Raw genomic sequence first — 72,089 nt, 5'->3', positions numbered from 1 at the left:
CACAAACCCTTGCTCTTTCATTTGCTCAAAAAGAGACAACGCAGCATCTGTCATATTGGCCTTTTCCATTGACAAAAGTAAATTGTTGTACGTAACAAAGGAAGGAGAGCAACCCTTCTCACTCATCTCCTTGAACACTTTTAGAGCTACATTGGGCTTTCCAGCTTTGCCAAAACATTCAATGGTGCAATTATAAGTAACGATATCAGGTGAGATTTCCTTTGCTTTCATTCGTTGAAGAAGCTTTCGAGTAGATTCAATATCACCAAGGCGTGCAAAACTATGAAGCAATGAATTGAATGTTATCACATTGGGGAGGCAACCACAGTCATCCATCTCATCAAATAAATTTTGTGCGAGTGCTAGTTTGCCAGCCTTTGCCAATCCGGCAATTATGATATTATACGAGATTACATCAAGAGATGGACCCTTTTCTTTCACCTCCTTGAAAAGCTCATAAGCTGCTTCAAACCTTTTGTTATTTCGAAATGCTGCAATGATGGAATTGTATGTGTTTATGGGCAAATTGTGGCCACTATTCTCTCTTTCCTTCACAATAGCCAAAGCTTCGTCAGGCTCTGAGGCTCGGCATAGCAAGCTAATCATACTAAGGCATGTCAAGTGATTAGGCCTTATACCATCAATCTTCATCCCATTGAATAAGGCCCTTGCTTCTTGTAAATAACCCATTTTACCAAGGAGCTTGATGAAACATTCATATACTTCCTTCTTCATGATTTTTCCCTTTATCCAACGAGTCAAATCAAGTGTCCTCCCAACTTGGCGCTCTTTGCAAAGAAGTTTCACTATAGCAAGGCAAGAAGAAACATCTGGATGGACACCATGTTCTAACATGCTCTTGAAAAGCTTAATGCCATCGTCAAGCCTATTCTGGTTTGCAATGACATCTAATATTGTATTGTAGGTGTGCCTGTTTGGCTCCACCCCTTTCTGTTCCATTTCGTCCAAGAGCTGAATGGCTCTTGTAGCATTTCCGGCATGTCCAAGTGTGCGTGCAACAATCGTATAGGTATATACATCAGCCATATTTCCACTCTTCTTGATCTTTTCAAAAATATCTAGCACTTGCTCCACCTAGATTATCAAAATTCAAGCACTCCAGGAATGAGAAATCAACATTGGAATGATATAAAGAGGACAAGCTATGGTATACACTGATCCAATTATGTGAAAGCAATGCTATTAGCGTTGACATCACTGATGTTCCAAATTTATTTAGTCACAAAAGTACTAAGACATACCATGCAAGTTCAATATCAGTGATTTTAAGGCTCCTTTTTTCCCTGTTATTTATCAAAATTCAAGCACTCCAGGAATGAGAAATCAACATTGGAATGATATAAAGAGGACAAGCTATGGTATACACTGATCCAATTATGTGAAAGCAATGCTATTAGCGTTGACATCACTGATGTTCCAAATTTATTTAGTCACAAAAGTACTAAGACATACCATGCAAGTTCAATATCAGTGATTTTAAGGCTCCTTTTTTCCCTGTTATTTATCAAAATTCAAGCACTCCAGGAATGAGAAATCAACATTGGAATGATATAAAGAGGACAAGCTATGGTATACACTGATCCAATTATGTGAAAGCAATGCTATTAGCGTTGACATCACTGATGTTCCAAATTTATTTAGTCACAAAAGTACTAAGACATACCATGCAAGTTCAATATCAGTGATTTTAAGGCTCCTTTTTTCCCTGTTATTTATCAAAATTCAAGCACTCCAGGAATGAGAAATCAACATTGGAATGATATAAAGAGGACAAGCTATGGTATACACTGATCCAATTATGTGAAAGCAATGCTATTAGCGTTGACATCACTGATGTTCCAAATTTATTTAGTCACAAAAGTACTAAGACATACCATGCAAGTTCAATATCAGTGATTTTAAGGCTCCTTTTTTCCCTGTTATTTACACAAATGAGGTTTACAAATATTGAATAGTTCATGGAAAAACCACAGGTAATGGGTTTTCTAAATAGGCCCTAATTACGAGTTCTAAATACATTTCAAATGCTGTAATGGACCATTCCCATGACTACATTTCTCATATACAAAGCACAAAATAGATAGAACTAGAAGTCAAGTGGGGGCAATACCTGACCGTTCCTTGAGAGCCCGTCCAGGAGCATATTATAAGCAATGATATCGAGTGGTTGGTTCCTTTTCTGAGCTAATTCATAGATTTCCATGGCCTTTTCACACTTTCCAGACTTCGCAAATGCTTGCAGCATGCACTTGTACGTATAAGCATTAGGCTTGATACCAAGTTTCTCCAACTTGTCATAATATTTCTCAGCTTTCTCAATATTGTCACCAGAAGAATAGACTCCAATCAACCTATTGATCATCGACACGGTATAAGGGATTTGAACCCTTTCCATTTCCAATAGGAGATTCTCAAGAAGGCTATAATTTGCATTTTTCGAAAGGATTTCAATCATGATGGCAAAACATGATGAATCGTGAGTGTACCTTGGTTGTCGAGATGCCCAATTGAATAAACTCCATGCTCTCGAGGCACACTTTTGCACTTTAAGTACCCATGCCACTTCTTTGGGTGTGAGTTCGATTCTATACTTGTCTATATCTCTGCCAAGCTCAATCCAACTCTTGGTATGGACTCTATCCATCAAAATCTTGATGATTTCTTGACTAGATTTCTTTGATGGACTGTCTTTACTCTTATCATTTACGTCATCACCATTCACATGTCCATAGCCATGGTTCTGTACATGATCTTCAGTGGCATTCCCAGACACACGGCCATGTGCATCACCATTATTGGCATCTTTATGTTCATGTAAACCATCAACATCATCATGATCATAAATACCATCATCATTGGAATATCTATGACTATGTAAGACACCATCATTGCCATGTCCACGATGAACATTGTGACCATGTACAAAATCCAGATCATAATGAGCATTTATCGTATCAGCATTGGCCCATCTGCAACTATGTACATCATTATAATTGGCATGTCTATCTCCATGTACATCATCTACACCATCGTAACCACGTACTTCAACAGCATCAACAGGCACCTCTTTAACCCCCTGCGAATGATCATTCCCTTCATAATCCACAAAACCCTTCCTTGCCTCTGCTGTCTTCCTGTAGAATTGGCTTCTGCTCTGTATAATAGGGAGCGATGAGGCGCCATGGGAACGCCCAAATTCTTGCTGCAAGATGTCGCTCACAGGGTCGGAAGGCCATATTTTTTCCAAGGCGGGGTTAGAGAGAAAGCAAACCCAAACCCTAAACCTAACCCTAATTAGGGTGTCCACTGTGTGTTTTGAGTTGGGTGGGATGCAGGTTTTGAATGGGTGTGGGAACCTCGCTAATTTCATCCTTCTCTAACGTTATATTTCTGCTCAATTTTCTTTGTTTTACCTTGTTAAACCCTGCCTATCTTTAGCAATCGACAAAGCTTTGGTTCGGTTCGAGAGAATCAAACGCAAACCGTTCAAACCGAACCGTTACAAAAAAAATTCAAGCTCAAACCAAATGGTTTTACATACTTTCAGACCTTTTACATCGTTAAAACCGCAAATTTCGCAGTTCAGTTTTTGGTTTTCAAATTAGGTCAAATTTTAAATTTTCGCATTTTAATTTTAAAATTTTCAATATTTCAAAATTTAAAGAATTTTGTTAAAATATCAAAAATTAGGCTTACAATGTTTTAAGGAAATTATTAAGTGTCAATCCTAAATTGAAAACCATTCAACCGATAAAGGCTCGAAACGAACTGAACTGAACTGTTAACCGTTGAAACCATTAAGCCGCGGTTTCATAGTTTTGTTCGGTTCAAACCAACCCGTTGCTAATTGCCACCTGTCTTATGGGCCAAATTTGGTCTTAGAAGATATTAATATATATATCTTTCTTTCTTTCTTAGGTTCGTTTGGGGGAGGAGGACTCCGGGGTGTTCTTCTTCTCCACTGGCCACATATTTAAGACATCTTTGTTAGTATGTAGTCATCACCCGCGCATAAAAAATGTGTCAATGGATCTATGAACCCATAACATAAGTACTAGACACTTGTTATAGATAAATGCAACTCGTCCTTGGACCTTGATCTCTAACACCACAGTTTCTAGGCTTGAGTATGTGTTGATGGGTCAATCCCACCAATATGTTGAGTTGACAACAGTGAATAACACCAGATTCTTGTTAACTACGCCTCAATGATTGCTTACATCAACTCACTTTGCACCCTTGCACTGAAGAGCAATCACAACCTCAACTTTCAAAAGTATACATCTCAAAGGACTGAGAACTTTGTGTTTGACCTATGATAATTATATGTCCTTTTATTTTCATATTCCATTCTAGTAGAATGCCATTCAAAATTCTTTCACCCTTGGTTTCAAGGATATTTTCATCACCATTTTTATATCAATATTATCGAGTAGTTGTATGGATCATGATTGAGCAACTAAGTTTTTGTAAGTTATAGTTGACCCCTCTATCTTAAGAGTCAACACATGCATCGTTAGCTTAACTCCAAGGTATTCTCAACATGCACACTACTCGTAATCCAAACCATAGTCTTAACAATAGGTGTTAATATTTGTTAGCTTACCCATCAAGGGTTAATGTCTCAACCATACGATCAACCTCCACATCTCAAACTTTCATAGTAGTGTTTGGTTCCTCATGCAAATTGTTGGGAAGTCGGTCCCTCCGGATGGGATCCATTTCTAAATGAAGAGGACCCGGTGAGAACAGGAAGAGATCTGGAAACCGGATCGGATGAACCCCGTGAGAACCGGAAGAGAAGACATATTTGTAAATAGCCCTAAGTTCATATGAGTATAAATATGACCTAGGGCAATCATAGAAGGTAGTGTTGTCATATTGTTGTATGTGCATAACTGTTGTATAGAGAGAGAGGAGATACAGAGCGATACTTTGTTGTAACGTCCACTTGGCGAAGATACAGAGCTCGAGCTCATTTCCTTCGAGTCTGTGATTGTACCTTTCTTATATAGTGATAGTTTGGAGTCTGTGGGCTCCCGTGGTTTTTCCCTATTTGGATTTTCCACGTAAACATCTTGTGTACACTCTATTGTTTGTGTGTGTACGTGTACTAATCTCTAACCCCATTTCTGTGTTTGATTCTCAAAGAAGTGATTCAAGTCTCGGTTGTGGACGAGCAATATTCCGCGCTATTTCCTACAAACTGGTATCAAAGCGAACAACATAGGAAAATGGAAGAATCGTTCGGCGGCATGTTCAAGCTCACCGGCTCCAACTACTCAATGTGGAAGTCGAAGATGCAGGATATGCTAGTGGTTAAAGATCTTTGGTTGCCGGTTCAGTTCGGGGACAAGAGACCGGATAAGATCAACGCCATAGTGTGGGAGGTGATGCACATGAAGACGACGGTATAATCCAGTGCTTCATCACATGAGCCTGTACAACAATTTCAATGAAGAGAGCAAGGCTCATGAACTTTGGGAGAATATCGGCATCACGTTCCTGAACAAGAATGTTGTTAATTGGGTTTCTGTATTCCGGAAGCTAGTGAGGCTCCGGTACTAGGACGGCTCTAGTATGGCAAAGCACATGAATGCCTTCCAGGGACTGATAAACCAGGCAACCTCGTTGGAAGTACCTCTCACCGATGAGGTACTCACATTACTCTTGCTCGGTTCCCTCCCGGATAGTTGGGAGACGCTAGTTGTCATGTTGGGCAACGCCGGGCCGGAAGGAAAACAGTTGTCCCTAGCAAGAGTTAAGTCAAGCTTGCTAGATGAAGAGGCGTGTCGGAAAGACAAAGAAGTGATCTCTGACTCTAAAACCCTCCTTACCGAATCGGAAGCACAGAGAGGAAGACAACGAAACCGGAGTCCCCATAACCGGTAAAAGTCTACACGGGTAGCATCCGAAACGGAGTCATGAAATTCAGAAAAGGAAGCCTCATTGTGGCTCGAGCCCGGAAGATCAACACGCTATATCTTCTGCATGCCCGGATATGCTAGGAAGAAGTGAACGTAGCATCTGACACTTCCGGTGAGCTGTGGCACAAGAGACTGTGTTATATGAGCTAGAAGGGGATGAGAAGACTTGCCGAAGACAACCTCATTCCGGAGGTGAAAGACGTGCATCTTGAGAAGTGCTCCGATTGCTTGGCCGGAAAGCAAAACCGAACCTCCTTCTAGTCATGACCACCGATGAGACGGAATGCACCACTAGAGCTGGTGCATACCGATGTGTGTCAAGTGGACATGATGTCACATGCCGGATCGTAGTACTTTGTGACGTTCATAGACTACCACAGTCGGAAGATGTGGGTCTCACCGCTGAAGACAAAGGATCAGGTGCGCTATCCGTCTTCAAGGAGTGCCACGCGAGAGTGGAAAGAGAAACCGGCCGGAAGCTGAAGGCGGTTCAAGCAGATAACGGAGGAGAATACCGGGGGCAGTTCGAGGAGTACTACCGGTGTCGTGAAGATTTTCGGCAATAGTGTGAAAATCCCATAAAACGTACAAAATCCAGTATGAATCACATAATACAAAATTGTGAAGATAACATTTTAAGTAAATTTAATATCTAAGTACAAAATGATGGAGGTTTCGAATGCACTTTATTACACGAGAAACGGATAACTAAATGTCAAGATATGAGGGTATAAAGTTTGTGAAAGGAAAAGAGAAAATTGTGAGATATCCCACATAGGCACGACAAATACGGCTCTCATCATATATAAGGTAGAGTAAAAACTATTATCTTTGTGTCTATGTGTGGAGCATAGAGAGTTCAAGGTAACTTGAACTAAGAGTGGAGGTGGGCTAGCTACTCGTAAAGGGTTTTGGCCAACCAAAACCGAACCGACGATGGAGCCGGTGATCCGGCGGCATTCGGCGCCGGTGAGACGACGACATTCGGCGGCATCCGGTGACGGCATCTGGCGAGGCACCGGTAACCGACGACATCCGACGCCGGTGAGGTGACGACATCAGTATCCGGCGACAACTGGCAACGACGAGGTGACGGCATCTGGCGAGGCACCGACATCCGACGAACCGGCGTCCGGTGACTAGATAAATAAATATATAAATATATATACATATATACATATACAAGGAGGGCAAGTAAGGATTCAAACCTTGCACCTCCGAGTTAGGAGTAAATTGGCTTACCATTAAGCCGTGCCATTTAGTTGAATTTATATTTCTATCATTGTACTTTTAGATGTAAAATTCTCATACATGAGAGCTAAAATGAGTGTCACTGACATGGTTATCATGCACCACATGTAATACATAAGCGCCAAATGGCAAACATGCATTTTATGCATGTCTTGTACCCTCACATGCATCATATGCATGAGAGCATCTATAAAAGAAGGAAGGGGGAGGAGGAAAAACACGTTTTTTTTTGTTATGAAATTAAGAAGAAGAAATTCGTTATCAAATTGATCGTGTAACTTGTTTCTTAAATCCAAAGATAAAAGTTCAATCAATCTCTCTCAATTGTTTAATCTCAACTTCTCTCTTTCCCAATCTATCTTAAGTACTTTCTCGCTAAAGCTTGCGCCAAAGCTTGTACCGACTTTGAATCCTTCCAGTCCAGAACCCCGGCGGTTCCGCCTCATGATCCGCGCGTAGTGATGGATCTTCACGACATAATTAAGTGGTGAACCCGACGTGAAAGAGGCGGTAGGAAGGATCAAGTCGAGATTAATACTTGGAGATGGCGTCCTCAAGCAACCAAGCGGGAGAGCTCGAAAGGATGATGCTAATCGTCGAGCAAATGATGAGATCTCGGGACAACGACGCGAGCGTGGAGAAAGCTATCGATCGTGTCATAGAGCTCGAGGGCCAATTCGATGGAAGGAACGTTACGAAGTTCCTTGATGCATATAGAAGGGAGATGAATCAGAGGGACGTGTCCGAGGCACGTCAAATCGCAAGCTTCAAGAGAGTTGTCGCCAACAACATCCAAAGACGCGTCATCGAGCTTCAAGAAGGTAAGACAACATGGTCCGAGTTCGAGAAAACGATACTAGCGGAGTTTGTGACTGAAGACTCAACGAGGATGACTCGACATGCCCTGATGAAGTGGATAGAGAAGAAGAATAAGAAGAATAAGAACATGCCCTGATTAGTCGTCTCCCCAATACGGACCAAGTGTTGCTTGAAGAGGACAAGACTTTGTACTTCTTGAAGGCCGTGGACATAAAGGATTGACGGGAGTTGGGGACTCTTCTCGAAGATGATACCCAAGCAAATGGGCTCGTAGCGGACTGGATCGCGGTGAAGTGGGCATGCAATAGGCTTGACAAGCATCGCCAATGGGTTGATGACACCGACTTGACGAGATCGACTATCGCGGAGAAAGCAAGACCGCCAAAAGTAGCTGAGCCGCCAAGACAAAGTAATGTGGAAGAAAAGAAGATTGATGATGACATCATTGAAGAGCTAGCGAAGAAGTTCGAGAAGGTCATGCTAGCCAACATGAATCGTCGGGGCCGTAAAGGAAAAGAACTCTTTAGATGCGTGTGGTGCGATAGCATGGACCACATGAGAAGGGATTGTGCGAGCCTTCGAGAGGCGATTCGACAAAATATCGTATACATAGAGGACAACATGATCTGCTCAAGTGAGACTAGAAGACCCCTACAGGTGAATTTCGGGAGAGGAGGAATGAAGAAATCTATGGAGGATGCCGAAGCGACTCATGTGGATGCGATGCACTATGCTGCGTCGGCCGGAATAAGAGTCGGGAAAGACAAGACTGAAGCTGCTAGAGCGGGAGCAAAGTTTTGGACTTCCGTTCTCGAATATGAGAAGAAGGGAAAAGTCACATCGAACGAGGTAGAGCTTGCGGACCGAAGCGTGCAAAGCATAACCGGGTGGTTGGATCCGGTGGACGACAACACCATACTCGCAGAGGTGATGTGCGACAACCACGAGGTGTTCGTCGAAGAAAAGAGAAAGAGAATAGAAGAGCAATTCCCATAAAAAAGACATGAAACAAGGAACGCGAAAAAGAAGGATGATGCGGAGACGAGTCGACCTTTACAAACGGAGGAACGAGAATCAAGCCGAAAAGGGGAGCCGAGCATACGAGTTGAAGAAACGGTTCGGCCCGTGAAGGTTGGTGTCGAAGACCTCGCTCGGAGGACAAGGACTATACCTACCTATAAGCTAAGGTCGGACATAGAGCAGACGACGGACCTAAAGAAGATTCTCGAAGAACGAGTTATTGATAGCCACATAACTTTGTCCTTGAGGGAATTGCTTGGCATTACGAAGAAGGAGTTCCATGACACGATCGTGGACCTTGTAAAGAGAAAGAGACAACAATCGGACGAGGAAGAAGAGAAGCCGCAAAAAGCAAAAATGAATGCCATAACGATGGCAAGAGACGAAGTCGATGAAGATATGGTGGACAGCCACTATACTTGACCTCATTGGGCACGAGCGACAACGGAGACGCCGGTGAAGATAGGGGAGAAGAAAGAGACCGTGGTAGCCTTGATCGACCACGGCTCAGAGATCAACCTCATATCAACCAACTTCTACAAAAAAGGAAGATGGCCAATCAATACAAACCACGGATGGAAGATTCGCGCGGCAACAAAGTCTACGGAGGACTTGTACGGAGCTTGTCCCAATATCAAAGTCACGATCGGGGATGTGGAGATGGAACAACACTTCTTCGTACAAGAATCGACCTCGCATCCTGTCATCCTAGGGCAACCTTATATCACATCATCTCGAATGGAGACCAAAGTGTTCGATAATGGAGCAACCTTCGCACGAATAAAGAGTCTTGACAACCAAAGATCAGTCCAATTCCTAACGGTGCGAGCCAATCATGAAAGGAATCGAGATAGTCTCGGAGGCGAATCCTCGGATTTTTAGAGCGGACTATTGAAGCATGGGGCACAAATAGTCTGAGCAATCACAAGACCCCACAAGAAAGAAGAGTACGTGGATTGCGAGGAGAAGCAACATGTGTCACACCTAGTGGTGCATGTAAACTAGTACTACCCGACAAGAAGCACAAGCGCCGGATACAAGAATTCGAGAAGATGCTGAAAGAAGAAAACATAATAGAAGAAGGAGAGTTCGTGACTCATATTATGGAAGAAGCCTCATTTAACGACACCATCGGTGAAATCGAGGACGTCGTGGACTTGAGCTATCTTCACAACCAACACGTGATTTCGGTTAACTCCGTCAACATGTACGCTATCATCGACGAATACCGTCGTGGCATCTCGATGAAAGAAGCTGACATCAACACGAAATATAAAACGGTGGATAAGAAGATCAAGCCAGTTGCGGTTCCACTACCGGAAGATAGCTGGCAAAAGATGAAGGAAGTCGCTAACGATCCAAGCTTAAGAGATCCAAAGAAGATAGGTCATTTCTTCACCAAAGAGATGAAGGGGAAGCTATGAGTTGGAAAGGAGGATTTCCTTCTCCCTGAAGAGGAGCGAATGTTTCGCGATATGCTTGAGAGACATGGGAAGGCTTTCGCATTCTTCCCACGAGAAATCGGATGCGCCGACCCAAAGGTTATAGAGCCGATGGTGATCTTCACGGTGCCTCATGTGCCTTGGAATTTGAAACCGATACCGGTTCCGAGAGCACAGCTTCCGAAGCTGATCAAGCTCTTAAAGGAGAAGGTGAGTATGGGAATTCTAGAACTGTCGAATGCTCCTTATTCCAATAGGTGGTTCACGGTGCCGAAGAAGAATGGATCATTGCGATTCATCCAAGATCTTCAACCCGTCAACAAGGTGACAATTAGAAATGCCGGAATCGGTCCGAGCGTGGACAAATTTGCCGAAGCGTTTGCGGGCCGGTTCATCTACTCCATTGGCGATCTCTACTCCGGATATGACCAATTCCAATTGGCGATGGACAGTCGGGACATTACAACCATGAGGACTCCGATCGGGCTTGTGCGGATGTGTACCTTACCCCAAGGCGCAACGAACTCGGTGGCTCATATGGTGAATGCCATGAATAAAGTCTTGAAGGATTGCATCCCGGACATCACGATGCCATTCTTGGATGATATTCCGATAAAAGGATGGTCTGATGAGGAGAAAGATGAATCGAAAGATAAGGAAGGTTGTAGAAAGTTCGTTGCAGATCATATGAAAGATTGCGAGAAGGTGCTTCAAAGGCTCGAAGATGCGAATTTGACATTTTCGGGAGAAAAATCCGCATTCGGGCAACCGGAGATCTTGGTGGTAGGTCACTTGTGTGGAGCATACGTCCAGAAGCCCTCGCCATCCAAAGTGAACGCAATCCAAGACATGAAAGAAGAATGCGAAAACCAAACGGAGGTTCGAAGGTTCCTTGGAGCGTGCGCATTTTATCATATATGGATTCCTCACTACGCTCATGTCACCGAACCATTATATGGACTAATAAAGAAAAGAATGAAGTTCGAATGGCGAGATGAGCACACAAATGCGATGCAAAGATTAAAGAAATTGCTTCTTGAAGCTCCGGCACTATGGAAGGCCGACTATGCCGAAGGGAAACCAATTTACGTGACCGTAGATACGAGCCCAACCGGAATCGGGTGGGTCATCAATCAAGAAGGTGAAGATAATGCGCGATATGCCGTCCGGTTCGGAGCAAAGGTTCTCAGTGAACGACAACAAAGATATGCCCAAGTCAAGCGGGAACTTTGGGGTATTGTGTTGGCAGTAAAGACGGACGAAGATTACCTGATCAGGTCAGAAGTGATAATAGAGATAGATTGTCTCCCAATTCTCGGAATGGTCTCGGGATGTGCGACCCCAGATCTTGCTATGCTAAGGTGGATCGCCTACATCAAGTCTTTAAACCCAGAGATCCGTCACATTGCAGGGAAGAAGAACGCCATGGCTGACATGCTGTCGAGGGCAAGATTTTCAAATGGAAGTAACATGGTTTCGGAAGATGAAGATGTCGCCCTCGACTTCTTCAAGATGGCTCGATTGTCGGCGGAAGACCAGGACACGCAAACCCTCCACGCCTTCAACGAGAACAAGTACGAAGGAGAGTGGTTACTCATTGGTAGATTCTAAGAACATTGACGACAGATGCTTCGTTGATAAAGGAGGAGGCCCCACGAATCCGAAAGAAAGCTTACCTACCAATACTTCTTGAAGGGAGGATTCCTTTGGCGACATCCAAAAAGAAGGACAGGAATACCACATCGAGTGGTGGTAAAGAAAGAAGAGCAAGAGACGCTGATGACCGAATTCCACGAGAGTGCCTGGGCAAGTCATAGAGGAACATGGGCGACGTTCGAAAAGTTGAAGGAGAAGTATTGGTGGCCAAGCATGTACAAAGATGTACTCCATTTCGTGTCCACATGCAAAACTTGCCAAATATATTCAAATATACGTCATCGTGATGAGTTACAGCCGACATACCCACTCACCATACACTTCAAATGGATGGTGGATCTGGTCTCGATGCCAATGGGAGTGGGACAAATGAAGTACTTAGCGCTGGCAAGGGAAGACTTGACAAATCAAGTGGAAGGACAAGCCTTGACAAATAAGACGACTTCAGCCGTTTGCAAATTTCTGCTTGAAGAGGTTGTTTGCCGATATGGATGTGTAGGGAAGATAGTGGCCGACCGAGGGGAGTTGGACGCACACGAAGCGACGGAGCTCTTCGAAAGACTAGGCGTGAAGCTCTCCCTCACGACTGCCTACAATCCCGAAGCGAATGGGAAGATCGAGCGAGGGCATGGACCTATCGTTAAAGCCATCGTACGGGCGTGCAACGGTCGGGCCACGACTATTACCCTATGCCTTGTGGGCCGATAGAACGACACATAGCTCGGTGATAGGGTATATGCCGACAGAGCTTATGTATGGACAAAAGCCGATTATGCCCATCGAAAGGACGATCGCCTCATGGGTAGCGATACCGTGGGAGAACGAGATGAGCCGAGAAGAGTTATTAGCGGTGCGGATAAGGCAACTTGAAAGAAGACCTGAAGATTTAGAAAAAGCGCGAAAGATGATGGAGGCAGCCCGACTGAAGAACAAAGTTCGGTTCGACAACACGCATCGACTTCATCCCAAGAAGATTGAAGAAGGGGATTGGGTTTTGGTTTACGACAGCACCCTTGACAATCAACACAGGACAACAAGGAAGTTCGCAAGAAGATGGTTCGGGCCGTATGTGGTGACAAGTGCCAACGATAATGCCACATACCACCTTGCGGAACTAGACGGATCAAGGTTGGTCGTACCCATTGCGGGAAAAAGAGTAAAGATTTTCAAGAAAAGACAAGACAAGGATCCTGACCTCGATCACCTCGACAATGAACATAATAGGGCGGATGTAAATGAAGGCATGGAGGAATCTAATTGATCACCGTAGCCGAAATCTCACTTTCTCTCTTCTTGGCACGTACCGGAGGACGTGCGGTTTGGTGGGGGTGGATGTCGTGAAGATTTTCGGCAATAGTGTGAAAATCCCATAAAACGTACAAAATCGAGTATGAATCACATAATACAAAATTGTGAAGATAACATTTTAAATAAATTTAATATCTAAGTACAAAATGATGGAGGTTTCGAATGCACTTTATTACACAAGAAACGGATAACTAAATGTCAAGATATGAGGGTATAAAGTTTGTGAAAGGAAAAGAGAAAATTGTGAGATATCACACATAGGCACGACAAATACGGCTCTCATCATATATAAGGTAGAGTAAAAACTATTATCTTTGTGTCTATGTATGGAGCATAGAGAGTTCAAGGTAACTTGAACTAAGAGTGGAGGTGGGCTAGCTACTCGTAAAGGGTTTTGGCCAACCAAAACCGGACCGACGATGGCTAAAGCTTGCGCCAAAGCTTGTACCGACTTTGAATCCTTCCGGTCCAGAACCCCGGCAGTTCCGCCTCACGATCCGCGTGTAGTGACGGATCTTCACGACACCGGTCGAAGGGAATCCGGCTCGAATTTACCGTGCCAAGGACGCTGGAATTGAACGTGTTGGCCGAACAGATGAACCAGACTGTGATGGAGAGAGTATGGAGCATGCTGGCATATGCAAAGTTACCCAAGACGTTTTGGGTTAAGGCGCTGATGATGGCGACCTATGTGATAAACAGATCACCCTCAACACCCTTGGAAGGAGACTCACCGCAGAAAGTATGGACCGGTAAAGATGTATCTTACCGGCATCTGAAGGTCTTCGGGTGTCTCGCCTATGTGCATGTGGCAAAGGACAAGAGAGCAAAGTTGGATCCGAAGTCCAGGCCATGCATATTCCTTGGATACGGCGATGATGAGTTCGGTTACCAGGTGTGGGATGTGGTCGACAAGAAGGTGTTCCAGAGTCAGGACATAGTCTTCATGGAAGACAAGACCATTGCAGACTGGGAGTCAGAGAAGATGATGATGAACTCCAGATCATCCAATGAAAACCGGTTTGAGGACACAAGGTCCTATCCGGTTGAAAACCGGATGTTGGCCGGCAACCAGATGACACTCGACGAACCGGCCGGATACGGACAAGAAACCGAACCGACCGAAGAAGAAGAAGACACCAGAATCGGACAAGATCCCGAATCGGATTCGGATGAAGAACAAATGAAGGAACCGGAAGTCAGAAACCAAGGACGGAGATATCCTTTCCGAGAGAAAAGAGCCCCTCGGAGATTTCCAGATGCAGACCACATATTGTTGACCGATGAGGGGGAGCTGGAAAGCTTCGAAGAAGCAAAGAAAGATACCCACAGTCGCAAGTGGTTGAGTTCCATGCAGGACAAGATGGATTCCCTGCATGAGAACCACACGTATGAACTGACGGAGTTGCCGAAAGGAAAGAGGGCACTCCAGAACAAGTTGGTGTACAAGCTAAAACCGGGAGATGCCGGAAACCCACCGAGGTACAAAGGCTGGATCGTGTTGAAGGGGTTCCAGCAAAAGAAAGGAGTGGATTTCGACGAGATCTTTGCCCTGGTAGTTAAGATGACTTCCATCCGGACAGTGCTGACCATAGCGGCAAGCATGGACCTCGAGGTAGAGCAACTAGACGTTGTCGTAGTGTATTTTGTACACTACGTGAAAAACGTATATAGTATTAGATTCAATAAAAAATGAAGAAATAGAAGAAAATAGCAAAATAAATGGAACATGCATAGGGCAAGATTTGAACCATGCACCTCCATGTTAATAATGTAATGTCTTACCATTACACTAGCATTTCATTAGTGTTAAAGCATAGATGTCCCACATAGAAAGGTAAATTCACGCTAGGATAAACATTAGAAAAACGCATAACAAAAGAAAAACCTACACATACACATCTAGCGTGCATGATAAAAAACGCACAAGTTAGAAAAAAGCATGATCACTTTAGATAAAGCATATAGTCTATCTATAGGAAAAGCATGGGGTCTATAGTTAGAGAAAAAGCATGGATTACTAAGACTTCCTCATCACTACATAAGGATGGGGAGCACAATGTAATTGTGTGTGAAAAATATTTGGAAACTAGATATGTTTCTAAAAAAACACCAATTAATAAACTATACTCGTGGGATTCACGAGAATTCTATATCATTCTCTTTCAACCGAAGTTTATATTCTTATATTCATATTGATTAATCTAATACAATACACTCGTGGGATTCACGAGTTTGCTATAACTCTTTCTTACAACATATTTATATTCTTATTAGCCTTAAAACTCTCCTCTTCCTAGTCCAAAACCCCAGTGGTTCCCACCCGACTCACGCAAACGATCCGGAGCCGAAAGGCACGACACAGTTGGTGAACCCGACGTGAAGGCGGGTGGCAAGGAGATGGAGAATCAACAAGAGGCAATGAGCATAACGATGATGATGATGTTCGAGCGGATGCTACAAGAACAACGAGCGATGTCGGAGATGAAGGCGGCAGTAGAGCAGCTTCTGCGACGAAACGGGGAATTCAACGGTAAGGGTGTGTCACGCTACCTACGTGAATATAAGGCGGAGATGATGCAATATCGGATACCGGAAGGATTGCAAGTGATATCCTTTAGTCGGGTGGCCTCGGACGAACTACAAGAGAGAATCCACAAGATACAACAACAAAACTCGACATGGGAGTCCTTTGAAGAAGCTTTACGGGAGGCATATGACTATGAGAGATGGACGGGACGAGATCGACGAGAATTCGACTAATGGGTGGCGTCGGAGAAGACTCACCGAAGTGCAACGCAAGCGTTCCTAGAGTTCGAGCATCGTTTTGCTCGACTCTCGGAGCGGGAACGAAGATTGGTGGGAGGAGATAAAGTCTTAATGTTCGTAAGATCGATCGATCGGAAAGAAAGGATGGACATTGGGATCGAACTCGAAGATGATGACGGTGCGAACGGCCTTACCGAGGATTGGGCTAAAGTCGAAAGGGTATGCCGAAGACATGATGAAAGGAAGCTGAGAATCTCGTCAACAACGACATGGCCCATGAAGGATGGTCGATTGAGGAAAAACGATGAAGCCAATATGAAGGCCGAAATACAACATGATGGTACCACGGGAGAAAGAGTGGAACAAGACACCCACTCGTCTTGTGAAAGAACGATGGCGAAGGATAAGGCCGATAATTCAAGTGTAGAAGGAAATTTCGAGATACAAGTGCCCGAGACATCGGGTCAAAAAGGGGTAAGCATAATAGATGTTTGCATAATTGATGCAGATAAAGAGTGTGAAGCGGATGTGATTAAGGAGGTAGCCACAAAAGACGAAATCGAATCGGAGGTGGCTATGGACGAATCAATGGCGGATTTCCATATCGAGACTTCCCCACCACTGATTCCAGAGACTCCGGCGGTTGCGATCGAAAGGCAACGTGAGACCGAAGAGACGGAAGGTGGCGGAGAGAAAACGAATGTCGAAGCCGACGAATACGATGAAGAGATAGCCGAGAAGAATGCTAAGGGTGAAACTACGAAAGAAGGTAATACCGAGGATTCATGCCAACAATATCTAGAGACTTCGGCGGTTGTGTCCGAGAACCAACGTGAGACCGGAGAGACGGGAGATGGCGGCGAGGAAGGTAAAGTCGGAAGTCGGTTCGGATGGAAAATGATCCATCCGAAATTCCAATCTAAAAGAAAGTGCGACAATGCGGAGGTCGGGTTTACGACGGGAGAAGCGCGTAATACAGAGCACGCTCTACGGCGAATAAAGAAACGCGTGTTATGGCGAATAAAGAAGCACGCGCTACGGCGAGAAAAGAAGCATGCATTACAACCACACGAGGACCGAACAACGAGCACATATCGGAGGACCTACGTGGCGAACAACGGAAAGAAGTGCCGAAAGTCGAACCGGACAAGGCAGGTGAAAACGAAGAAAAGAAAGCAAATCCGGACGAAAAGAAAAGAAAAGAAACCGACCCGAAAGAGCACTGAATCGGTAAAAACCGATCAACCGAGTCCGGATCGACCGAATACAAATCGGAAAGGAAGCCGAACTAAACGAAAGACGATCCGACGAGACCGAATCGGAAGTAAGCTAATCCGACTAAACCGAAAATCCGAAAAGAAGTCGAGATTGATGAAGAAAAGAAAGAGGGCAAGAAAAGATACTACCGCGGATGACAAGGACCAAGCGGGCCATGCAAAAAGCGAACATAGAATATGGTGGATCGGATGGCGACAATGGTTCGGGTGGAAAGAATGGGTCTACTCAAAATGGAGAGACAAAGTTGACATAGCGGGACAAACGGAGGATGAAGGAGGAGACTAACAAACACCAACAACTTCGGCACATACCGGAGGATGTGCGGGTTTGGAGGGGGTGAGTGTCGTAGTGTATTTTGTACACTACGTGAAAAACGTATATAGTATTAGATTCAATAAAAAATGAAGAAATAGAAGAAAATAGCAAAATAAATGGAACATGCATAGGGCAAGATTTGAACCTTGCACTTCCATGTTAATAATGTAATGTCTTACCATTACACTAGCATTTCATTAGTGTTAAAGCATAGATGTCCCACATAGAAAGGTAAATTCACGCTAGGATAAACATTAGAAAAACGCATAACAAAAGAAAAACCTACACATACACATCTAGCGTGCATGATAAAAAACGCACAAGTTAGAAAAAAGCATGATCACTTTAGATAAAGCATATAGTCTATCTATAGGAAAAGCATGGGGTCTATAGTTAGAGAAAAAGCATGGATTACTAAGACTTCCTCATCACTACATAAGGATGGGGAGCACAATGTAATTGTGTGTGAAAAATATTTGGAAACTAGATATGTTTCTAAAAAAACACCAATTAATAAACTATACTCGTGGGATTCACGAGAATTCTATATCATTCTCTTTCAACCGAAGTTTATATTCTTATATTCATATTGATTAATCTAATACAATACACTCGTGGGATTCACGAGTTTGCTATAACTCTTTCTTACAACATATTTATATTCTTATTAGCCTTAAAACTCTCCTCTTCCTAGTCCAAAACCCCAGTGGTTCCCACCCGACTCACGCAAACGATCCGGAGCCGAAAGGCACGACAACGTAAAGACGGCGTTCCTCCATGGTAACCTGGAAGAGGATATCTACATGTAGCAACCAGAAGGATTTGTGAAGAAAGGGAAGGAGCATTTGGTGTGCCGGTTGAAGAAGAGCTTATACGAACTGAAGCAAGATCCCCGGCAATGGTACCGGAAGTTCGACTCCTTCATGATCGACCAAGGGTACCACAAGACGCAAGCTGATCACTGCATGTTTGTGAAGAAATTTGATGGAGAATATTTCCTGATACTCCTATATGTGGATGATATGTTGATCGTTGGACGAGACCAAGACAAGATTTGGATGCTAAAGAAGGCTCTAAACCAGACGTTCTCAATGATAGACTTGGGTCCGACAAGACAGATATTGGGAATGCACATCATCTGGGACCGGTCGAAGAAGTTGTTGTGGTTGTCACTGGAGAAGTACGTGGCAAAGGTGCTTCAACGGTTCAACATGTCGGAGGCGAAACCCGTCGAATCGACACTTTCGGAAAACAAAGTCCGAGGACAAAGGCAGAGAAGACAAATATGATGAAAATACCATATGCCTTTGCCGTCGGAAGCTTGATGTACGCGATGGTATGTATCCAGCCGGATATCGGATATGCAATCGGAGTGGTGAGCCGGTTCATGAGCAATCCCGGAAGAGAGCACTAGAACGCGGTAAAGTGGGTACTCCGGTATTTGAAAGGCACCTCGAGTATGTGCCTCTGATTTGGCTCCGGTAAAACCCTCTTGGAAGGCTTCACTGATTTGGATATGTCGGCTGATTCAGATACTAGCCGGTCTACATCCGAATATGTCATGCTTATGCAGGGGGAGCTGTTTCGTGGCAGTCGAGGCTGTAGAAGACGGTTGCGTTGTCAACCACGGAGGCGGAGTACATGGCAGTTGTGGAAGCCGGCAAGCAGATAATCTGGATGAAGGAATTCATCGGAGAGCGAGGGACCCAACATGAGGAATATCAACTCTACTGCGACAATCAAAGTGCCATCCACCTTGCGAGGAACGCGGCCTACCATTCTTGGACAAAACATATCCAGCAGAGGAACCACTAGTTCCGGGAGAGAGTAGAAAATCAAGAGTTCGTGATAACGAAGATCCACACAGAGGAGAACAGGTCGGATATGCTAACCGAGGTGTTGATAACTGACAAGCTGGATGCATGCCGAAAGCAAATCGGGTTGACGTGACATCCCATGCCAGAGTGAAGGGGGAGATTGTTGGGAAGTCAGTCCCTCCGGCTGGGATCCGGTTATGAATGAAGAGGACCCAGTGAGAACCAGAAGAGATCTGGAAACCAGATCGGATGGACCCAGTGAGAACCGGAAGAGAAGAAATATTTGTAAATATGTTTTGAGTAAGCCTATTGAGGCTAGTTCGGTGAGGAGGGATAGTACCGTCATCCTGGAAATCCTAGTTTTACTAGCAATGCCGATTTTTATGCATTGTATTTGTAAATAGCCCTAAGTTCATATGAGTATAAATATGACTTAAGGCAATCACAAAAGGTAGTGTTGTCATATTGTTGTATGTGCATAATTGTTGTATAGAGAGAGAGGTGATGCAGAGAGATACTTTGTTGTAACCGCCGCTTGGCGAAGATACAGAGCTCGAGCTCGTTGCCTCCGAGTCTCTGATTGTACCTTTCTTATATAGTGATAGTTTGGAGTCTGTGGGCTCCCGTGGTTTTTCCCCATTAGGGTTTTCCACGTAAACATCCTGTGTACTCTCTATTGTTCGTGTGTGTACATGTACTAATCTCCAACCCCATTTCTGTGTTTGATTCTCAACAAAGTGATTCAAGACTCGGTTGTGGCGGAGAATTATTCCACGCTATTTCCAACACAAATGACAGCTCAAGGGTGGGCATGTACTTGCTTTAGGGCTATGATGTGGCATAATATATTGCAAATTGATTTTATCTTAATTAATGTGTTGTGTGCAAGTTGAGATTTTGTAGTGATCCTATGGCATGCCCTAGAGAATATATTACTGAAGAAAAGAATTATTCGATAACATAACCATTGACAAAGAGTTGAGATCATGTTTGTGTCGAATACGGGTACATAATGGTCGTATTCACATTGTCCCATTTGGAAAAACTAGACTAGTGTTGAGAGACAAGCTCAACATCGACCGGATCGGCTGAAGAAGCCGAGGACCGGATCGGTTGGGACCGATCGGTTAGGCCGAGTGCGTAAACCGGGAAGTCGTTAGGAAAGATATTCCGTGAGGAATATATTTGGGAGTTAGTGTAGGAGCTCTTGATGAGCATTGAAGTACTGTCAGTACTTCTATCAGTCCTTCTAGGACTTGTATAAAAGTGTTCATGGAACACACATGTGTATAGAGTGGTGAATACAGACTGAGTATTATTATTGAATATAGTTTTTTGTCTCTCTCTCTCTGTCTCTCCTGCGTACACCGTGTAAGCTCAAGCTCTCCATTAAACCTGAGTTTCCTCCCTTTTGTTCGGTCTTTATACTTGCTTCCGCACGCTATTTTCTACATGGTATCAGAGCGCGAGGGTTGAGAACCTCTCTGCAGCCGACACAGCTTGACGAAGAAGAACAAGAAGAACGATGGATAGAGGCATGGCGAGCTCGCTTCCAACAGAGAAGCTCGACAGAACCAACTACGCGTCTTGTTCCTACAAGATGCACCAGTACCTGCTCGGACACGGCTACTAGAGTTATGTCGAAGGAGCTAATGACGCGGCACCCGAATTGACACACAGAGACTTCCCGTCGTGGCAGCAATCGGCGAGCAGGGTATTGTACTGCTTCGCGTCGTGTGTGGGCGAACAACTATTGAGCTATGTTCGGGATGCAAAGACGCCGAAGGGTGCGTGGGAAAATCTGAAGAAGATTTTCGCCGCAAGCACCACAGCCAGGAAGCTTCAGCTTCGACAGGAGTTGAGCAACCTACGACAACGCGACTTGTCGGTGGCGGACTATACCTCGAAGATCAAGGATATTTGCGACTCCCTCGCCTCCATAGACGTGAACATCGAGGAGAGCGAGATGGTTCAGCTCTGTCTCGAAGGTTTGGCGTCGAAGTTCGGAGCGTTCCGAACGGCTGTGTGTACCCGAGAGAATACGCCGTCCTTTTTCGACTTACAGTCGATGCTCCTGGTAGAGGAGAACCACGCGGGTGCGTCGACGAGCACGCACACCGACAACAGAATGTTGTACACGGAGGGAGATAGGCCCCGTGGACGTGGAGGACGAGGCGAGTCGGGGCGCAATGAAGGCGGCCAACGAGATCAAGGAAGAAGGCACCGAAGTGATGCCAACAGCAACTCCGGACCCTCCGGAAACAGGGGGAGTCGAAGCGATGAGAACCGGCAAGGGAAGGCCATCGCGGGGTGTTGGTACTGTGGCAATAAAGGCCACAGGGAAAGTGAGTGCTGGAAGACGCGTGCCGATTTGGAGAGAACTGGTTCCGGAAACGGCTCTGGACATACCCACAAGGGAAATCGGCAGCGACCGCATTACGCCGAAGACTCCGGGAGAGCCGGAGAAGGGTCTGTCTTCGTGATGAGACACGAAGCAAACTCAATGAAACAAAGCACCCCGAGATCGGACGAGGTGTGGTACGTAGACTCCGGCACGTTGTCGTGCCTTTCGGCTCCGGATCGTTTGCGTGAGTCGGGTGGGAACCACCGGGGTTTTGGACTAGGAGGAGGAAGAATTTGAGGCTAATCTAGTTATGAATATGAATAGATTATAAGAAAGAGATATAGAAACTTGTGAATCCCACAAGTATAATTGTTTTAGTTTATCTAAATCGTAGTAATAAATTGAAATAATTTAGAATAGATTAGAGTAGATTGAGAAAAGAGATCAAACCTTGTGAATCCCACAAGTATTACATTAATCAATATTTATGTAAGAATATGAATTTAGATTGAAAGAGATAGATTATCTTAAACTTCGTGAATCCCACGAGTATATTTTATTGATTGTTGGTGTTTTAGGAAATATATCCAATTTCCCAAATATTTTTCACACACCTATTACATTGTGCTCCCCATCCTTATGTAGTGATGGGAGAGACTAAGCATAGCTACATGCTTTTTTTTCTAATATGTTCATGCACACTAAATGTGCATGTGATGCTTTTCTAATCCTTGCTTTTATTTGCTAAATATAGTGCTCATGCACGCTAGATGTGCATGAGTCACTTTTTAGTCGCTTGCGTTTTTTTATAAAATATTCACGCACTCTAAAAATACATGATTTACCTTTTAATAAAGGTAGGCGCAAATAAAGCACTTATAGTTATTAAATCTATTTATAAAACACTAAAGATAAGGTAGCATAATGGTAAAGTTGAGGTTTGGCTACGTGGAGGTACAAGGTTCAAATCTTGCCCTATGCACGTGATAAATATCTTGATTTTCTTATTTTATTTATTTATATGTAATTAAATCGGTTATATTATTTTTACTTTTTCACGTAGTGTACGAAATACACTACGACACTCGCCCCCTCCGAACCCGCACATCCTCCGGTATGTGCCGAAGTTGCCGATGCTCGTTGTCTCCCCTTCATCCTCCGTTTGTCCCGCTATGTCAACTTTGTCTCTCCATTTTGAGTAGACCCATTCTTTCCACCCGAACCATTGTCGCCATCCGATCCACCATATTCTTTGTTCATTCTTTGCATTGCCATGAGTGGTTGTCATGGTCCCTTGTGGTACTCTTGAGCATCTCGGTGTGTTGTCTCTCTCCACTCCGCGCTTGTCTTCCGTAGGTTCTACCCACGCGTCGATGTCGACCTCCGAATACGCGCTCGCTGTTAGGTCCTTGTGCGGCTTTAATGCATGCTTTATTTCTCGATGTTGCGCATGCGTCGTATTAGGCCGTAGCACATGCTTCGTATTCCATCGTAGTGCATGCGCCGTATTACCCCGTAGTGCATACTTATTTTTGCACCGTAGCGCGTGCTTCTTTTTGCGCCGTAGCGTGTGCTTCTCTTTACGCCGTAGCACGTGCTTCTTTTGGTGCCGTAGTGCGTGCTCCGTATTACATGCTTCTCCCATCGTAGACCCGACCTTCGCGTTGTCATGCTTTTGTTTACATCGGAATTTCAGACGGATCATCTTCCATCCGAACCGGCTTCCGACTTTACCTTCCTTGTTGCCACCTCCCGTCTCTCCGGTCTCACGTTGGTTCTCGGACACAACCGCCGAAGTCTCTAGAATTAGTGGGTAGGAATCCTCGGTATTATCATCTTCCGTTGTTTCACCCATAGCCATGTTCTCCTTGGCTATCTCTCCTTCGTATGCATCGGCTTCGACCTTCGTTTCGTTGCCGCCACTTTCCTTATCTTCGGTGTTATGTCGACACCCGGGCTCCAGTACCGAAGTCTCCGAAACAATGGTGAAGGAATCCCTTCGTTCGTGCTCATTTACTTTGTCTTCCTCGTTGCCCTTCCGGTCCTCCACTTTTCCACCGACACATTCCGTCTCTCCGGTCTCACGTTGGTGCACGGGCACAACCGCCGAAGTCTCTGGAACCGGTGTGGGGATACCCTTTCGTCCTCGATCTTCCTCCTCCTCGTCCTTTGTTGGCCTCAACTTTGGTTCGGTTTTAAGCTCCCCTTCAATGTCGACTTGCGACTTTTCATGCATCTCCGAACCCTTCCGCATCAAGCTCTCCTTCGGTGGTAGTCGGTGGCCGCTTTTCACCCACTGTTGACCGCCGTTCGTGGACCATGTCCTCGTCCGCTTCGGTCTTAGATAGTCATATGTGTCTCGTATAGCTTCTTCAAAGGACTCCCACATCGGGCTTTGTTGTCGTATCTCGTGGATTCTCTCTTGAAGCTCATCCGTAGCCACCCGGTTGAAAGATAACACTTGCAATCTTTCTGAGATACCATATCGCAACATCTCCATTTTGTAGTCACGTAGATAGCGTGACACGTCCTTTCCATCGAATTGCCCGTTCTGTTGCACGAGCCGTTGTACTACTGTCGTGATCTCCGACATCTCGCGTTGTTCTTGTAGCATTCTCTCGAACATCATCATCATCATGTTCATCGCCTCTTGTTGATTCTCCATCTCCTTGCCACCCGCCTTCACGTCGGGTTCACCAACTGTGTCGTGCCTTTCGGCTCCGGATCGTTTGCATGAGTCGGGTGGGAACCACCGGGGTTTTGGACTAGGAGGAGGAAGAATTTGAGGCTAATCTAGTTATGAATATGAATAGATTATAAGAAAGAGATATAGAAACTTGTGAATCCCACAAGTATAATTGTTTTAGTTTATCTAAATCGTAGTAATAAATTGAAATAATTTAGAATAGATTAGAGTAGATTGAGAAAAGAGATCAAACCTTGTGAATCCCACAAGTATTACATTAATCAATATTTATGTAAGAATATGAATTTAGATTGAAAGAGATAGATTATCTTAAACTTCGTGAATCCCACGAGTATATTTTATTGATTGTTGGTGTTTTAGGAAATATATCCAATTTCCCAAATATTTTTCACACACCTATTACATTGTGCTCCCCATCCTTATGTAGTGATGGGAGAGACTAAGCATAGCTACATGCTTTTTTTTCTAATATGTTCATGCACACTAAATGTGCATGTGATGCTTTTCTAATCCTTGCTTTTATTTGCTAAATATAGTGCTCATGCACGCTAGATGTGCATGAGTCACTTTTTAGTCGCTTGCGTTTTTCTATAAAATATTCACGCACTCTAAAAATACATGATTTACCTTTTAATAAAGGTAGGCGCAAATAAAGCACTTATAGTTATTAAATCTATTTATAAAACACTAAAGATAAGGTAGCATAATGGTAAAGTTGAGGTTTGGCTACGTGGAGGTACAAGGTTCAAATCTTGCCCTATGCACGTGATAAATATCTTGATTTTCTTATTTTATTTATTTATATGTAATTAAATCGGTTATATTATTTTTACTTTTTCACGTAGTGTACGAAATACACTACGACAACGTCAAACCACATGACGAGCCATAAGGAGTGGTTCTCATACCTTGAAAAACCGATACAACCTGAAGTAGTCGCAACAGGAGACGACACTCCGCATCCGATCGCGAATGTCGGAGAAGTTCCCCTTAGCCATGTCGGGCAGAAAGGGAAACTCATGAACGTGTTGCACGTTCCGACAATCACGAAGAACTTGGTCTCGGTCGGACAGATCGTCGACCAAGGGATGGAGGTTCGGTTTACACACCTCGGGTGCTTCATTGAGGAAGAAGGCCGTGTGATCGCGCAAGGGCGCAGAGACGGGAGGATGTTCATCCTCGACTCCACTGACGGCGGCACCGCAATGTTCGCGAAGGGACAAAAGACCAAGTCGGACATCGACTTGTGGCACAAGCGGATAGGCCACGTCAACTACCAGCGGCTTCAAGATCTGCAATTGAAACAGGTAGTGTTCGGATTGCCCAAATTTAGTGGCCGAAAGGCACAAATTTGTGAAGCCTGCCAGCTCGGGAAGCAACCCCGACTTCCTTTCCCGAACGAGCGAAACCGGAGCCGGAACAAGCTCGACCTTATACACTCCGATGTATGGGGGACGGCACAAAACGTTAGTCTTGGCGGGAGCCGATATTTCATCTCCTTCATCGACGACCACACGCGGCACACGTGGATCTACCTCATTGAGAGGAAGAGCGAAGTCTTCGACTGTTTCCAGGACCTCAAAGGGTTCATGGAAACTGAAACGGGACGAAAGATCAAGTGCCTGCGGTCGGATGGCGGGAAAGAGTACTTTTCCGGTCAATTCAACGGTTATCTACAACAAATGGGAATTCGGCGCGAATTCAGTTGTAGATACACGCCAGAGCAGAACGGCGTGGCCGAGAGGAAGAATCGGTCAGTTGTGGAAGCGGCACGGGCAATGCTGGAGGAGAAGAGCTTGCCCAAGTTCTACTGGGCCGAGGCGGTAAGGACCGCGGTATACATCCAGAACCGGATCGGAGACAAAGTGTCGACGCACGAGCTATATTTCGGAACGAAGCCGAACTTGCGACACTTGAGGGTGTTCGGTAGCATTGCGTATGTGCATATACCGAAGGAGAAAAGGAGGAAGCTGGACGCAAAGGCCGAGAAATGCATCTTGGTCAGTTACTCGGACGAGCAGAAGGGTTATAAGTGCTATAACCCTCGCACCAAACAAGCGCGTGTCAGCCGCGACGTTGTGTTTGACGAGTCCGCGTCCTGGTACCAGCCCCCGACTCCGAACCCCAACTCCAATCCGAGCTCTGATGATGAGGTCAGCGAAGCCGAGATGCCTCCGGATGAGCCCGAAATCGAGACCCGTGAAGAGAGTCCGATTTCACTCCGGTTAAGTGGACCGATTGGACGACTGAGTCGGTACGACCAGTCCAATGAAGAGCCGGCGAGTAGTGGAGACTCGGTCGTGCATTCCCCACGCAGGAAGCCGAGGAGACGGCTTATGCGCAAAGAGAAAGGGAAGAACAAGGTGTCGGATTCCGGCATGGAAAGGAACGAGTCAGACCGATGCAAGTCCGACTCTGAGGGAACCGGTGATGGGTCTTTAAAGGTGAAGACCGCGTCGACCGAGAAGGCCTCGACATCGGCTAATGTGAGGTTACGCCGATCTACCTGCCAGAAGAATCCTGTTTTGCGGTTCGGATACAACGAGTACATGGCGCATCACTATGCGTACATGACCCGTGTAGCGGAAGTGCGTGAGCCGGAGAGCTACGCAGAAGCGGCTAAAGACGCGAATTGGCGTGCCGCGATGAAGGAAGAGATGCACGCATTGGCGGAGAACGAGACCTGGGACCTGGTTGACGCACCGAAGGGTGTGAAGCCGATCGGGTGTAGGTGGGTGTACAAGGTCAAGTACAACACTGATGGCTCGGTCAACCGGTATAAGGCTCGGCTAGTGGCAAAGGGCTACGCGCAGAAACACGGCATCGACTACGATGAGACGTTTGCGCCGGTCGCGAAAATGACGATCGTCCGTGTTTTACTCGCAGTAGCTGCGGCGAAGGGGTGGCACTTACATCAGATGGATGTAAAGAATGCGTTCCTGCAAGGTGACCTTGAGGAACAGGTGTACATGGTACAGCCCCCCGGATTTCACTCCGGAACGAACTCCTCGGCAGTATGCCGACTGAAGAAGTCCCTTTATGGACTGAAGCAAGCTCCGCGTGCCTGGAACGTGAAGATCACGCAACAACTGCGTCGGATGGGCTTCGTCACGTCAAAATCGGACTCTTCCCTGTTCATCCGGAAAGGTCGACTTGGACCGGTTAGTATTTTACTGTATGTTGATGACTTGGTCATCACCAGCGCCGACCTAGGTGAAATCGACCACGTGAAGCTCCAGCTTGCGGCATCGTTCGACATGAAGGATCTGGGGGACCTTCATTACTTCCTCGGGATCGAAGTGATCCGTACCCCCGAAGGCATATTGATCAGCCAACGTCATTACGTGCTGGGTATGCTCTTCAAACTCGGGATGGCCGACTGTAAGTCCGTCTCAACTACTCTGGACAGAACCATCAAGCTTCGTCCCGATATGGGAAAGGTATGCGACCCGACGAGATTCCGACAAATTGTCGGAAGCCTCATATACTTGACCATCACCCAACCCGACCTCAGTTATCGAGTCGGGGTGATCAGTCAGTTCATGGCGCGACCCGACCTTCAGTGTGCGCAACACGTACTGCGGTACGTAAGCGGCACTAAGGACCGTGGACTGCTATATCGGACTGGTGCAGCCACGCAGCTAGTCGGCTACACCGATGCTGATTGGGCTGGCAACGCCGCCGATCGCCGATCCACGTCCGGATACGCGTTCTCCCTCGGGAGTGCCGCGATCGCATGGAGCAGTAAGAAGCAGCCGATAGTTGCACTGTCGAGCACCGAAGCTGAGTACCGAGGATACGCTGAATCAATCGAGGCCCAAGCGGAAGAAAAGGCAGCAGGAGAAGCGTCGACACCGCAACAGCAGAAGAGCTGATAAGGGCCACATGAGCAGACAAGCCGACCGGAAGGGTCGAAGCGCGCGTAGTCGAACAGGTCGAGGAGCGCGAGCAAGGCGAGAAGCCAGGAGGAACCGGCGCTGTGAAGATCCCAAAGAGCCTCAAGTTGAGCTTGAGGGGGAGTGTTGAGAGACAAGCTCAACATCGGCCGGATCGGCTGAAGAAGCCGAGGACCGGATCGGTTGGGACCGATCGGTTAGGCCGAGTGTGTAAACCGGGAAGTCGTTAGGAAAGATATTCCGTGAGGAATATATTTGGGAGTTAGTGTAGGAGCTCTTGATGAGCATTAGAGTAGTGTCAGTGCTTCTGTCAGTCCTTCTAGGACTTGTATAAAAGTGTTCATGGAACACACATGTGTATAGAGTGGTGAATACAGACTGAGTATTATTATTGAATATAGTTTTTTGTGTCTCTCTCTCTCTGTCTCTCTTGCGTACACCGTGTAAGCTCAAGCTCTCCATTAAACCTGAGTTTCCTCCCTTCTGTTCAGTCTTTATACTTGCTTCCGCACGCTATTTTCTACAACTAGGACATATTTGTAATATGATCAAAGGGCAGTTGCCCTAACTCAATTTGTATATAACTGAGTTTGTAACTAGTTTGTACGCGTTGTTGCCATTCTTTATATTGTAACGTTTTGAATAAGACATTTACATTGTGTGACTCTCTATCTCTCTCTCGCATTGTGTTTCCTTGATTTTGATCTTTATCAAGTTGTCTTTGGTTGTTCATCTTGATTTAATCTATCAACTTGTTGATCTTCACTGTCACTATGATGGTGTTTCTATTTTTGCATTGATGGCCTCATCTCCAATAGTTTGCATTATTTGCCAAAATCATACTTGCATCTAATAGAAAATACAGTGAAAACTAGTTTTACTCCTCTTCAAAAACTATAGAACATTAAAGCACAAGTTGGGCAAGATAAGGTTTTATGTTGTCGCGAAGTTACGTGCATGCATGTGAAACGTAAGTGGAACCACGGGAGACTTGACCAAAGAGGATAGGAGCGCCGAAATTTCAGGAATAGTGAGCATGAAGTACCACATTTCATACTTGGTTTCTTTAGAGGAGTGGGATTTAGATTTCCCACCTTTGCATGCACACCTTTTCCTCGAGTGCCTTGAAGAAACGGTTGGTGCGGAAGTGAGATTAAGGACATATCAGTAAGTCTAGCAAACAACACAAGTAGTGATCAAGATAAAGATATGCACTGTGAGGAAATTCAAGAGATGAAAGTAGACAGTTGCACACACACACACAGATGCTCAACAAGAGATTATCTTACATTAACCTTCAAACTCTATCTTTACAAGGTAAGTAACCCACTTATGTAGTTAGGTTAAATATGTGTTCACACTAGAGATACAAGGTGGGCGGAGTGGGACTTTTATCCCAACAAACTCCCCCGTAAAAGGACTACTCTGTCTACATACAATGATATCAGATTATCTCCCCTATAAGCTTAAATTACAACTTAAATTTAAACTATAATGTATGTTACAAGCCAATCGATTGGTGGCCGATTAGGTAGAGATCAAGTTGTCTTGTTCTAATTCTTGTCGAGTCGGCTGATGTTTGAATCAAACAATACTCGATTTGACCTTTCATCTTTTAAGTTGTCGTCAGCTCTTCGTGCGCATTGTTTCCCGTGATTTCCAATGGATCGTTGATCGGCTTTCGGTTCCTTTGCATTCAACTGCATCTTCAACCTTCAGGCTGGTTGGTTCCTTCAACTTGTCTAGTCATGCCATTCTTTGACGTACCTTCTACTTTCCTTTTGGCTCTTCTTTGCTCAGTCGCTTGTTGTAGTCCCATATGTCCTCTTAGTGCGTTGAAGTGTTGATCTAGGAGTTGCTTTGTCAAGCTCTTGGCAATGTTCACCTCGGTATCCACTTTTGGACTTCGAGCTACTTGTTAGTGACAAGCTCCCGAATGTGATGGTACCTCCCCTCAATATGCTTCGTCTTAGCATGGTATATCGGATTCCTAATGAGGTGTATTGTGCTTTGTGAGTTGCAATAGAGGATTGCCACCAGATGGTCCATTCGGCCTTTAGCCGAAAAGTCAACCGATAGTCGATGCAACCAGATGGCTTCCTTGGTTGCTTCTGATATATCTATGTATTCGGCCTCTATTGTCGAGAGTGTCGTGCAGTCTTGTAATTTTAACCTCCAAGATATGGCGCCACCACCATAGATGCAGACATAACCTGATGTCGACTTTCGATTGTCCCGATTTCCGGCATAGTCAGAGTCCATGAAGCCTTGGACTTCGGTCGGATTATCCGATTTGAATATCAACAACAAGTCTTCGGTGCCTCATAGGTACTGGAATATGTTTTTTACAGCCTCCTAGTGCTTCCATCCAGGTTTTGACATGTATCAACTGACAACCCCTACGACATATGCAACGTCTGGTTGGGTCGCCACCATTGCGTACATGAGACTTCCTACAGCCGATGCGTAGGGTATTCTTGACCCCTAGGACTTCAGTTGCCACGACCCCTAGTAGAAGTCGAAGGGTCGTCACCTTGACTCTTGTTGAGAATATCTCGTCATAGTCAACCCCGTGTTCTTGTTTGAATCCGTTTGCGATGAGCCGAGCTTTGTATTTGGATTTTTCCGAATCAGATACATATTTGTATCTGAAGACCCATTTGCAAGGCATCGGCTTCCTTCCGGCTGGTAATTCGACCAACTCCCATGTGTGATTCTCATGTATGGAGTCCATTTCAGATCTCATGGCTTGTAGCCATGTGTCCACATTCCGCACAAATATAGCTTCCTCGTGGGATCTTGGTTCAGTTGCGTTCGTGTAGTTGACGTAATCAAGGCCCTATTGGTAAAACCCTGTTGACTTTTGGACTCGTCTAGATCTCATGGGTGCTGACTTGTTTGGTTCGGATTCTTCAATCATCTATGTTGGTTTATCAGTATTCCTTGAACCATCTTCAGGAGTCCTCTAGGATGACTCACCCCTACAATGGGATTTCGGCGGTGTTTGGTCATCCCCCCCTTCTTCGGGATTGATTGACAAAGGGATTAGTGTGTTATCCAATTCGGCTCTATCTTTTGGCCCTTTAGCCTGTTTGGGCAGTTTGGTCATTTCAACTCTGTCATTTTCACCACCTGTCAATCGCTTAGTCGAATCGAATTTGACTAGTGGACCGCTTGCCGATTCAAATTTGGCAGGGGGATTGGCTTGGTCGGTTTCGACTGTTTGTCGAATCGCCAATTCAGTCTGGTCGGTCGGTCTTTCTACAATATCTTCGTCGAAGGAGACCTTTTTCCCACTTCTCTTAGGCTGGGATGGGTTCGAGGACATAATGGAGTCTTCATTGAGGACTACATCACTGCTCTGGATCAAATTCCAGTTCTCTGGGTTCCATAATCTATAGCCGAATTCCCCATTAATTCCATAACCAAGAAATATGCACTTTGTTGCATGGGGTGCCAACTTGGTCCTTTTGTCCCTGGGTATGAAGGCATCGGCTTCGCATCCAAATATGTGGACCCTGTTGTAGGTCAAAGGTTTGCCTAACCATAGTCCCTCTAGCACTTCGAGCCGGTTGATGCTAGATCCCTTTGTTGGACAAGTATTGTTTGAAGGCTCAGGAGGTGTATCCACCTCCGTTGTCGGATTGGAGTGTCTTCACTCGGTATCCTGTCCAGTTCTCCACTTTGACTATCCTGCAAGTGAAGACCTCCAATGCTTCGTCTTTTGACCTAATTGAAAAGGCCCAAACTTTCCGACTACAATCATCTACGAATATGATGAAGTACCATGAGCCTCCTCCTTTCAAGCATCGGCCCACATATATCGGTGTGGACCAGTTCTAGGGGTTGTCGTACCATCTCGTAGTGGAGAGAGTGCGCACTTCGGGTCTATTTCCCATAATGACAATGCTCTCAAAAGTTCATTTTCGACTGGAGTTTCGGGATGTAGCCGATCACAATCAGCCAGTCTAGTCCGGCTTGTTACATATGACTGAGTCGGCCATGCCATAGGTTTGACCCCCACGATTAGTCTATGTTCACGACCCCTTCTGGACTGGTCGCCATTAGTGGGTACAAGTTATTGTACTAGTATCCATTCCAGATTTTCAGATTTTCTTGGTTGATCGTCCATGATGACTCATTGAGAGTCGTTCTTGTTGGGAATTCGGTCCCTCCGAATGGGATCCAAATGAGAACCGGACGAACCGGATCGGATGTATCCGGAAAATATCCGGATGAATCCAGTGTGAACCGGATCTAGGGACATATTTGTAAATATGTTTCTAGAGGGCCTATCAAGGCCATATTTGTAAATAGTCCTAAAGTCATATAAGTATAAATATGACTTAGGGAAACCACTTATCTTTTATATATGTTATTAGAGTTGTTGTTATGATTGTGTGGTGTATAGAGAGAGAGAGAGAGAGAGAGAGAGAGAGAGAGATACAGAAAGCTCTTCTGTTGTAACCGCCGGTTGGAGAAGACATAGAGCTCGACGTCGTTGCCTCCGAGTCTCGCTTGGTATCCTCTTCTTATAGTGATAGTTGGAGCTAGTGGGCTCCCGTGGTTTTTCCACATTTAGGGTTTTCCACGTTAATATCTGGTGTCGCCTCATTCTGTGTAAGGAACCCATGACCTTATGTTACATGGGTCGAGCTATCATCATCATTCTCTCTCTCTCTCTCTCTCTCTCTCTCTCTCTCTCTCTCTCTCTCTCTCTCTCTCTCTCTCTCTCTCTCTCTCTCTCTCTCCTTCTCTCGAGTGTTCCACACCTTCTTTTACTCTTAGTACTAATATTCATCTCTTAGTACTAATTCCCTCTTTGTCTTAGTACTATTCATGACAACCATAATTATTACTAATGCACAAGAGAGGACAGTACTAAGTTATTGATTAGTACAAATGAACGAGAGAGGATAGTACTAAGTTATTGATTGGTATTAATGCACGAGAGAGGACAATACTAAGTTGGAAATTAGTACTAATGCACGAGAGGGGATAGTACAAATGTATGAGAGAGGACAATTCTAAGTATTAAATTAGTGCTCGTGCTTGCCTCATGGTAGTCCAAAGTTATAAATTAGTACTAATGAACAAAACAAGATAGTACTACGTTATATGCACAAGAGAGGACAATGTTGAGTTATAAATTAGTACGCATGCTTGCGGGATGACAGTCCTAAGTTATAAATTAGTACTTGTGCATGTGGGATTTGAGTACTTAGTTGTAAACCATAGTTAGTACTTGTGCATGTGCACCAGAGAGGACAATACTATGTTGTAAATTAAGGATACATTACAAGGCCTGAACCTTAAATAGTACTTGTGCACCTAGGAGGACAGTACTAAGTTTGCAATTAAGTTTACTTAACATGGTTATTACCATAATTAGTACTAAATGGCCAATCAATTCAGATTCATATTTCAAGACATTACCGGTGCATGTAGTAGGAGAATTACTAATTGTATTTTATACAAACATTTTTTATGAGTGTTCATAGAATATTCGTACTGGTAGGAAACTAAAGCAATAGGTAAAGTACTATGGAGTATTACCAAAATAGACTTCCATTTATAAGTACCAAACATATGAATTATTTCCTCACCTTGCAATGAAGTAGAAGGACTGAGACGCCTTAAATTGTGAGGCAACACCATCAGACCAAACCCAATGGCAATTAAAGTTAACACCCAAGGACAATAAATATGTGTGGTGAAGCTTGAAACAATGTTGAACAAATAGTGTATCATGCTTTTTATCATCTAAAATGTAGAATATTGATTTGTTATGTAACTTACCGTCTTCTCTCCAGTAGCAAATATGTACAAGTATTGTACATTGGTCATTGTACCAATGCATTGAATGAATCTCATTTTGAACTTTAAACGTATAGTTCTCTGCAAAGTCAATAACAAATACCATAACATCTGGTGGTAAGTTATTTATACATTCCTTGAAGTGTGAATTTTGCCAATAACTCCTAAAGTTATGTGGAATGAACTCCCCGAGTTGCTTCTTAAACTTTGAGACAAGGGTAGCACCACATGTCTCCTTATATACTTCCTTGATGCACTTACTAATGAGACCCTTACCTATATTTTCTGTCACATACTCTAAATATTTCCATTTCACAATATGACAGTTATCCACATCAAGCTCCTCTCTACAAAATAGCGGTCGTGGGCAAACCTTGCATGTTCTTAGAAGACATGTACGCTTATGCCACTCAGATGATGGTTGTTTTTCACAAACAAAAGACCTCCATAACTCAGAAATTGATGCATAAGTCATGTTTTGCGTATTACATCTATTATCACTCCCATTTGGTCTACATACCTCACAAGTGCAAGCACACCCATCCCCATGTATACCCTTCGAATTAGTACGCATAATGTTCACGCCAAGCCTTAACATGTCCATTTTAATGTGGTACACACAACAACATGTGTTCCTCTCTTTTAACTTTCTAACAAAAAATGGTTTCAAACCTTTGAACTTGCGAAATCCAAGATTGATGCTAGGATGTTGGTCTTTGAAGTTCATGAACAATTTAGCCTACATCACTCAAGAAATAGGTAACATTAATAGAATCCTTTAGTAAACATGAAATATTTAAAACCAAATACATAAAATAAAATGAAGTACCTTAGTCATCTCCAAGAAGTGTCTCGGGTGAATCTGGTACCTACCCCGACTTATACGTTGTCTACATACATCTTTTTTATTCAGTGAGGCACGTGTGTTTTTTGCCCAAAAAGAATCCACTTTCTCAATAATCTCATGAGACAATGTATCACATCGTTGTCTACGGCCTAACCCCAACCACTTAAATTGATTTGACTGTATATTTGTCTGATGCTTTCTCAAGTTCCTTCTTTGAATACCAAGGGCTAAGGCAACTTTAGTAGTATCATTATATTTTTTGGTTGTTGTGCCATTTACAACCATGTGAAGGGCTGCTCTCTTTGCACCAAGCTTATCTATGCTCTCTACCCCTTTTGGCTAAGTGTAGGGATGACTTCATAGACTCTACAATCTCCTCTGAAACACATTGGTCCCTAAACTTAATATTCTCCATGTCTTCATTCAAAAGTTGATGGTGCAACACTCTAGAGATAATATGCCTACGATCCTCCTTGGTAAATCTCTCAATTACTTCTAGTAAATAACGGACTATGTGAAGAACCACTTGTCTCTTACTCCTCTCAGACATAGATTTGCTACATGAGCACCCACCTAATTAATCAAAATAGATTTTCTTGTTATTTCAGCACCTAATTAATCAAAATAAGTGCTTAATACATCGTAGAATAAACATACTTAATACACCATAGCATAAACATCAACCGGTTTTCGGATAAACATGTACAATTATGCCACACTCATATATTCCTTTTCCAAACCAATTAATTTTTAAGAAAGACAACTATCATTTAAGTTAGACTATTTTGAAATGGATAACCGAAAATGAACCAAATCTAAACCATAAAACCACGACTTTAGGCAATCTAAAACATAAAACTGAAGTATCACAAAAAAATATATCTCACTTTTCATTTTCATCATATACTTTGAATTTCATATTTCTATGTTGTTATCTCTTCTAGAACGCTTACCTAGATTACTTGTTTGACCATAACATTAGGCTAATATAAAAGTCAGGTTTTAGGTTTTGTGGCTAGAAACAATGAACAATCAAACATAGACTTTATGGGAGTTAGGAAGAGAGGAGAGCAATGCAAAAGTCTTTATAGTAAGTTGCCACAACTTTGGAAAATTTGTGTTGAGGTTATCCACATGTGCATGATAGAATAGGCAAAAGACCATGATTCCATTAAGATCAAGAAATAATACAAACAATAGTATGATCAATGTAATATGGTAACGATGAAGAAGTAGATGGAGATGATAATGACAATAATAATCATGATGAAGATGAAGATGTAATCTGTTCAGCATAAATTAATCTTACAGCTTACATTCGAAAGGATAAACTATAAATATTAAAGCCTAAAAACTATTCTGAAATAACCTACGCCATAAATCATAGCTCTGAACAACACTGGAGAACTTATGCTACAGAAATGTAAGAGTCATACCGAGTGAAGGAGACGATGGAGAAGACATACCGAGGGAAGGAGAAGATGGGGAAGATGAGTGACGCAGAGAACAGCAAAACGATGAGGACATTAATGTGTTGCGAATACATGAGATGCTGACATTTCGAATCTAAGATGGGCTCGTTGGAAGGAGGAAGAGGAGACGACAGTGAGAAGCACCAAAATCAATTAACATGGCATCCTAAATAAAAAGTGAGGGGGAAATAGCCCCCAAAACAGTCCTGAATAAGCAACAATTGTCTCCCCCCATTCCCTGACTTTAATGCAACGTGTACTACCCCCACCCCATTCCTAAAAAGATTTTAATTTTTTCCGATTTTTTTAAAAAATATCTACAATTACTTAGTACTGATAGTTATGGCACAAGCGATTCGGCCATATCAACTTCCCACGACTTCGAGAAATGCAGACAAAGAATATCGTTTTCGGTTTATCCAAATTTAATGCCCGGAACAGCCCATAGATCCACGGAATCGACTACAACGAGACCTTCGCTCCATTAGCGAAGATGTGAACGGTTCGTGTGGTGTTGGAAGTTGCAACGGCGAGGGGGTGGCATCTCCACTAAATGGATGTGAAGAATGTGTTTCTTCAAGGATACCTTGAAGAACAAGTACATATGCTCCAACCCCCCGCATTTCAATCGGAGATGAACAAGTCAGCAATGCGCCGATTCAAGAAGTCAATTTACAGCCTGAACCAAGCTCCTCGTGCTTGGAACTTGAAGATCACGCACTGGTTGCGTAAGATGGGGTTTGAAGCCTCCAAGTTCGACTCTTCATTGTTCATCCAGAAAGGTCTGAAAGGTCCGGTGTGCATTTTGCTATATGTCGACAACTTGGTCGTCACTAGACCCGATCTCATTGAAATTAGTCGAGTCAAGTCCCAATTGTCGGAAACATTTTAGATGAAGGACCTAGGGGACCTTCACTACTTCCTCGAGATCGAAGTGATCCACACCCCCGACGACATATTGGTATCTCAACGACATTATGTGTTGAATATGTTGTACAAGTTCGGCATGACTGATTGCCACCCAAAATCAACACCCCTTGACTGGAATCAGAACTTACGTCCCGACTCCGAACTGGCCGGCAACGAGAAACGGTTCTAACAAATTGTCAGAAGCATGATCTATCTTACTATCACCCGACCCGACATCATCTATCTGCCTGGGGTGATAAGTCAATTTATGCAGCGACCAACTATCAAGCACCTTCAATGTGCGCATTGGCAACTGCGATATGTGAGCATAACTCAAGATCTGGGATTGTTTTCCCAACATGGTGTGACCGAACAATTAGTCGGTTATACAGATGCCGACTAGGCAGGTGATGTGTCGGATTGTCGATCAACATCCGGATTCATGTTTTCTCTTGGTAACATGGTTGTTGCGTGGAGTAGTAAGAAACAACCGATAGTGGCTCTATCGAGCATTGAGGCACTACCGTCGCTACCTATGAAGCCATATGGCTTAAGGGGCTGCTACAGGACCTCGGGATCAAAGTATCGACTCCGATCCCCATCTACTGCAACCACATAAGTAGCATGCAGCTGGCCAAAAACCTTGTGTTCCATGCTCGGACAAAGCACATAGAAGTGCATTATCACTTTGTGCGCGAGTGGGTCCTGAGTTGTCAAGTCGAACTCCAGTATGTTCGAACTGATCGGCAGGTTGCCGACATCTTCCTCAAGCCACTCAGATCAGACAAGTTGCAACACTTTTCAGAGATGCTTGGGCTACAGCATCTCGACGTGCCGCACTTGAGGGGGAGAACCGGTGGTAGAACAGGTAAAGGAACCAGAGAAGTCGGAGACAAGGAGGGAAAGACCGAAACAAGGGGAGACAAGAAGAAAAAGGGAGCAAAGTCGACTGAAGAAGTCGGCATATCTAAAAAAGTCGGAACAAGCGATAACGGCAGCAGAGTCAAGAAGGACAAAGCCGAGGGAAGAAGAAGGCCAAGACCCGGACATGGTCTGATGTGGTAAAGGGCCTAAAGGTTGGGGACAAATTGGAGACAACCAATTCGGACAAGAGTTGGAATGAATTGGAGGTAGCTGATTCGGAAGAGGTGTTCGATTCAGAGGAGCTGAATCAACTGAAGACCAAATGGACGAGAAGCCAGCAGAAGTCGACACCGACATGGAGGAACCGACGGGTCGAGAAGCACCGAAGCCACAGCAGTGAAAGAGCTAAGATGGGCCTTATCAGAAAACAAGTCGACGAAGAAGGTCGAGGTGCGCAGAACCGGACGGGACGAGGAGCATGAGCAAGGCGAGAAGACACCAGGAGGAGCTGGAGGGAAGGATCAGCAAACACTCACACTACGATCCGACCTCAAGTTGAGTTTGAGGGGGAGTGTTGAGCGAGCAAGCTCAACATGATCAGATCAGCTGAATAAGCCAAGAGCCAGATCGGTATCCAAAACGAAGAGCCAGATCGTTGTCTAGAACAAAGAGTCATATCGGTGTTCGGATCTGAGTGTAACCGGTAGGCCAGTAGAGGCCTACGATCCTAGCCTAGTACATAGGCATACTTTCAAGAGTCGATGTCAGTCGCTCGATACGAGCATTGAAGTACTTATCAATACTTTTGCTAGTCTCACAGAGTACATTGTATAAAAGTGGCCATAGAGCACATTGTATGTATACAGAGTATTGAGTTTATTTTGAATTAAGGTTTAAATGGTTTTCTTCCCTCTCTCTCTCTCTCTCTCTCTCTCTCTCTCTCACCTACTTTGCGTATTCCATTCTCTGTGTTTTTTGTTGCGATCCGGTTGAGCAGGTTGTGATCTGTGTTTAGGTTTTGCACACTACTTTTTCATACCCCCCACCCTCCCCCTCCCTTTCTTTGTGTTTTTTGTCTTTTCCCCTTCTAAGTTCTCGCTCTCATTCTCTATATCTTGCTTTGTTTCTCTCCCTCACTCTCTTCTCACCCTTTCTCTATTATGCTTCACTCTCTTATATAAGTTTTACTAGGACCCCACCCTCTCTCCACGTGGCTCGCCGACAAGAACAAATATTTCTTCAGAACCACAGACCAGATGCAAGACATACGCCTACCTCCCTCAACATTTGATTCCTCCGCCGACATCCCCGACTTCGACGCCCTCCTCACCCCGTCGTACTCCGTTCTACTCGCCCCCGACGCCCCATGCTCACCTCCCACAGTGCATCTAGGAGTGTGCAATCAATAGGTTGGGGGGATGTTAAGCGTCTGGAATGTAACACACATTGGCCGTGAAAAAGAGTGCATCAACAAATGATATCAAGCAACTCGATGGTAGTGAACACCTCGAAACCGAACGAGGTGTGGTATGTTGACTCCGGAGCGTCAAATCATATGACAAGCCACAAGGAATGGTTCTCGTACTAGATATACAAAAGGGGAATAGACGTAGCCATTAGGGGGGGAAAGGCAATCCAATGGACTGCCTAGTGGCAATATCGCTAAAAAGGAAAATGCAGAACTAGCACGCATGAAGGAGCAATAACAATGGTATAATGTGCAAAATCAGTTTGTAGTGATGAAACAATACTACTTGTAGAGGCGATAAGGAGCAATGCAGCAATACCATGTGCAAAGGTATACACAAAGGAGGGATGGCAGCAGTACTACTTGTAGGCAATAAGGAGCGATGGCGGCAATGCCATGTGCAAAAGCAGGCCAAAGGAACGATGGTGGCAATACTATATGTGAAGGCAATGAGGAGCAACGACAACAATACCACTATGGGCAGATACAAACAAGAATGCACAAAGGAGCTATAATGGCAAATACAAACAAGAATGAAGGTAGGAAGGTAGCATATATAAGGAATGATAATATAGGAAAAACAAGAATGCAGTAATGCCATTGACATTGCCAATGTGATTGATCATGCATAATAGGGCATTGAATCCACCAACAAATTTGTGAAATTATTAATATATTATCATTACTATTTATAATACACATTTATTTATGCCTTTATTTGAGATCACATTTGGATAATCACCATAAAGTTCAAACAACTAAATTACATATAGCTTTTTGTATAGCTAGTAAGTTATGTGAAGGACTCAATTCATTGTTCCCATTCCCATGCTTTCACCCAATTAGGCTTTGTGGACAAGCTAGGAAGTGTCTTCATATGTAGTCTCAAGTTTATTTGTACGTAGGCTTTAAAAGTATTTTGATTTGGCTTCATGTGTAGGTTTAAATGGGCTCATATGTAGGTTTCATTGGTAGATAGGATTTGTTGTTAGGTACAGTTGGCTTAATCGTTCGGCTTCATTGTTAGGCTCAATAGGCGTTGTGGGTAAGCTTTGTTAATAGGTTTATCTTTGTTGTTAGGCACAATTAGGTTTGTAGATAACCTTGGTTCACATACCACTTCATTCTAACACCTAGATAACCTTTTGCCCTCTTTTTTGCAATTATAGAAAACAAAGTTGGATTCTATTATTTTTCGAAATAATTTTTGGATTTTGTAGGATTTGAAAATATCCAAAACTTCAAATGAAATGATTTGGAACTATCAAACTTCAAATAAAATATGGAGTTTATCTTTGTTGTTAGGCACAATTAGGTTTGTAGATAACCTTGGTTCACATACCACTTCATTCTAACACCTAGATAACATTTTGCCCTCTTTTTGCAATTTGAGAAAACAAAGTTAGATTCTATTATTTTTCAATATAATGTTTGGATTTTGTAGGATTTGCAAATATCCAAAACTTCAAATAAAATGATTTCGAACGATCAAAACTTCAAATAAAATATTGAGTTTATCTTTATTTCTGATTCAGGATTTTTTTGGGTTGATCAAATATTTGTACAAATAACTTCATTGAGGTAAGTAAATTCCTCAATATCAAGGAATATCTTCAATATTATCAATTCAAGCAAATGGATAAATCCTAAGAATTTTGGGAATTACTTGATTCCAACAATTCAACATTAATCCCCAAGATTTCTCAAATTTCACCGACCAATGTTGCCTTCCATTATCCATAACAACCGTCACTTTCCTATATCGCTCTAGTATTATGAAGCAACACCATTTCTTGATCCTCAATCACATGGACCCTAAAAGCATCACTCTCCAATAATTGATACAACATTTGAAAGATTTATTTTATGGAAGCTACTATGTTTGTAAAGGTATGTAAAATATTGGACTCAATTCTACAAGATTTAAAATCAGGTGTCTTACCAAAAGACATGAAGTTTGTTTGAAGCTTCTAATTCTTTTTTAAATATATCTTTCTCACTTGTCACCCTTTGCTTCCACAATAGTACCTCATTAATGTGGATAATTACCACATGCTTGGGATAAGTTTTTCACGTTATTATTATACTTAATATCTTCACATTTTCACATCAATACTACTAAAATTCATGCATATACACACTAGGCAACATGTATTTAACATCAGCATCGCATACATATATCGAATTACTGCTTGTTAGTTGAGATATTTTGTTATATGTAGGTCATTCCGTAGGGTGTAGGGGCCAAAACCATAGTAGATAAATCCCACCCAATTACATAAGAGTTCTATAATGATTAAAATACAATGCACACTGTTCTTCAAATTGTTCGAAATACTTTCATTGATTACAGAAAATCCCGCTCAATTATATAGTTCGAGTTTTATAATGATTAAAAGACAATGCACACTGTTGTTCAAATTCTTTGAAATACCTTCTTTGATTACAGAAAATCTCCCCTCTTCGCATTCAAGCTCATCATTAAAGATCTCAACAATTCCAGAGCACAATGAAAGCTTCTTTCTGATAACACATTACATTCCTCTGAAAACAGTTACATCTTTTCCATTAATTTGGACAATTCATACATTAAACGGGGAATTTACTAGAGGTTTTTTTTCTTACCTCCAGAGCAAAATGAAGATTGACAACATTTGAGCAACATGACTCAAATTTTTGCTTATGAAGGTTCATTCATATTTACATCCTTGATTGATCAAAGCAAAATAAGATACTGAAACATGTCCAGTAAAGAACAAATACATAATAGGTACATCTACATCGAGGATTATCCAATAACATCAGTTAGATTATCCCCGTTTCTCAAAATACTGCATTTGAAACAATAATGCAGGATAAGTAGTGATAATCAGCACATTCTTCATCAAGGATGAAAGATGATATACATAAATACATAATTATATAGCAGACTTGTGACCCATCCTTAACACCAGCAAATCAAGCTCTCATAAAACATATGTAGGTTCTGTACCAGTCTGCATTAGTTAATCCCTGTACAACAGCAATTATTACATCAGCCAAATAACTGGAGCGATGTGTTGACTTTTGGCCTCTTGGAATGTTCTGGAAGGGACAACGATAACGATAAATCAGCATGGTCGGAGGAGACCTTGTATACATCCGAAAGTGGACATTGACTACTTTCGGAACCAAGAAGCTGCATATATAAAGGCATTTCTATTTGGTCCCTGGATGCAGTTGTGTCCACTTTCACACTAGTTATTAGTCCAAGATTGAGATCAGGAGCTCCAACAATTGGATCAAGCACTGATGGGAAGAACTGAAGGCATGAAGACGAGGGCTCCGGAGGATTACTTAACCGATACATGGATGACTCTTTTGAATCATGTGCTAAGCATTGTGAAAGATGATCATTTCTCTCGTCAACTGACATCAAGTCGATTGAACCATGATAACTGACTATTCTGTCAGCACTAATAGAACATTCCCCTGTTTCAGCATTAGATCCACGTGTGAAATTGGTGAGAGGTGTCACTACTTGGTACGTAGCCATATCATTCTCTTCATTATCCTCAACTTCTGGACTAAGGTTCAGATCCGCAACAGGCAGTTTCTCATCCTTTGAGCCAAGCCTATTTGCTGGATATACATAATCACTAGTGCTCCCCCTCTGAGAGAAGTTACCTTGGTCATCTGCAGCCGAGAGTTTTCTACTGACTGCTTTCTTCTTTGAACCATCTCTTATCCCAGAAATAATATCTGGCGACTTCCCTTCTGGGGCAGAACTATCCTTGCTTAGTTCTCTACTTTCCGCCCGGGTTTGAAAACGTTCTGATCCATGATCTAAATCAGGTGAATGAGAAGAAGATCTGGAGTATTGAGAAGAGCGATGATATCTACCATGATACCTTTCTGATCGGTGAGATGGTGATCGATCACGATTGCTTGGAGTCCTAGAACGTGACCGGGAATGAGGATACCGATGCCAATGTCGGCTTCCTCTACTACCATGATCTGTTTCTACACTATCCCAATGCCTATGCCTACTTAAACGATCCCTCCCTGACCGTCTCTCTCTTTCAGAATCCTTATCTCTTAGTCTCTCCCTAACTTTCCCTCTCTCCCTCACTTTCTCTCTGTCTCGATCCCAATCTCGAATCCTCCTATCTCTCTCGTCTCTCTCCCTCCTCTCTCTCTCTCTTTCTTTGTCTCTTACCATATCCCTATCCCTATCTCTATCTCTATCTCTGTCCCTGTCCCTGTCTCTGTTTCTGTCTCTTTCTCTTTCTCTTTCTCTTTCCCTTTCTCTTTCTCTTGCTCTCTCTCTTTCTCTTTCTCTTTCTCTCTCTCTCTCTCTTTCCCTCTCTCTCTCCCTCTCCTTATACCTGTCTCTCTCTTTCTCTCTTCCGCGATCTGTATGTCGCTTTGAATGTTCCTGTTCCCTATCCTTCTCTCTATGCTTCTCTCGTTCCCTGATTCTCTCTCTTTCTCTGTCTCGTCCAGATTCTGTCCTGTCAAGATCACGGTTTTTCTCATAGATACTCTCTCGAACACCTTTATCTTGAAGTTTTATAGGTGACTGAGAACTTTGACGAGCCACTTTGAGCGGAAGCTGTCCATGCCACTCCTCTCTAAGACTTGGACTAGAAATCAATCCTGATGTAGATTCACTTGGCTTCTCATCATTGCCATCTTCAGTATTCAGTGACTCGATTTTTATTTTAGCAGTTGAAGGCATAATTTCAGTTCCAGCCAATTTGAGAGGAATCTGCCCAGATTGTTCCTCCCTCAGACTTGCGCAAGAAATCAATGCTGGTGTAGATTTAGTCTCATTGCTATCTTCAGTTTTTAGTAGAATAACTTTTCTTGCAACATTGGAGGGAATAGTTTCAGGTCCACCTAATTCGAAAGGAATCTGACCAGATCGTTCCTCCATCAGACTTGGGCTAGAAATTAACACTGGTGTAGGTTGACTCTGATTGACATCTTCAGTTTTTAACAGCACAACTTTTTTTGAAACAATAGAAGGAATGATTTCAGCTCCAGCCAATTGAGGAATCTGTCCAGATTGCTCCTCCCCAAGACAGGACTTCTCCCCATTCACATCTTCTATTTTGTGCAACACAACTGTTGAAAGAGCAGACGAAGTTTCATTGTTGGTTCCATTAGCACCCTGAGAAAGAGGAGGTCACCAATTAATGTTATACTCATTTGTTTCAAGACATAATGCAGTTAGTAAAAACTACTCCACCTTTTCTTCAAGTGCAATAGAAGCAGTTGATTTTTGTACCAAGTCATCAGATCCATCAAGACCAAGGCAGCCCAATGTGCCGGGTAAGGCAGCATTTGACAGTTGGGTTTTTGCTGTTGAGATGACATCAAGAGTTGGAAGAGTAGCCACTGCCAAAATTCTCTATTAGATATTCATACTCAGAATAATAATATCACAAATCCATTTAACCACGATAGTTTCTACTTAAAGAACCAAAAATGAATCCCAATGCTTACAAAAGATATTTTCTTAGGCCTTGCTACATAGTATGAAGTATGCCCTTATCAAGATCAGCAACACTTAAACTGATAGTATGAAAGAGCTTTAAGCCACATATTTCCTACTCCTTGCATAGTCACGAGATAGGGAGGTCGTAGACCTTTGGGAAACAAAACCTCATCCCCATTCATCTTACATCCAGGGACACCATCCTAGGATAGAAAAGGATGGTCAACCAATGAAATTGGTCGTCTTTTTTTGGCTTTCGGACTCTTTTTTGCTCCCTTTATATTTTTTATATTTACACATATATTATAGGCATATACTCACAAAATATATTATATATTGCATACAGAGATTTTTTCCATTCTACCCTCCATTCCAGGCCCCTATCCTCCTTCCCCACCAAAGACCCATCTCTGTACCCAGCTCCATCCCCATCCCCATCCACATGTCCCAAGGGACTTTGAATTCTTACGTTCACAGTATCCCTTCATAGTGCATTACAGAATACAGCCAGAAATTCATATAAACGAGATTAGGAATTGTATTAAATTATCTTACCATTCGGAAGTACAGGGTATGAACTAGGTTGCATTGCCGGACTTTTCCTATCCCGAAAAACAGCCCACAGGAACATAAAATTGTTCCAGCCTTGAAAATCAGCAGGAAATATTATTAGACTTGTATTTAATCATATGTACAAACGCATACATGACATCATGCATATGGATGAGAGCTAAAGAAGCTTTAAAATATGTTTTACTGTTATTATTAGCGTATATAAATCACTGTTAAACATGCATAGTCATTCAATAAAAAATTGCGAGTGCCTCAAGCACCTTGTCAAATATCTGCTCAGTTTTGTTATAAAAAAATGACTTACATTGAGATCCAGGAGGTAACAAATTAGAAGGAAAAATGAGCAGTTCTGCATCCTCAAGTAAACCCTTCAAGACTAGGTCAAACTTGATCAATCGATCCACTAATGGTTTGTAATACTGAACATAACTGGAGATAAACCAAAAGGGTGAAAAATGTGAAAAACATATGTATTTAAGTTAAACATAATTGATATTGATTACCAAAACAGCTCACCTTTCTTTACCACTAGCAAAAAAGTATAATGCAATATTATCATTGATGGGAGGAGCTTTCTGAAACTGAATAGGCCATGAATTATATTCACTGCCACGTGGAAGCTCGTCTAATGACAGGGAATGGTGCAATTTTTTCGTAGCTTCTCTCACTTTGAGCAACGCTCTATTGGATAAATTTGCTTGAAGCCCATGAAAACTAGCTTGAGGCTTTCCTTTTCCACAAAGATTAAAGGTTCCTCTGCAAATTGGGGATCTCTCTCTCTCTCTCTCTCTCTCTCTCTCTCTCTCCCCCTAAATCTACGTGGAAAGAGTTTGAAAATGTCCAAAAACATTTTCTTACAAAGTTTCTACAAGTTATGAAACAAACGCCCTACATCCTCCTCCTTGAGACGGGATCGCTTCCCATTGAGATCATGGCCATGGAAAGGGTTGTTGAATACATGCTTAAGGTTCAAAAAAGTCCCTCACATCGACTTCCTAGAATTGAATGGGAAGCAAGCAAAAAGATCCAAAAGACGCATAAAAGCAAAATTTTGTGTTCCGGTTGGATGCAAGATATAGAAAGATGGTTTGGTAGATGGGATGCAAGACACTTGTTTCATGATGCATCACTAGATTCCTCAGTAAATGAGGCCTTTTTGCAACGCCAATGTATCATGACATAGGACAAATGTGAGGGCTCATGCTTCACACATTATACTACACATGTTGCACCTCACTACAAAACCATATTCTTCGTTGAATGGGGAAACCGTACACATCTATACATGTTAGAGCCCATTCCGTTATCTGCCATTCAAACCATTGCTTCCATGCGACTTAGCTCACATGCATTGCGATGTGAGATGGGGGGTTGGGGCACAAGTAATGAGAGAGGTTGGCTTTGGTTTCTTTGGGACACCACAAGAACGAACGAGCTGCTGTTTTTCCACAGAAAGCAAGAGAGCAGCACACACACCTAGAAGAGCACGAAAGAAAGAAGACAAAAAAAATTGGCGGGCACACCAAAAAACCCTCATATTATTAACGTATATACCTAATGGTAAATAGTGAGAATTACCTTTTTGGCCTTTCTCACTATCTATCAACCTCCCACTAAAGGCCAAATAAGGGATCAGCAAAGCTGATGGGAAGATTGGACAAGACCTACACGCCCTACTTGATGAGTATGTTACACAATATACAAAAACAATGTGTGTAACCTGAACACCTAAGTAATTCCCACCAAGTGACAACAATGCTCTAGCCCATCATGCGGTAGAGCTTTGGTCAATGCATCTACGGCATTTTCTTGAGAGACAACTTTCTCAAGACTGATGTAGCCAGCAGCTATGCATTCTCAAAGGAAGTGATATCGCACTCCAATGTGCTTGGTCTTTGCATGTTATATTGGGTTTTTAGCCAATGCAATGGCACTCTGACTATCACAAAACAGTATGGGTACAAGTTTAGGTATGCCCATGTCACAAGCTAATCTGGACAGCCATATGGCTTCCTTGCATGCTTCGCTAGCTACAACATACTCTGATTCTGTTATGGACAGAGCAGTACATTCTTGGAGACGAGATCTCCAAGATATGGCACCTCCCATAAACTGAAAAATGTACCCTGAAGTGGATTTTCTGCTGTCAGAACCAACATAATCAGAATCTGTATATTTCTTACCAGGGTTTGACAAAAAGCTGCTCACAGTTCCCACTGCAAAAGCAATGTCTGGCCTAGTCGCTATCATAGCGTACATAAGACTACCAACAGCAGACTAGTAAGGAATTTTACTCATGAACTCCTTTTCATGATCAGATTTGGGGCATTCATCTTTGCTCAGTTTAACATGCATAGATAATGGAGTGCTCAAAGGCTTTGCATTCTCCATATTAAACCTCTTGAGTATTTTGCATACATACTCAAATTGAGACAAATAAATACATCCATTACTCCTATCCTGAGTAATACGCATTCCAAGGATGTGTTTAGCATTTCCCAAATCTTTCATATCGAAGGTTTGTCAGATTTTTCTTTAGTTTGGACAGCTCATCCTTGTTTTTACCAGTGATGAGCATGTCATCTACATAGAGTATCAAAATCACATATAAGTCATCTATACATTTCTTCGTATATAAGCATGAATCTTCATTACTCCTAGCATAACTTTGGGATCTCATAAAAGGATCGTATTTTTCGCGGCGATTGCTTAAGACTATATAAACTTTTCTTAAGTTTACATACCAAAGGCATTTTCCCATAAACTTCAAAACCCTTTGGTTGCTCCATATAGATCTCTTCATCGAGATCTCCATGCAAAAAAGCAGTTTTTACATCCATTTGAAATAAATCAAGATCATTCTTGGCAACCAATGCAAGCATCATGCGTAACGTAGTCATCTTGACTACCGGAGAGAAGATTTCATCCAAATCGACTCCTTGTTCTTGTTTAAAACCTTTTGCCACAATGCGAGCTTTATACTTGGGACGAACACTATCGGATGTGTATTTGTATTTATACACCCATTTACACGGTAGTGCTTTCCTACCTTTTGGCAAAGGCACTAATTCCCAAGTTCCATTCTTATGGATACTGTCCAACTCATTTTGCATCACTTGTTTCCATTTAGCATGATCCAGATATGGCTTCATTGTAACATGAAGGCCCATCACCATCTGTTAGCATTACATAATCAACAAACTTACTGAGTGCTTTGGAGACACGCATGGATCTTCTCAAAGATTCCTGAAACTGAATACCATCAGGTTGTGCATGAGAAACATCATTCTGAGCATCATCATTCTGAGCATATTCTTGCTGAAAATCATCATTTTGCACATCATTGTCCTGAGCATCATCATTTTGGGCATCATCATACTGACCAATAACAGTTTTTCATGACTGCCCACATGTAGAAGCATCTACATCAATAAGATTTTTCTGTTTTACATCAACAGAAGGCATAGTATCTTTAAACGCAACCTTTCTCACTTCTACCTCCTTTACGGACTGTTTATGCATTTTGTTCTCATCAAAAACAACATCACTACTTCTGACCAAAGTACGTGTGTCAGGGTCCCATAAGCGATATCCAAACTGCCCATCAATTCCGTAACAAAGGAATATACATTTTCTGCATTTATAGTCCATATTCTTTCTTGAAGTTTTTGGAATGTGTACATATGCTTCACATCCAAAAACTCTAAGATGAGCATAATGAGGTGTCTTGCCTGTCCACGACTCTTGTGCCACTTTTAGACCTATGGCTGTGTGTTCGGTGATAGATTAATCACAAGGACTACTGTTAAAACAGCTTCTACCCAAAAACCTTGCGAGAGGTTTGCATGGTGTAGCATAGAGACAACTCTGTCCTAGATGGTTCTATTCATCCTCTCAGCCACACCATTTTGGATAGGAATGTAAGGAGCTGTAAACTCTCTCCGAATGCCTCTAGACTTACAAAAGTCACCAAATTCGTGAGAGGTATACTCACCTCCATTGTCCGAACAAAAAGCCTTAAGCTTTATGTCCTTTTCCAACTCAACCGAACTAAGCCATTTTCTGAAAGTAGGGTATACATCATCCTTTCCCTTAATCAGATAAGTCCAAACTTTCCTAGTGGCATCATCAATGAAAGTAAAAACTACAATGCACCACCCAAAAATCTTGTGGGCAAAGGTCCACAAACATCCGTGTGGACAAGGTCCAATGGTTTAGTGGATGAGTTAACACTGGTCTTATGTGCACTTCTGGTTTGCTTACCGTGTTGGCAATGTTCACATAAGGCGAAATCAGAGAATGACAACTTAGGTAAGTGGCCATAACGAGATAGAATTTCCATGCCATTTCTTGACATGTGGCGTAAACGGCCATGCCAAATGCTCGTCATTGGCTGGTCTATAACAGCCAACAAATGTTCTTTTTTATGACCAAATAGAGGGTAGAGGGAACGAACTTTATTCCCTTTTGCAACAATCATATTTCCTTTCGTTATACGAGAGGATTGGGAAGCAAATACCACCTTATATCCGTTGTCATTAAGCTGACCAACAGACATTAGACTATGAGTTAGTTGAGGAACATGGCGTACATCTTTAATGGTAAGATGAGAACCATCACTAAAGTGCATTGAGATATCTCCAATGCCGATCACATCACACTGATGTGAGTCTCCAAGTCTAACTTTCCCAAGTGACTTAGCTTCATAACATGTGAACCACTCTTTATGTGGAGTCACATGGAATGATGCACCAGAGTCCAACAACCACATATGTGATGGAGAGAAAACCATATTCACCCCAACATGTGTGCTAATATCATCTAAGACCAAGATGTCTGTCTCATCACATGTTGCATTTACTTCCTCTATTTCCACGGGGAAAGAGGGACCACTTGATTGTCTTCCATGCCCATCACCTCTAAATTTTGCATTATCTTTCTCCTTATTTTTTAGGGCATAACAATCTTTCTTAAGATGTCCCCTTTTATGGCAATAATGACACTCCATATTTTTCTTCCTAGATTTGCTTCTACCTCTATCATTTCCACTACTATTTCTTGTTTGGCTCCTACCACGGTGTTGGTTCTTGCGAGAACCAACGTCATAAACATTATATGCATCTCCATTATGTGATGCAATCACAGATTTCCTACGAATTTCTTCACCCCATAGTGCTCCACATATGTCATTATAGACTAATTTCCCATTCGGTGCACTAGCACTAATAGCGGTGCACAAAGTGTCCCATGAGCTAGGCAAAGTGCATAACAGAAATACACATTTTAGCTCATTGTCCATAATCATTTTCTAAGCCTGTAATTGTGACCATAGTGCATCAAAATCATTCAAATGAGAAGCGACACTATCGTTGTCCTTCATTCGAAGATCATAAATTTTTCTCATTAGATAAACTTTGTTTGATGAGGTTTCTTTTTCGTATGTACTACATAGTTTAGTCCATAACTATTCGGCTGAGTCACAGTCCAAGACCGTGACGTACACGTTGTCAGCTAGGTGTAATCTTATGGTAGACATTGCCAAGAGATCGAACTCTTCCCAATCGTGATTGGTCATGCCCTCAGGTCTTTTGGTTTCACCACCTAATGGTCTTACTTGCCTTCTTTGAATCAGAACATCTCTCACCTGATTCTTCCACAAGGCGAAGTTGGATCCGTCAAATTTACGGATCTCAAGGTGATCTTTTCCACTCATAGAAGGATTTCTATGGGAATTAAAGGAACCACCACGTGAGGTACTCGAAACCTTGGACATTTCCGAGGCCATTGGGTAGTAAGTAAGCTTAGTCGATTGCAAATCTAAGCACCTAATGATAGTTGAGACGCTACTCACTGGCTGGTCTCAAGTACAACTATCACCGTGTTCTAGGGTATGTATGTGTGTTCGCCTAAGAACAACACCTCACTCTTATCTCAGCCAAGGAAAATGGAATGCGACCAAGACGGAACTTCCAATGTCACAACCTCACATCAAGTGAGCAAGCATTGAAAACAAATGCAAGTATTTAACATGTAAATCCTCTCTTTTGTATACTAGAAATACTGAGTCCTCTCCATTCAAGGATTTCCTTATCTATAATATGTTGCTTGAAACTTATCAATATCTATTCAATCCGTTCCAATTTTGTGGGACGTTTGTAGTTCATAAAGATGAGAAAACATTTTAAGACGTACTACAGTCTCATAGACCCTTTTGGCCTCTTAAAAGACATTAAGATCTCTTTCTTTCTTTTTCTTTCTTAGATATTTAGATTCCTAAGTACCATATGTTTAGTCGTATTTATTTTGGTTTATTTTTCCCAAAGATGATGCAAAATATAATCTCTTATTGGCCATTTTGGTCTCTTAAAAGATGTTAATATAGGTTTCTTTCTTTCTTTCTCGGGAGTGGAAACTTGAGGACCAGTCTTAACAAGGGAAATAACTGGAAAGATTTAGAGAAACCTTTAGTCTCAATGATTGTCCGCACGGTAAGGAGCAAAGCATTGGTCCTCCATGATATAATCCGGGCAAAGCACATATGTCATATAAACAACTTGCCGAACATGGAGATAATCATTGGTATGCTAAAATGCAACAATGGTTTGAGTCGCATGGCATAACCATAAATGCACTATCCCTGTTTGAATATAATTGGATTGTCCCTATCTAAACATTACCAAAGGAGAAAAGCATAAAGTGATCACATTGGACAACAGAAAAATAAGAATCAGCCCTACAACATATCTTAGTATGAAGGCCCACTATAAGGCACACTTTTTACGCATGTCAGAGGATGGATTCATAATCAAGCCCTCTTATATGGACATATATCTATCCTATGCTAGAGATCTTTCAAAGACAAAAATTTTGATCTACCTAACTTGAAAATCTTACTTATATAGATAACAAGATTCCTTAGACCCATTTTATTTTATTTTTTGTTTTACTTAGTTACATTTGTTTTGGCTTGTTCTTAAAGAGGAGCCAACATTTTAATACGTAATCTCGGGTTTGATCTTTTATAGACCATTTTGGCTTCTTAAAAAGATATTAATATATCTTTCTTTTTTTCTTTTTCGTTCTTTCTTTCTTTCTTTTTCAAAGCAGAACATACATATATTAGCAATTTCAATATAATAAATGCAGATTACTTTAGAAAAATAACACCATGAATGTTCATCTAAATTCTAGATACATCAATTTGCATCCTTCTGCACCAGACTACAAGGGATGAATATAACATGGGTGCAAGGTCATTCATGGCTTTTGAAGCAAACGAATATAAATTAAATCATGCAATGGTAAGATGTACTTATAAAATACACCAAAAGGAAATACTAGTTTTGAAAGACTTACTGCCACACTATCTGAGCTTCTGGATAAACCTTCAGAGATTCTTGATACCGTGAAGCATAAGATTCTGTACCCTTTGCACCAATGTTGAACGCAGCTGGAAAATAGGCTACATTGATGTTTGCACATGCATCAGAAATTGCCTTTGAGAAGAACTCTGTTTGTAAGTGGGCCATCGATGTAGTACCAAGGACACCTGAATTGCTGGGGTTAACAATTTGCAGTGAACAATTGGAAACGTTCAAATCAGAGGGGTTCATAATTGTCGGGTTCACAGTTTGCAATGAGGTGCCCTCATCCTCTTTCTTCTCTTCAAAACTTTGTGCAATGCCAGTTTTAACACCCATACTACCTTGTATTTCATGTGGAAAACTAGCACTTCCCATATTGGATGTAGGGACAACCGATTTTGATATTCCATTGGCAGCAGATGAGAATATACTTGAGACATAATTGCAATTTTTTGCAGTATGTCCTAATTCCTTGCATTTGTAGCATCTTGTGCACCCAAGTGATGGCACAAAACTTGGGGAACCCCATGCTCCAAAAGATCGGCTTCTAGGGGTGAACAAGTTGCTGGTTTCATCATGTGGCGCTATCATTGCCGCTGCCATGTCAACAGAATTGGAATCCAGCCCAGGGCCAACTTGTAGCACTTTGTTTTCATCGGCTGTGTCGAAAGATTCTTTCACATAGCTCCCATGATGGTGCGTTGGACTCACCAATCGCCCAACATCTACTTATGACAGTTGAACAAGGAAAGCTCAAAATTATTACATAAAATGAGAATGATAGTAGACAAGAATCTATAACTCTGTAGGAATATATAGATTGTGGGTTGATGCAGACATGTTATATACATTTGCACATACTTTACGGAAACATTTATGTAAGTACATGATATGTAACCACACACTTATATAACTTTACGTGGATGTACAATAATATTTATTCATACAGTCATCCATTCATATATTAAGTATCTACCAATAGTTATTAATACTTGTGGGTATGGGCACATACTATTACAAATAGATGCAATAGAGCTTGCATATGAGGCCTTCAACACTGAACAGAAATAAATGGTTTGCGAAACAAGTTTCTACCTGCACATGTCACATGCACCCCCTTTGAAATATCTATTGTTGAGTTCTCAGAAACCTTGATTTTGGGTTTAGAAAAAGTCTTCTGTGTGTTTTCTTGAATAGGAACCGTTTTATCATTGGATTCCTGAAAATCACTCGGTCCATCATGGAGATCCGAACTACATTGAGAAGACAAAGATTCAGATTTCCCACATCCTACATTCATGACATCGTTTCTCAAAGGTGGATTTCTAATTTGAAGGGCGTTCATGAAATTCATTTTGCCCAATTTCTCTGCATTGCTCACAAAGTTGCTGGTATTTCCTTCCATACATGATGAAACCATGTCAATAACTGCAGACGCTTTACGTTTTCCTGTTATATTGCCAACAGACCCTGGGTCCAGTGCTTTATCAACTGTTTTTGACAATCCCAGATCAGAATTTACTGCTTTATATTTTGGGTCAGCATTCATCTCATTCTTGGACTTCAGTTCAGCGGCAGCTAATTTAGATATTTTGGCAGAATTCGGCGATTCAGCTACAAATGTGTTCTTTTTGCTGGGTGTAGTACCAAATGGCCCTGGCTCTAGAGTAAATTCCAGTTCAATTGATTTATCAGTATTGTTCACAAAAGTGTTTGTATGTCCTAAATATGAAGATGACATTTCCACAACTGGAGACGTTTTGCTTTTGCATGATACATTGTCAACTGTGCATGGCTCCATCGTGCTTTCAACTGTTTTTGCAAGTCCCAATTCAGAATTTAATGATTTAAATTTGGATGGATCAGTATTCATTTCAAGCTTAGGCTTCAGTTCCCCGTGAGCTTTAGAAAGCTTTGAAGAACTCCCTATTTCAACATCTGCAGATGCCTTGCTTTTGCCGATTGATACTGGCTCCAGTGTGTTTTCAACCATTTTAGCCAATCCCAAGTCAGAATTTACTGACTTAAATTTTGAGGGATCAGGATTCATCTCAGCCTTGGACTTCAGCTCCCCATGAGCTTTAGAAAGTCTGAATGAATTTGCCTTCACTGGAAACCTGGTGGTATTCGATGCACTTGGTTTCCCTGATAAACCCTCTTTCATTGCCAATCCTTGTGCATAAACCATGTCAGAAGCTTCTTTTGAACCCTTAAGGTTAACTTGAGATTTGGAAGAAAATGACTTTGAATGAAGTAGAAAAGACGGTGACCCATCACTCATCTTTACAGAGCTTGCCTTCAAGCCAGAGCCTACATTAGCACCTCCACTTAATGTAGAATTAGATGACATCAGAACGCGAACCTTCCCAGATTGATTTGTGTTGGAAGGTAAAAGAGAGTTTGAATGCCCACTTGGAGTTGAACCCTTCAACCCACCACAATCTTCATTTCCTATACTTGTTGAAGCTACACAAGAAATAAACTTAACTTTCCCTGTCTCTGAAGTCTTGAAGGAGCTTTCTCTGGAGAGACTGAGCTTCGGAGATGACATATGGAGAGGGTTAGAAACTTCCACAACCTGTCTTTTGGAAGGGGTAGCATCCATTAAATCCTGCAGTGCACATTTCTTCGTAGCAAACTGAGGAGGAGCCCCTTTTAATGCCCTTTTCTTCTCTGGTAGCAATCTTCTTTTCTGTAATAATGCAGAAAGCCTTGAACGAGCATTTCCAGTGCTCATCTGTTTCTTAGAGTTATTAAAAGAAGGAGATCTTGTTTGTGAAGGACTAAGTCTCAAGTCGGTGACAAGTTGTGTACCACTAACTCTCTGTTTCATGCTGATGCTACAAACTTCACATTGCCAGTTCTCTTCTGGAACCTGAGCCATCATGTTTTGATAGCAGTACCTGTGCACGTAGGATACAAAACCCCCCAAAGTGATTAAGGAAAATGTTGCATATAAGATTTCGGAATGTATGAATATCAAAAGATAAATAGCTTTAAAAATTCACAACTTACATATGTTCTGCCCTATTACACTCACTGCAAATTGCAAGCAGATATTCATACCCACTGTCACCACATACGTCGCAAACTTTCACCTACCATTAATAGACAAGAAAGTTTGGAAACAAAATGATAAAGAAGAAAAGAAATGTTCTATTAATATCTACAAATAAGAACTGCAAACATCATATATGAATGTTTGTTTGGGATTGTTAATTTTGTTCCATGTCTGTGGGACTGTTGTAAGATAATATAAAGTATTTTTATTCAAAAACATTAGAACTTACATCATCTTCAGTCAAAGCCTTAGAGCTGGATGAACCTAGTGGCAATGGGCTTTCTTTCAATGTCACCTCCTTTTGATCAATTGACTTTGAAGCACCTGAGCCATCCAACAGTTCTTCACTTGCTTCTGTGTGTTTCTCACCTGAAGGCTGCAGTGTTGAATCTTCAACCTGTTTGGGTACACCTGAAGGCAGACTTTTGTTTGTTGCAGTCCCATCTATAATAGATGTTCTGTGAGCTATTGGAAAATCATCTGTTTTATCCATTGTCTCATGTAGGCCCATGTTTGTTGCATTTTGGATTATATCCTCAGGTGACAATGTTTTGATGGATTGCTCAGCTCCATCGTCTTCTTTCGGTGATTTGATGAGGAGATTATCCTTACCAGTTCTGTTCTTTCCTGTTTGTGCCAATCCATGAATTTGACAATCAGTTTGATTCAAAACATTTAAATCTTCAATTGCAACCCCTTGCTCAACTCCACGGGATTGTGCTTCGCAAACATTATCCCTCGCAGAGTATGTTTTATTAGTTGAATGAGGAGAGATGACTGACACAACATTTGACTTCTCATCATACATTATCTTATCAACAGTCTCACATTCTCCCATTGAATTCTCCATACCTTTGATTTGAATGGCTTGGCCATCCCGGTCTGTTTGGAGATTAGCTTCTGCTAGCTTTACTCTATCATTTTCTTGTTTTTCTACACCAGAGGGTGATATATCATCAATATTGTTCACTCTACCCATATATGGAGGATCACATGTAGCAATACTATTTTCCTCTTCCAGTAAGCCCTTACTCAAAGGAGCTGCAACTCTGCATTGTTGTTTATGTGCAAATGTTGCAGTATCTAGGTCACAATCCATTGTTTGTGCTGAGGAGTTACCTTGTCCAACTTCATCTAGAACCTTTTTGCGGCGAATTCCAAGCTTCCGAGCAATGCGTGCCTTTATCGGTTTGTAAAGGACATCGCCATCCATATCGGCACTGATTTTTGAATCCTTCCAACTTGGGTCAATTTGATTTGGTAAACCTGAATATTCATTTAATGTCCCAGTTGAAGTCCCATCACAACCTTCCAAACTATCATCAAACCGTGAATCGGGTTGAGCTTCAATGTTAGATAGCTTTGCATCATGACTAATATTCCTACAATCATAGCAAGATCGAGCACCACCGACTGCATCCTGCATTGATACAAAAGAAAACCCATTTTTGTTACTAAACTGCCTGTGAACATATATACAGAAAATGTTCAAAATATCTGAAATTCTACTGATATGTAAAAGGATCAATTTATGTACATTTGAAGCTTCCAAGCAAAATCCATGGTAACCTCTCTTGCCTGTGAAAGTAAAGAGCATTCAACATCAACATAAGGGGTAAATAACAAGAAGAGAAACTCCAAGATACCCCTGAGTTTTCCTTTAGTTCCCCAAATGCCGCTAAGTTTGCATTATTTCCTCAAATGCCCCTGGTCAACCCCCAAAAGAATGAAAAGAGAGACAAATCAACCATATAATAGCCCAAATAACTCATAGAATTGAGAGAAAGAGGGGTGAATTGACCAAAAAACGCATAAAATTGGTTGCACGGGCAAATGAGAAATACTTAGGGCCATTTGGGAAAATATGGAAAAAGTTAAGGGATATTGAGTTTCCGGACATGGTAAGCACACAGTTATGTTGAACTTACAGATGCCACAATTTTGAGAGATGCTTGCATCGAGATAATTCCTACAATTTCCACAAATCTATGATAAAAACAGCAGGCCAAGAAAAGTTAAGGAAGAGTCAACATGGGAAGTTGATCCAATTTCATTAATATTCTTAACTAACCAAGAAAATACTATCTATATACTCAATTGATTCATAAAAGTGCATAATACCTGTAATGCTAAAACATCCAACTCTGCAATCGATTCATCAAGTGGCCCTTGCATTCGAAATTTCCCCTCCATAATTGAAGTCGACTGTGTAAGAATATATTTTAATAAGAGCCTATTATTTAGAAATAGCCATATACACATTGCAGATGTATACTCGTGTAAAATATACCCTTGGTCTACTGATCTTGTGAGTTTTCTTCAATAATTCTACAATCGTTCTCTGCTTGTATCTCTTCATGTTGGCGTTTGTGTGATTGCTGTCTCTGCAAACAATACCACCATTATCTTTACATGACTTTGTGGTCATCTTTGAAGTTCAATAAGCTCAAAAAATCTATGTTCTTCATAAATGAGATTGAGTTTTCCTTGGCTTTACATTTAATCCTAACACGTCTTTGTCCCTCACAAAGTCACCCTAAAAGTTTACTTAAACTCGGCAATAAATCTTTGTTGCTTGCAATGATAGATTGATCTCCACCAAAGCAGCATAGAGTTAGAATGTTTGAACAGTTAAAGTACAATGTCATATGTTATGTTCATGGTGCAAGAGTAGATGGATTTTCATAGACCTTCAAAATTAGAAGTGAAACATCATATATTAGAATAATTATTGCCATTCCTGCATGAACATATGCCTTCCAGTTTAATATAGGAAATAGACCTCAAATTTTAGAACTGTTGACAGAATATATTATTTCAATAACTGGCATGCATGCATGGATATATGTCCTGGCCTCTGAGAGGAAATAGAAAACTAAATTATATGTATATGTGTATATAGCTTTGCCAATTAAACAATTTCAGAAATAGGTTAAATTAGTAATGTCATTCCAAACCTCTTCAAAATATGGAGGCTTTGAAGTTTATCAAAATCGAGCAATAAAGATCCAACCTCGAGATCATGAAAATTTGAAGACACTGAAGAACTGCCGCTTTCTTTGCCTCAAGAATCGGAAATAATCTTCTGTTCTCTTGATCCTGCAGAGAGATGATGCTAAAAAATCAGTAGAAACCAGGACTCTGTAGATTTATGGAAGCTCTCTGGCACAGGAGGTCTCTGCAAACTGGTGGTCTGCAGTTGGTCCCAAGGATGTGGTCTGCTCTGCACGCAACAAGCAAGGGTTCGAGGAGAGTGACATCCATGGAGATGCGAAAGCAGGCGGTGGAGGAGAGGAGAGGAAGGAGGTCTTCTGTTCGTCTTCGTCTTCGACTTCGTCTTCGTCTTCCTTCTTCTTTTTCTGAGTGGCGATGGCGATGGCGATGGGGCAGATGGCGATGTACAGAAGTCGCCTTTTTGGTGTGAGGAAGAAGAGAGAGAGAGAGATGTGTGTGTAACACCACAAAAGCCTACAGGTTCATCTTTTGGCTTGAAAATTTGCGTTGTTAATGTCTTCTTCTTCTTCTTTTTCTTCTTCTTTTTCTTCTTCTTCTTGTGTTACTCTTCTTCTTCTTCTTCTTCTTCTGTTATTCTTCTTCTTCTTGTTGTAATGAATACTCTTTCTTCTCTTCGTATCGTGCCGCGTCTTGCCTGCCTGGGACCTCCCGCACCGTGGTTCCTCGCCCGACCGATCACGAACATCCTTGTTGGACCCGATGCTGTGATCGAGAAGAATCGTGCCGAATGCAACACCCTGCATCATGAGTGTTGTGATTAGAGCGAGCACCAATTCGTGAAGCTCGGTGCGCATCTCTCTGTCTCGATGTCTCGCTTGTGGATCCACGAGGACCTACCTACATATCTCGTTGACCCACCCCAGAGGATGTCATGCTCGAGACGAATTAATGCACCGAATGAAACACATGCCTTGTTGGAGTCGTATTATCAATGTGTTTTCTTTTTTGATCGAAGATTTTATGTCCTTGTTTGCCTTGTTGAAGTCATGGTCCAGAATTTCATCCCATTATTGTCTTGCTATGAATGAAGTTTAAGGATTGATTTATTCTCAATCCGACCATGGGAGATAACATATGAATATTTCATTAATTGACCACTTCTAATGAAGTAGTCCGGTGTGAATAGGTTTTGAGCCTATAAAGGAAAATTCTAGCTACCTTCATGAAGGGGACAAGAGTTAATATGTGGTGACATTGTCATGGTGGCAACACTCTATCTATGTTCCGCCTTCTTTAAACCCAAAGTACGATCCATATCCGTATTCCATGGTATGGGAAATTGATGTGGAACTCAAATCCGCCCCTCACCTTCGCTAAGGGGTGATTGAGTGGTCTAGCACCCTTTCTTGTTTATTTTATTTGTTTAAAAACATCAATTGAGATTCTTAATTAGTGCCCAAAAAATTAAATTTTCATTGTCATATGCATAATGTGAGTTAAAGGGTTTAGATTTCTTAACCATTTATTGCAAGTTGGAAAATTTAAGGGGATTTGAGTAATTTCAAATGAGTTTGAGGGTAAAGAAAAAAATATCTCATCAAACACTTTAACTACGACAAATCCACATGTTCAACTTGGTTCAAGTTCATGACATAAGTTGATGAAGTATGGGGATGTAGTTATTGTATGCATTTGTTAATCCTCAACATGATAATACCACGCTCCTCTTATTGTTTTAAGACATGGATTTGATTTTGGCACATGGTGGGATGTATTATTGCATTTAATAGCTATTTTGCTAGATGAAGGGAATAGTGCGGAATATAGCTCGGCCACAACCGAGTAATGAAACACTTCGTTTAAGGATCAAACACAGAAATGGGAAATGGGGAGAGAACACACATACCCACACAGACAATAGAGAGTACACAAGATGTTTACGTGGAAAACCCTAATAGAGAAAAACCACGAGAGCCCACAGACTCCAAACTAACACTATGAAGAAAGAGGGTACACTCAGAAACTCAGAGACAACGACCTCGAGCTCTGTATCTTTGCCAGTCGGCGGTTACAACAGAGTATCGCTTTGTATCTCTCTCTCACTCACTCACTGTCTCTATACAATAGTTATGCACATACAACAATATGACTACATCACATAATGTGATTGCCCTAAGTCATATTTATACTTATATGAACTTAGGGCTATTTACAAATATAGCTTCAATAGGCTTACTCAAAACATATTTACAAATATGTCTTCTCATCTGGTTCTCACCAGGTCTATCTGATCTGGTTTCCAATCCAATCCGGTTTCCGGATCTCTTCCGGTTCTCACCAGGTCCACTTCATTCATAACCGGATCCCATCCGGAGGGACCGATTTCCCAACAACCTCCCCCTTCACTCCGGCATGGGATGTCTCGTCAGCCTGATCTACTTTCGACACACATCCAACTTGTCGGTTGTCAGCACCTTGGTCAGCATATCCGACCCGTTCTCCTCCGTGTGGATCTTTGTCAGCACAAAATCTTGATCTTCTACTCTCTCCCGGATCCAGTGGTACCTCCGTTGGATATGTTTTGTCCGGGAATGGTAGGCCGCGTTCTTTGCAAGGTGGATAGCACATTGACTGTCGCAGTAGAGCCGATATTCCTCCTGTTGGATCCCTAGATCTCTGATGAAGTGCTTCATCTAGATTATCTCCTTGTCGGCTTCTACAGCTGCCATGTACTCCGCCTCCGTGGTTGACAACGCAACCGTCTTCTGCAACCTCGACTGCCATGATACAGCCCCCCCTGCATAAGTCATGACATATCCGAATGTAGAGTGGCTGGTATCCGCATCAGCCGACATATTTGAATCCGTGGATTCTTCAAGTTGGGGATTACCAGAGCCGAACCGGAGGCACATACTCGAGGTGCCTTTCAAATACTAGAGTATCTACTTGACCGCATTCCAGTGTTCTTTTCTGGGATTGCTCATGAATCAGCTCACCATTCCAACTGCATATCTGATATCCAGCCGGGTACATACCATGGCATACATCAGGCTTCCAACAATAGAGGCATATGGTATCTTCATCATATTCGTCTTCTCCGCCTTTGTCCTCGGACTTTGTTTTCCGAATAGCTTGCAGTTTAACAGAAGTGTCGATCTGACCAGCTTCGCCTCCGACATGTTGAACATTGAAGCACCTTTGTCATGTACTTCTCCTGTGACAACCACAACAACTTCTTCGACTGGTCCCAGATGATGTGCATTCCCAACATCTGTCTTGCTGGACCCAAGTCTTTCATTGAGAAGTTCTGGTTCAGAGCCTTCTTTAGCATTCGAATATTGCCTTGGTCTCGTTTGACGATTAGCATATCATCCACATATAGGAGAAGTATCAGGAAATCTCCTCCGTCAAATTTCTTCACAAACACGCAGTGATCGGCCTGCATCTTGTGGTACCCTTGGTTGGTCATGAAGGAGTCGAACTTCTGGTACCATTGCCGGGGAGCTTGCTTCAATCCATATAAGCTCTTCTTCAATCGACACACTAGGTGCTTCTTCCCTTTCTTCTCAAATCCTTCCGGTTGATGCATGTAGATCTCTTCTTTGAGGTTGCCATGTAGGAATGCCATCTTGACGTCCAGTTGCTCTTCATCGAGGTCCATGCTTGCCGCTATGCCCAATACCATCCGGATGGATGTCATCTTTACTACCGGGGCAAAGATCTCATTGAAATCCACTCCTTTCTTCTGTTGGAAGCCCTTCACCACGATCCAGGCTTTGTACCTTGGTGGATTTCCGGCGTCTCTCGGTTTCAGCTTATACATCCACTTGTTCCGGAGTGCTCTCTTCCCTTTCGGCAACTCCGTCAGTTCATATGTGTGGTTCTCATGCAGGGAATCCATCTCATCCTACATGGCACTCAACCACTTGCAGCTATGGGTGTCTCTTTGCTTCTTCGAAGCTTTCCAGCTCCCCCTCATCGGTTAGCAACACATGCTTTGCATCCGGAAATCTCCGGGGAGCTCTTCTCTCTTGGAGAGGATATCTCCGTCCCTGGTTTCTGACTATCGGTTCCTCCGTCTGTTCCTCATCCTCATCCGATTTGGGATCTTGTCTAGTTCTGGTGTCTTCTTCTTCTTCGTCTTCTTCTTCGGTTGGTTTGGTTTCCTGTCCGTATCCGGCCGGTTTGTCGAGTGTCATCCGGTTACCGGCTAACATCCAGTTTTCAACCGAGTAGGTCCTTGTGTCCTCAGGCCGGTTTTCATTGGATGATCCAGAGTTGATCATCTTCTTCTTCGACTCCTAGTCGGCAATGGTTCTGTCTTCCATGAAGACTATGTCCCAACTCCGGAACACCTTCTTGTCGACCAGATCCCACACCCGGTAACTGAACTCATCATCGTCGTATCCAAGAAATATGCATGGCCGGGACTTCGGATCCAACTTTGCTCTCTTGTCCTTCACCACATGCACGTATGCGAGACACCCGAACACCTTCAGATGCCGGTAAGATACATCTTTATTCGCCCATACTTTTTGAGGTGAGTCTCCTCCCAAGGGTAATGAGGGTGATCTGTTTATCACATAGGTCACCGTCGTCAACGCCTCAGACCAAAACGTATTGGGTAACTTGGCATGTGTGAGCATGCTCCGGACTCTTTCCATTATGGTTCGGTTCATCCTTTCGGCCAACCCATTCAATTCCGGCATCTTTGGCACAGTAAATTCGAGCCGGATTCCCTTCGACGGACAATACTCCTCGAACTACCCCCTATATTCTCCTCTATTATCTCCTCGAACCGCCTTCAACTTCCGGTTGGTTTCTCTTTCCACTCTCGCGTGAAGCTCCTTGAAGACGGATAACACCTGATCCTTCGTCTTCAATGGTGAGACCCACAACTTCCGGGTGTGGTCGTCTATGAACGTCACGAAGTATTGCGATCCGGCATGTGACTTCGTGTCCACTTGACACACATCGGTATGCACCAGCTCCAGTGATGCATTCCGTCTCATCGGTGGTCTTGACCGGAAGGAGGTTCGGTTTTGTTTGTCGGCCAAACAATCAATGCACTTCTCAAGTTGCACATACTTCACCGGAATAAGATTGTCTTCGGCAAGCCTCTTCATCCCCTTCTCACTCATGTGATACGGTCTTTTGTGCCACAGCTCACTGGCAGTGTTGGATGCTATGTTCACTTCTTCCCGACATATCTGGGCATGCATTAAGTAAAATGTGTTGACCTTCCTGGCTCGAGCCACAATCAAGCTTCCCTTGCTGAACTTCATGACTCCGTTCCGGATGCTACCTGTGTAGCCTTCATCATCTAGTCGATTAGCTGATATCAGGTTCAGTCGAACCTCTGGAACGTGTCGGACATCCTTCAACAGCAACTTGCATCCGGTTGATGTCGTCAACAACACATCTCCTATGCCGACAATTTGGCATGTGCCTTCATTCCCCATCCGAACACAACCATGATCACCGGTTGTGTAGGATGACAAGCATCTCCGGTCTGGTGTCAGGTGGAACGACGCTCCGGAATCAACAACCCACATTGTCTCATCACTGACAAAGTTTAACTCATTCTTTGTGGTAATGAGCATAAGTTCTTCTTCACTTGTTGCGATCGCCGACGTTCCCTTCCGATCCGAACCGTTTCGATTCGAACTCTTCTTTGAATCGGTGGTGCCGATTTCTTTGTCTTTCCGAAAATGCCAACAGTTCTTCTGGAAGTTCCCCGGCTTCCCATAGTAGAAGCAAGTAGGCCTCCCCCTTGACTTCGACCTCGTCCCCAACTTGTCCTGATTTTGGGGACTCCGATACCGGCCTCTTCCCTAGTTGTGGCCATCTTCCGTGGCCAAGACCTTTGGATCGGTTCCGCATTCCCGGTCCTTCCGGCGAGCTTCTTTATCTAGCAAGCTTGATTTTACCCTTGCTAGGGACAACTTTTTTCCTTCCGGCCCGGCGTTGCCCAACGTGACAACTAGCGTCTCCTAACTATCCGGGAGGGAATCGAGCAGGAGTAATGCGAGTACCTCATCGGCAAGAGGTACTTCCAACGAGGTTGCCTAGTGAATAAGTCCCTGGAAGGCATTCATGTGCTCTGCCATACTGGAGCCGTCCTGGTACTGGAGCCTCACTACCTTCCAGAATACCGAAACCTAATTCATAGCATTCTTGTTCTGGAACATGATGCCAATCTTCTCCCAGAGTTCATGAGCCTTGCTCTCTTCATTGAAGTTGTTGTATAAGCTCATGTTGATGAAGCACTGAATGTATGTCGTCGTCTTCATGTGTATCACCTCCCACATTGTGGCATCGATCTTATCCGGTCTCTTGTCACCGAACTAAACCGGCAACCAAAGATCTTTAACCACCAGCACATCCCTCATCTTCAACTTCCACATTGAGTAGTTGGAGTCAGTGAGCTTGAACATGCCGTCGAACGATTCTTCCATTTCCTGTGTTGTTCGCTCTGATACAGTTTGAAGAGAATAGCGCGGAATATAGCTCGGCCATAACCGAGTAATGAAACACTTCGTTTAAGGATCAAACACAGAAATGGGAAATGGGGAGAGAACGGACGTACCCACACAAACAATAGAGAGTACACAAGATGTTTACGTGGAAAACCCTAATAGGGAAAAACCACGGGAGCCCACATACTCCAAACTAACACTAAGAAGAAAGAGGGTACACTTAGAAACTCAGAGGCAACGACCTCGAGCTCTGTATCTTCGCCAGTCGGCGATTACAACAGAGTATCGCTTTGTATCTCTCTCTCTCTCTCTCTCTATACAATAGTTATGCACATACAACAATATGACTACATCACATAATGTGATTGCCCTAAGTCATATTTATACTTATATGAACTTAGGGCTATTTACAAATATAGCTTCAATAGGCTTACTCAAAACATATTTACAAATATGTCTTCTCATCCAGTTCTCACCAGGTCTATCCAATCCGGTTTCCGGATCTCTTTCGGTTCTCATGGGGTTCACTTCATTCATAACCGGATCCCATCTGGAGGGACCGATTTCCCAACACTAGACTTATTATTATGCTCAAATTTCAAAGTTTTGTGCCTATTCCTATTTCTCATGCACATATCGATCATTCATAACATCCTATGCAAAGTGAACTACAATTTGATACACCACCCTAATGCACAATTTTATCAGCATAATTATCATATCTTTTGACACATAGAAGATCGACTTAATTTGGATTGCAAAGAATCTTAATGTGAAACAAGGTCACAACGGTACACAATAGAAGATTAATATCAATTAGTCCGTTTCAGCAACCTCGAAAGTAGGTGTGATCTGTCCATGTATGGAAAACAACGACTATGGTAACATTATGACTTCCATGGACCATTTCTTGAATATCAGTACACCATGGCAATGTACCGCATCAAGTTTCAACACCCCTTTATAAGTTGTTTTTGCATGTACAAGTTTTGGTGTACATACAATGTCTTTTATTCTATGTTGTAAGCCTTTGGGCAGAAAACTTCAAGTTGTAGCCTTCAGACATTTCTTAATACTATTGAAGAAAAGCTTTCAAGAAAAGTAATAATTTGTGAACCAACTTGTGACATGAAAGTGGGGAACTTGATAAGATACAAAACTTTGGAAAGAGAGGAAGTAAGCAATTCTCTATGGAAAACAACTAGTTGCTTTAGAAGTATGATCTCATGAACCCTCAACCTCATCGTTGGATAAAATCGCCCCTACGAAGTTTCGACTTCTTTTTGTATGATCTTGTGGCATTAGAAGAACATAGGCACATATGTTTTGTCATTTGGCCATATTTCTTACCTCCCATATATATATTTTTATGTTCTTTCCAATCTCATGCATCATTTGAAGGCAACAATAAAGTCAAATCTATTGTATCTCATATATTGAATTCAAACTGAATGAGAGGGATGACATTATTCGAAGGTGTTGTGGACTAGAAATGTAAACGCGAGATGGGGCTAGAGCCAAAATCATGATCCTTGTCTTCTGATCATGCATATAAAAGATGGGGAACTACATGCATGGCAAATGTGTGGGTTGTTAGACATGCTTGTGTTGATTGTGATGGAGATTGGTCCCTTAATGTGTGAAAACATGTGCATTCAAATGTTGATGATGGTTAAATTTCTAGAAACATATTAGAGGAAGTATGATTAATTGTTGTGGATACACATTTGTGGAATATGATATATTAACGTGTGATGCGACATATATCTCACCTTATCTCCATGTTTGTTGATGATTGACATATAGTCCACTCCTATTTCAAAGATATCATAGTCTATAATATTTCAATCATGTGAACCCTAGCATTTAAGGTTAAGGGGGAGAAAAAATAAATACATTAAAAAAAACAAATATAGACGTGTAACAAGAAGAGAAAAGAGGAGAGATAGTGGAGTATAGATTGAGGATCCAAGAGAGAAGATATGAAGGGAAATTCATGAGATTTTTTGGACAAGTTTGGAGGGAGAGAAACAAAAGTTGGAAGATAAATGAATCAGTTATCCTTAAAGAGAAAAGGGGATCAAACATGTCTAATACATATAAGGCATCTATATACAATCATTTTACATTCATTAATAATACTCGACAATGTAATAATTCACTATTCATGTTTTTTTGAGTTTATTTCAAAAGAAAAAATACATGTCCTAGATGCAAACGATTGTCCCACATAGAGCATTCTGCTTCAACCTTTTTTGTTTTCAACGTGTAGTGTAATTTAAGCATTTATAAAAACTAAAATACAACCTCCAAATTTATCAATGAAAATATTCTATACATGGGCTATTAATCAAATTGTAGTTGTTTCAACAAAATATTTATGTGCTCTTTATTCATGTAGTCCTAAGTGAATGAGAATTGGTGGATTTGGCAAAGAGAGTCAATAGGTGATATTGTATAGCAATGATAAATATCTATGTCATCCACAACACTTACATCAAATCGTGGTTGTGAAGGGGATTTTATTTTATCAATTGAATGGTTAGGATCTATTACATCCCTTATGATGACATTTCAAAATTCACCTAATCTATTGGGTGGTTAGCATCTATGACACATTCCATGGCCTATATGTGGCCCATCCATGAGAATAATACATCCATCCATGACCATATTAATAATGCCCATGCACAAGATTGTGCATATATTGTACATCAATGACCAAAATTGACTTGTATATACCCATGTGTGCATGCAACTATTTTCAATAATCACGTTTTACTCTTGGGCCTTTGCTTAATTTGTCGGAGATCTCTTTGAATGGTCATGTCTCATTACTGCTTACTTCTCTTTGTCTAAAATACTTGCTCTCACGTATTGGCCGAAGGTCTCTTGATCCAAACTCTCATATATTGTTTCAACTTCCTTGGTGTCACTTATAAGTATTCTTCTAATTAAATTTTTAATGTGTGTGTGTGCATGCATATCTACACATACAACATATATATTTCCATGTCTAGAGAAAAAGATAGTTTTGTAGCTTGGTGCAATATAGTATAATATGTGAAACGTGAGTATTCACCACTTATAGTTTGCATAATAAGTCTTATTTCTCCATCTAGATGATAGGTAGCAAATTCATTCCATCTATGATTGGAGGGAACCACAAGCCCAATATATTCGAAGCTTTCTACAATTTCAAGTGGTTGATTATTTTACATGATGCATGGTTTATCCTTATTTTGATCCTTCACAAGCATATTCTTCAAATTTGGAGGTGTTGACATATTAATATATTGTGGTGTGCATGTGTTCCTTTGTGCCACCCTTTTAGCTCACCCTTTTTAGGATGCGTGTGCTCAAGTTGACCCACCCTTTTAGCACACCATGTTTAGCCAAGCCAAGCCAACCCAAATGGGTTTCGTTGTATCAACTATAAATTGATTAAGAAGTAAGAAGCTAAGTAGATTGAATTTGATCTCTTATGTGCATATCACATATTGGTGGAGATGCAGGGTACCAGTCCCCCACATCCAAGCATCCGCCTTTTCCGCTTCGTAGGTAGCATCGCCCTCACCACCATCACCGACACTCTTGTTAGTCTCTTGTAGTAGTATCTCTTCTATTAGCACCGCCTTAGTTCACTAGTTAGGCCTCCCGATATCCACCGCTTCATCATCAACATCGCTTCATTGTCTCTATTTTTTAGTTTCTTTCGTGTTCGTGTTCGTGTTCTAGTTCCCGATGAGGGCCACACATGGCTGCTCACTCCTGTTGGTGTTCGTGTTCTAGTTCCTGGTGAGGGCCGCATGGTCGCTCATGCCCGTTCGTGTTCGAGTTCTCGAAGAGGGCTGCACATGGCCGCTCACTCCCGTTCGTGTTCCTGTTCCCAGTGAGGGCCGCATGGTCGCTCACTCTCGTTTGTGTTCCAGTCTCCGGTGAGGACCGCACATGGCCTCTCACTCCAACTATTGTTCGTGTTCCAGATCCCGGCAAGGACCACACATGGTCACTCATGCCCCTCAATCTCTTGTTTCTCGCAGGGGGGAAATGTGGTGTGCATGTTTTCCTTTGTGCCACCCTTTTAGCTCACCCTTTTTAGGATGCGTGTGCTCAAGTTGACCCACCCTTTTAGCACACCATGTTTAGCCAAGCCAAGCCAACCCAAATGGGTTTCGTTGTATCAACTATAAATTGATTAAGAAGTAAGAAGCTACCAGTTTGATCTCTTATGTGCATATCACAATATGTATAAAATCACTACATTATTTGGTTTATTAATTCTATGCACATTAAACCAATTGCACATCTTTCTCTGTGTTAAAGTTCTACTTATTAAGTGAAATCAAATACATTGTTGGTGAGTATTGAACTTGCAACCTCACATCAACAACATGTCATGCTCAACCATTTTGATATGAGTATGTATTTGTATATAATAGTTTAGTATTGTATAGTCTAGCATATAGTACATTTCAGAATCAAAATATTCTAGTTGTTAGTATATTCTAGAAATATTGTACGTTATATTCTAGAAGGGTATATTCTAGAGATATTTCTCGAGTATATTCGAGAGATACTCAATCTCAGAACTTGTATAAATACTTGTAACCTCCTTGGTCCCTTTGAAGGGATTCAACACTAGTCATTGACACATCAATCCAATATTCTTGCTTTGCCCCATCTTGTCTCCTTGTTCTTTATCTCTGTCTTGATGCTCTTGTGTCATTCCTAGCTTCTTAAGTTCCACACTCTAGCCCCATCATCCATGCTTCATCTGAGTCCGCGGTTGGTGTGTCTGTGACAGGGTTGAACTTCCCGAAAAGGGAAGAAACACGACGACGCTTCTCCAGGAGTTTGAGAAGTGGTTTGCTCGGTTCTTGGTGCTGGACAGGATAGTGCTCGACATGAGCAAGGTCCTGTTGTTAATAACGACGATTGACGTAAGAGACCAAGAGAAGGTAGGTCTCCTCTTGGAGACGGACGAAGGGCTCACGACCGACTGGGCCATGGTTAAAAGGGTTTGTAGCCGTTTTGACAAACAACGGGAGTGGAATGAGGAAGGATCGACATCAACCACAAGAGGACTAATGGGGGAGGGGGCGACTCGGTCAGGCGAGGCAAAAAGGTGGGCCGACTTGGGCCCGATACCGACCAATGTGGTCGAGGGACCGTCCGGGGGTGCAACGTTGGAGGAGCTAACGAAGATGGTGCGTGACCTCCATATAGATTAGGCTCGGAGGGATGGCGAGGGTCAATTGCGTGACCGGTGCCCACCTAATGGCCTTAGGTGCATGTGGTGCAACGGTGTCAACCACATCTGGAGGGACTGCACCGACTTCGCTGAGGCACTGAGGAACAACGTGGTGTACCGCTGGAATGGCCGGGTATACGTGAGTGAAATGTGAAGGACTTTGGAGATGAACACCAGACGAGGTGGCATGAAGAGGATAATGGAGGAGGAGGAGGCGCGACACGTCAAAGCCATCCACTACTATGTGTCGACAGGTATTCGGGTCGGAGGAGATAAGAGCGTCGGGACAGGGAACGACATCGGATTCTGGCCGGTGGTGTTGGTGGGCTTCTCCGGGAAAAGGTTGAAGAGAGAAGAAGTGGATCACACGGAGAGGCAAGTCTAGGAGGTCACCAAATGGAACAATCCGGTGGAGGAAAAGACTGTTGAGTGGCAAGCTAAACTGGAGCCGGATCGGCTGAATAAGCCGGAGCCGGTAAGCGAGACGGATCGGGCAAAACGGATCGGTATGACGGTGAGCAACCGAACCGGCAAGCAGTGGAGGCCGGGTGCAATCCGTAACCGGAAGTCCAATTGGAAGCCTAGTATAGGATAGACTACTAGGTAGCTATAGTCTCGTAGTAAGTGTCAGATGCTCGTGTGAGCATTGAAGTACATAGTACTTCTGTCAATCCCAAGAGGACTTGTATAAATAGTGCTACTTAGTGCAGTGTGTATACATGGTCTTGAAATAATTTTGAAACTGTGTTCTGCTCTGTGTGTGTGTGTGTGTGTGTGTGTGTGTGTGTGTGTGTGTTGTTCTCTGTTTTACGCTTCCGCTAACACTCACGTTTACATGGTATCAGAGCGCGAGGGTTGAGAACCTCTGCAGCAGACATTTACTCTTGAGAAGAAAACCCTAACAGGTCGAAAACAAACACAGTAGAAGACATGGATAGAGGCTTGGCTACGTCGCTCCCGGTGGAGAAGCTCGA

General features: G+C 42.6%; 2 protein-coding genes across 4 annotated transcripts in view; both read right to left on the bottom strand.

Annotated features, from left to right (window-relative positions):
* Nucleotides 1-3,400, bottom strand: part of LOC147857622 (uncharacterized) — a 3,684-nt gene extending 284 nt beyond the window's left edge. Inside the window, exons 1-2 of the mRNA XM_087326932.1 lie at nt 2,132-3,400; nt 1-1,095 (exon numbers count right to left, since the gene is read on the bottom strand). The exon at nt 1-1,095 is cut by the window's left edge and continues 284 nt beyond it. Of these exons, the coding sequence (XP_087183058.1) occupies nt 1-1,095; nt 2,132-3,391 (2,355 nt within the window). The 5' untranslated portion in view covers nt 3,392-3,400. The remainder of the gene's footprint in view (nt 1,096-2,131) is intronic.
* Nucleotides 3,401-42,600: 39,200 nt separating this feature from the next.
* Nucleotides 42,601-59,727, bottom strand: LOC147857621 (uncharacterized). Of its 3 annotated transcripts, none has more exons than XM_087327113.1 (14): nt 59,385-59,727; nt 58,718-58,811; nt 58,549-58,632; nt 58,356-58,413; nt 57,965-58,005; nt 56,657-57,847; nt 56,382-56,464; nt 54,462-56,269; nt 53,359-54,091; nt 46,519-46,758; nt 46,307-46,431; nt 45,985-46,074; nt 45,181-45,329; nt 42,601-45,102 (listed from the first exon to the last, which is right to left on the bottom strand). In XM_087327113.1, exons 2-14 carry the CDS (start codon nt 58,784-58,786, stop codon nt 42,982-42,984), a joined length of 6,792 nt encoding a protein of 2,263 aa, XP_087183239.1. In that variant the 5' UTR covers nt 58,787-58,811; nt 59,385-59,727; the 3' UTR covers nt 42,601-42,981. The 3 variants fall into 3 exon arrangements, with proteins under 3 accessions (XP_087183239.1, XP_087183238.1, XP_087183240.1); XM_087327112.1 differs by having other exon boundaries at nt 59,441-59,727; XM_087327114.1 differs by having other exon boundaries at nt 45,220-45,329; nt 59,441-59,727.
* Nucleotides 59,728-72,089: the final 12,362 nt, after the last annotated feature.

This window comes from Azolla caroliniana, unplaced genomic scaffold (genome assembly GCF_043228905.1).
Source record: "Azolla caroliniana isolate FFs.n. ecotype wild unplaced genomic scaffold, voAzoCaro1.0.p SCAF_11, whole genome shotgun sequence".
In the NCBI taxonomy this organism is placed as follows: Eukaryota; Viridiplantae; Streptophyta; class Polypodiopsida; order Salviniales; family Salviniaceae; genus Azolla; species Azolla caroliniana.
This window is presented reverse-complemented; position numbering and strand designations above follow the sequence as displayed.

Coding starts and splice junctions, on each gene's coding strand:
- LOC147857621 (XM_087327112.1), bottom strand. Junction 58,006..58,355: donor CTCTCAAAATTGTGGCATCT/GTAAGTTCAACA, acceptor TTACTTTCACAG/GCAAGAGAGGTTACCATGGA. Junction 56,465..56,656: donor AGGCTTTGACTGAAGATGAT/GTAAGTTCTAAT, acceptor TATTAATGGTAG/GTGAAAGTTTGCGACGTATG.